At 41.4% G+C, this 72089-nt stretch overlaps 2 protein-coding genes across 3 annotated transcripts; both read right to left on the bottom strand.

Moving 5' to 3' along the window:
- Positions 1-34129: 34129 nt before the first annotated feature.
- Positions 34130-51982, bottom strand: nt5c1aa (5'-nucleotidase, cytosolic IAa; the record flags this gene model as incomplete). The annotated part of the gene is made up of 7 exons (XM_084562995.1): positions 34130-34574; positions 35081-35265; positions 37731-37853; positions 42616-42745; positions 42845-43012; positions 47179-47223; positions 51827-51982. 7 exons carry the CDS (start codon positions 51980-51982, stop codon positions 34218-34220), a joined length of 1164 nt encoding a protein of 387 aa, XP_084419121.1. The 3' UTR covers positions 34130-34217.
- An 11657-nt stretch (positions 51983-63639) lies between these two features.
- LOC311501542 (hippocalcin-like protein 4) lies at positions 63640-66482 on the bottom strand. 2 transcript variants are annotated; one of them, XM_084563423.1, is made up of 3 exons: positions 66261-66482; positions 64087-64302; positions 63640-63992 (listed from the first exon to the last, which is right to left on the bottom strand). In XM_084563423.1, the coding sequence occupies exons 1-3, from the start codon at positions 66420-66422 to the stop codon at positions 63795-63797; spliced, it is 576 nt and encodes a 191-aa protein (XP_084419549.1). In that variant the 5' UTR covers positions 66423-66482; the 3' UTR covers positions 63640-63794. The 2 variants fall into 2 exon arrangements, with proteins under 2 accessions (XP_084419549.1, XP_084419550.1); XM_084563424.1 differs by lacking the exon at positions 64087-64302.
- Positions 66483-72089: the final 5607 nt, after the last annotated feature.

The raw sequence follows: 72089 nt of genomic DNA, 5'->3' as shown, positions 1-72089 counted from the left end.
AACAAAGCTGATAGCAATTATAATCCCAGCCTTCAACCATTTTTCATGTATCTGCCACTCAGGTGACATTGGGATCTTGATGTACAAATACGAACTCTTTGCTGCTCTCAAATAGACACTCAAAGATAAGCTTGTCTCATAACACCCATTTCCTTGTTTATGTCCCCTGTGCCTTTCTCTATCTTAATTCCATGCTTTTACCGACTCAGTGAAACAATACCCATATCTGCAGCAAACACATCAGGATATTTTGGCTCCGAGTGGGGAAGATAAAAGGCAATAAAGCCGCAGGCAAAAGAGCAATAACTTTCCAAGTTTGATAAATGCCTACTATAATGCGACACAACTTACTAAAATAATTCGCTGTCGTCATATTGTTGTTTTTAAACGTGCATTAGTATAATCCGCCTGTAGCTGCTTCGCACAGAGTCAGAGACGGGTCGCCCAGCTGCTTCTTACAATAGCAACTCATTAACACAGTTGTGGATGGTTGATCACACATCAGAGTCAGGAAGTGATGTCAGCATGCAGTGTGTGTGTGTGTTTGTTAAGAATTGGTTTTAGGTTAAAGGTTATGATTCGGTTGTGGTTAGGGTTAGGAACTTAGCTGGGATTATGTAGTTTGTCAACGGAAGGTCCTCACTCATGGAAATACATGTCTGTGCACAAGTGTGCGAATGTGTGTACCGGACAAGTCCCTTGATGAGTTTCCCCATTAAAAGAGTATATGTGTGAGTGTGTGTTGTCGAGCGGATGTGGCCGTCTGTTGCCTAGGCAACGTTTGGCCTCACCCATAGACCCCTGCCAAAATATGCATGTGCCAACATCCTTAACCAGCCCAGACAGTATAAGGACTGTACTCACACTTTCTAGGATTTTGCAGGATTACATTGTTTTAGAACGTCTGCATGTGTGTGTGGTTTGGTTACTGAGAAACATAAATTTTTTGATGGTTACACAAATAACCCCAGTTCCGAGCTCTGTGGGTGAGGCCCACAGATTCTAACCTTCTACCTTTAATTTAATGACCTCACAATTGCATCGTAGGTTATACTGTTCACTTACTAAAAGCTAATCCACCCTTTCAACTAATCATTTGCTGACAGACTTGTAGACTTAAAACCACTGACAGACGAAATGAGTAACATTGACCATCTTCTGATACAATGTTCTGCTGGGAAACCTTTGGACCTGGCATTCATGTGGATGTTACTTAGACATGTAGCACCCACCTAGAGAAGACCAGACACCCCCACCCCATAGCAATGACACTCCTTGATGGCACCAAACGTTTCCTGGCCACCATCATCTCCCAGGACCTCAAATGGGAGCTGAACATCAGTGCCCTAATTAAAAAAGCACAGCAGAGGATGTACCTCCTGCGGCAACTGAAGAAATTCAACCTGCCAAAGACAATGATGGTTCACTTCTACACTGCCATCATTGAGTCCATCCTCACCAACTCCATCACCACCTGGTATGCTGCAGCCTCTGCTAAGGACAAGAGCAGAGTGCAGCGTGTCATTCACTCCGCAGAGAATATATATATATATACTGTGTATATATATTTTTTTGTATTTTTGTATATTTGAGAGCCAAGTTTCTTTATTTTATTTTATTTTATTTTAAAAAACATGAAGAACAGCACAAGGTGTTGACCTGGCCTCCAAATTCACTAGATCCCAAACTGGTCAAGTGTCTGTGGGATGATCCACAGAGGCCCCTCCCCTCAACCCATAGGACCCAAAGGCCCCCACAACATTCTGTTGCCATACACTGCAGGACACCCTCAGAAGGCCCATGTCCATTCTCTGATGAGTCTCAACTGTTGTGGAGGCACAGGGGAGACCTATACAATATTAGGAAGGTGGTTATAAAGTTATGCCTGATCGGAGTATATAGATAATTGTTTTGGCTTAATGATTTTATTTGATCATGTAAAGAGCATACCTATCTATCTGAAAAGTTTCCCTGTCATGGTATCCTTTCATTTCTTGTCTATCACATTTGATTTTCTGGCTGAACACATGAACCCTTGTCTTAATATTAATCAGAACAGTCACTGAAGTCTTGTCTGCTCATTATTCATTGTTCACTGGCAGATACAATATACAAGCTATTAGTTTACCCAATTTTGGGTGATGTCTGTATTTGGCAATGAAAGTGTCAGTTTGGATGAACCAAATCTACCGAGACACTGTCGTTTCTAAAGGTAACTTTTCTGCTTTCAAAAACTTTTCTTCTGCATTCTGTGCAAAACAAGCATCAAGAGTATGAAAGTGAAATGCAGGAGTTCTCAATTACAAGGGAATCTTTCATGATTGTATTCATGAACTGAACAAAATAAACAATTTTTTGCTGTGTTAAGACAGCAAATCCAGCTGAGCTCTGTTTTTCAGCAAACTCAAAATCACAATCCCTAGCTTCATATGAACAAAAATAGATAAGATATCCTTGTGATCATAATTTATATTCGAAATTAATCATTCTCTGTACTTTAGTTGATCTTTTTGTGAATGTGAAAAGCCCATGTTAGTGTCAGTTTACAATACAGCATGGGAAATTAATTCAACCTTATAGCTCAAATAATGTGGGTTCAAATTCAGTCTGGGATGTTTCACGTGTCGTTCCTTTTTCTTTTATCTGAATCCTCTCGAAATGATTTCACAATACGTGCCGCCACGGCAGACTCTGTGAGTGTGTCTGTGCTCCATCAGGCCTTCATTTCAGTCTGGAGCATGTGGCATATCCCTTTACACAGTCCTTCCAGCTACAGCTCTGTGTGGTGAACGTGACACATCTATTATAGATAGGCGGTAATGCACACTTTGCCTGAGCTAGTTCCCGAGTGGCACCACCAAAGATGAAAATATCCCCGGCTTCGTTGACTGTAACATCAATTAATTACTGTGACATTTACTTAAATCCTGGCTACGTCTCTTGAAAAGTTTCACTCGCTTCCCTCTAAGTTTTTAGGAGGGTTATGAGGAGTGCTTTTAGGAACGACGCCCACAGTGCATAAGTTGGAACACGAGGGCCAGGCTCTCTGGTGGAGAGAGATATCTTATTATTGACTTCTTCTGCTGACTCCATACTGAGTGCTGGAGAAATCTGCTTGACCTGCAGCTAATCTGATCAATCATCATTTTCTATTTTTTCTATCTTCCACTTCTTCTCTCTTCCATCACTTCTGTCATAAAGAAACTTTTATATATGATCCCTTCTCTCTAGTTTTAAAATAAAGTTTGTACAGCATTGGAACTGTTATGTTTATACCTCTGTCTCTTGCTCCTCATGAATTAATACAAAGAGATTTGATTTTTATCTTTAATCATTTGTACATATTCTTTTACAAGTCAAGGCCCCGCGTAATATAAATCACTTCTTCAAGGTAGAAAAATATAAATAAAATATTGAGCTCATAACACGCTGACAAGACTTCAAGAGCAAGAAGAGTTTCACCTGCCGATAAAAGAGCTGCAGAACTATACTGATCGTGATTTGGACAATAAATACGGTCTTGGTGTGCAAACTCTATTAGGGCTAGGGGTAACATTACCTTTTCATCATCCAGCATTCGCTCTGTGTTCAGCTCTGATTTAGTCTCAACCGCAATCTGTTTATTTAACCCCTTGAAATTCCTTCAACTTTCAACAGAAACACCTGAACAAAGGCGTACCCAAAGTCAATTTAGAGCTGTTCTTGAACCTTTTGGAGTAGCGGCATGGCTGTGATCTCTTTTGAAAGATGAAAAAACACTTCAGAATCTGTCTAAGTGCTACTGGCACTGAGTAACAGGAGTTTGAATACACTGAAAAAGAAGGATTATATGTCCGCCTAATATTTTTCAATACTATTAGCCTTCTAAAAGATTATGGCTTGGTAGAGTGGACTGGAAAACACAATGGGACCACAGCTTGAGTCTAACCTAGTCCCATTCCAAATCTAACAATAATACTACTACAGAAAATGAGTATTTTATACTATTTTTTCTAAGGTTGGAACCAGGTGTGGCAAGACTGTGCCAAGGACGTGGTAAGCCAGGGATGGGCAACTGGCGGCCCGGGGGCTGCACACGGCCCGCGACCTCACTCGAAGTGGCCCTTAGATTAATTTTTTAAAATTATAAAAATGTGTCCTCTGCGGTACTGAATCAGTTGTGATGACACAGTTGACCACTAGATCATGCCTTTAATGCAGGCGCCGCCTCATACACGCTTCCACCGGGTCTTCTCCACCAGTGAAGAAGAGACGTTGAGCCATGGCTAAGAGCGGAGGAAAGAGAAAACTTGATCAAGAAAATCGTGTCTGTTTTTCAGGTGAAATGGAAAGAAGACTATTTGTTCGCAGAATTTAAAAGCAAACCTATGTGCTTAGTCTGCTTAGAGACGTTATCTGCCATGAAAGATTTCAATTTAAGTTGCCGCTTCAACACGTTGCACAAAGCTAAATACGAGAAGTATACTGAAGCTGCAAGGGCTGCTATTGTAGCGGACCTCAAATCAAAAATACGCAAACAACAGCGACTTTTTACCAGTGGCCACTGCTGGTAGTGGTGAGGTAGAGTGGGTATACAGGGAAAATGTTAAACTCTTTCTTGGTGTAAAAATGCACAAATTAGTTCTTGCAATTAATGTTTGTCTGCTGTTCTACAGCTTTCTGTCATCCTTGAGGTGGATGGTGATTTGTATGTTTTATTTTCATGAGCCCTTGGCACTGAAAAAAAAAATAAAATAACAGTAAGTGGTTATTTTTTGTTTGCTTCAATATATATACATATACGTATATATTTAAAATGGCAGTTTTATCATATCTGGTTAAGTGTGCGGTCCTATGTGGCCCTCTGGTAGTGTCAATGAAAAGTTGTGGCCCCCTCCATCATTTAAGTTGCCCATCCCTGTGGTAAGCAGTCATCCATTGGGTCAAGTGAGGTGTCAATCAAAGTTCAAAGGTCAGATGTGTGGCTAACACATGCAAGCTTAATGAAGTTGCAATTGAGAATATGTGGAAATTGTGAAAGTTTGCTGCAGCAAATATTGTGCTGTTACAGATCAATGTCTTGGTGTGGACTAACTATTTTACTGGAAGACATTTACTGGACCCTTGGCAATGCAACACCAGCATTTTGTTGGAGTTTTATCTGCTCTTGGAATACTGAGAGGCTCAATGGATGAGTTGTATACATTTTTTGTGTTTATGACTGGTCTGAGGTAAGAGTTTACTGAGCCTGCAGTTCTGATTGTATCCTGTAATGGTGTGCATCATTCTAATCTTGAGTAAGCTTTCCAACGATGTCTAACATGTGATAGCACATAGACAGGGGGCTGAGTTACTCCCTGGTTTATTCTCCTAAGTGGCAGTCATAACAGCAACAGGTTAACTGCTAAAGCGCCGCTACACACTGGCAGGCTTTATTTTTTTGTCAACTACTGCACATGAAAATTAAGTCAGTGAGACCAGAAAGAGGCGACTGAAAAATGAAAGCTAGGATGCCATAAATCCAAAACCTGCAAGATGCTAAAAGGTTATATGGAACTGAGGGATCTGCAGATTTGGTTGATAATTTTCCTTCTTTGTCACTGTTTTATTTTATTTTTTGGAGCTCTATTTGAAAAGAACAAACCGTTAATGATGCCACCACCCAGTGCCCCAAGAGTAGAACCAAAATGATGGACAGTGTCTTTTCAGCTTTAAATGTTTCGGGTCTGTGTTCAGCTTGGTACATGCCCATTTTGCATCGCCACAAGTTATTTTCACCTGTCATCGCCTCAGCTTGCCAAATTTCATCATCCATTCCATGGTCTCTTTTCACCACATCCCTAACTTCCTGCCTGAACGCCCTCAGCGGTGACACCTTCCACATCCTACACAAAAATCTGAACCATTGCTACTATAAAATACAGATTAGGGCAGCAGTGGGATAAATTAAAGAATTATCTTATCTTATCTTAAAAGGAACTACAAAGAGGAAACTGATTAAACTCTAACACACTCAGAACACAAAACCGGAACCATCTCCCAAATCATATGCGTTTTTCTTCTCTTTTTTTTTCAGCTTTATCTTCTCTGTTTCCTCCTCATAAATCCAGTTCTCTGAGAGTGGGTCAAGGCGGGGTTGTGTTTTCCACCTCATCAACTCTACTCTTTCTGCCTTCCCCTCTTTAGACACCCAGGGCTTCTTCCTCCCCCTCTTCCTCCCCCCTCTGTCTAACGTACTTGGTCTTTACCCCCTCATCGTCATCCCGTTCTCTCAATGTCATAAACCACGTGGTCAGACATTTTCTCTGTCCCCCGTCACAGCTCTGTCACGTCTCTCACAATTTCACCCTCTGCCTGTGTCTTTTAAGTAGACCATTGATTATCCATAACTAGATTTTTTTGTCCCACCTTCTCTCTACATTGTAAGACACAGCCTTTTTTGCCTACAGCTTCAATTACACATCTTCCAAATAAAGAAGATTTCCACAAAGACATACTACTGTAATGCTCTGGTTTTATTTAGGTGCACTCTACATGAATTGCTTTTTAATGGCACACATCTCTCGGTGCACAATATGGCCTCAGGTAGGATTAACACACATACACACATGCTCACATACATACACAATGTGGATTAAGGTCATAGCCCGTCTCCATTGTGTGCAGAAGCTATGTGCAGAAGCTCATTGCCCTTTAGCTGATCGCTATCTGCTCATTTGGTTCATTTAACGTGTAATAAAAGGCTTTCTCAGATGGACGGCTTCAAAATACACACACACACAGGACAGGGTTTGGACAAAAAAACATCTGTCTTTGCTAGAAGTCAGTACTAAGCAGTTTGCTATGGAAACCATTGTCCTGGGTAGTTGTGTCTCTCTCCCATATATGTACATGTACACATGCTAAGGACATTTTATCTCCTGAATAAATTTAAAATCTTTGTTGCAGGAGGAAGTTAAATGGTGTTAAAACGATCGTATCTCTCTTTTTCAGAGAAAGTTGTAGAGATGAGAGCTGCTTTGAATATCCACTCTGACAGACATCGTGATATCTCTGGATACTACCTGAGAATAATTCATTTTGTATTTCTCCCAGGAACCTACCAGGACACCTACCCTTCCAACAGATGAGGCCCAGATTTGAAGTGGAGACCAGCAGGGAGACATTTTAATGAGTTAATATGCATTGCCCCAATTAGCTTCTGCACTGCAATAATTATCACACGCACACGTTTCTGCGCGCTGGAAATCGGGACATCCCACTGCGCAGTTCTTACAACCCAAAAGGATTGTGGGACTTATTTTTAAGCTGGAGGAGGTCAAATGTTTTCCATTTGTTCTCTCTGCACATTAATTAGCTGGAATCCACTTGCATAAAGAACGTGATGTGACAGATGAGTGGTCTGATAACTAATTCCTCCGATCTTACCTCCAGGGATATGGGGGCAGGGGACGGCACGTTGTTAGAAAGCAAAACACACTTTGTTAGATGTGATTATCATAATCAGCTTATGTTCGTGCTGAGTGTCAATTAAGAGTTTTTTTTTTTCCTTCTTTGCTTTGAGCTTTTTTAAAATTATTATTAAGACAGAGGAAATGGAGTGAAGTGAATGCTGCTGCTTTGTACACAGTTTACAAATTGCTCTGGTGTACAGCCATATCGTAAATAAGATGCATTAAAAAAGAGGTTTGCAAAGGTTTGTTAATCCAGTGAAAAAAACATTCTCATCCACAAGCCAATAGTTTTTATATTATAGGTCCAATGACTCTTTGGCGTCCTTAGCTTAACTAAGCAGACAGACAAAGGAAATGAAGATCTTAGGACAGATGGATGTATTTTTCTGTTCAAGACTGAAGCAAAACTAAAATGTTGCTTTCATGTGGTGACCAGAAACATGACTGATGATGAATGGTAACACTGCACTTAGACTGCTCGGTGTGCAAATAGCAAGCCGCAACCTCCGGAGGCTGAAAAATGAAGCCAAACGCAGGTGTCAAAAATTGCAGTTCCTCATGTGGCCCCTTGAGGCTGGCTCCCCGTAGCCCTCCATGTTAAAAAAAATGTGTAATAAACCACAAATAAACCAAAACATATCCAGACTCTAAAGCTAATTTCGTCATTCATGACAATTATTATATAACTCAGCCATTAAGGATTAAAGTTTGACGTTAATAAGGTCAATATGAGTGACAGATGGGTGATCTTATATGTTGATAGCTTTCTCTGCATCATCTGTTCGCCTTCCGTCCATCTGTATATACATCGATCAGCCACAACATTAAAACCACTGACAGGAGAAGTGAATAACACTGACCAACTTGTGAAAATACAGTGTTCTGCTGGGAAACTTTAGGACCTGGCACCCTCAGAAGGCCCGTGTCCATTCTCTGATGAGTCAGAACTGTTTTGGAGGCACAAGGGAGACCTACACAATATTAGGGAGGCTGTTATAATGTTATGCCTGATCGGTGTACAGTCAATGGTAAATAGGACCGTGAAGTTTAAGGGTTTTATGTTACGAACAAAAGGTACATATTTCTATACCTTTTGTTCATAAGTTCTAAATTAAGTTTCCACTTTAATGTGGAGGAAAAGAAAAAAGAAAATTACTTGTTATGCGTTATTTCCTTCATCCAGTTTGGATTCCTGACATTGGCAACAGACAAATACCCCAGCCTGCTATCTGCCTTGCACAAGTGGCTCAGCATACAGTAGCAACCTGCGATGAAAGAAGGCTGTGTTAAAAAATGCATGATTTAAGGAACAGAGGCGGCCAGAGAGAAAGTAAACAAGGAGAAATGATGTACACACATATACGGGAAGCGCGGCTGGAGTGATGGAAGGGAGGCGTCTGTGGGAGTCAGAGCAAACATGGCAGGACGGAGTCAGAGGCAACGACTAGACTGGCAGACTGGCCTTTGGCATCTTCCACACTTTAATTAAAATAGACTTGCAATGGAGACAGAGAGAGGGAGAAAGAGGAGGGGATTGTTACCGTGGAAACGAAGTTTGGGTAGTTTGCAATCTTGAGTCATCTTAAAGGGGGAGAGGGTTGTACTGTATTTTCCACCGTGACCATAGCTGTTTAACTGTTTAATTTAATATAAGGAGTTTTTTGAATACCTATTTCCAAGTGATTCCCTGTAAAGCATACTAGCTGAGGACGAAACTGTGTCAAATCAAGCTTGAATTTCCACTTAATAATACACACTATATCAGGCGGAAGCATATGGATGCAATCACAACATCGGTGACGCATGTGTGTGTGACCTCCCGATGAGAGTGTGAGCGTGCGTACAAGCTCATCTGCATTCACGTCTCAAAGTATTACATTCACGGTGTCACAGACGCGCAGTCAACATGCGTGTTTGATCGTAGATGCTGAAGCAAAGATTTGTGTTATTGACCACAGGCCGCGGTGGTGTTTGGCAGAGGCTCCTCACCCTCCCGTAGAGCCTTGGGGGGGGAGGCTGGGAGCAGTTCATCACTCACACAGGATGGGGGTGATTACTTGGCTACTGTATTCTGGTTCCTGGATCTAAATATAGAAGCGCTGTTGCACTGGGGCAGGGCTAGGCTGCCAGGGAGGATGATGATGAAGGCATGTGGTCATCATTGATTTAGCAGCAGGGGCAAGAAAGCTTATTAACATTTATGAAGAGACTCTGAAGGTTCTCAGCCACGCAGGTCATTGTATATCCAACAAACAGAGCTGACAAAAAAGGCAGCCGGACTTGTAGAGTTTATTGAAGACTCGAACTCATCCAAATAGGTTTTTCCGCCATGGTTCTGAGTTTTGAGTATTTTCTGTGACTCTGTTTGGTTTTCTTTGTGTTTCCTGTTTTGATTTTGTGAAGTTCTTCCTTGGTGTTTCTTGTCTTGTGTTACTTCCTGTGTTTTTCCTCCCTTTAATTATTGGATCGGTTTCTCCTTGTGTGCTCCGCCCTCATTCGTTTCACCTGTATCTAATCACCCCTCTGCCCACGTCTATATATAGCCCTGCCATTCGCTTTGTTCCCTGTTGTGTTCCTTGTGTTTGTTCCTTGTGTTTCTCATGTTCCCAAGTTCTCATTTTGGTCTTGGTCCTTAGAGGTTTTTCGGGATTTGTGCGTTTTCCTGCCATCCCTGCAAATTCCTTTTGTTTCCTACTCCTGCCTCATTCCTCTGTGCCCTTTGTTTGGGTCCAACTTCACCATAAACTGTGACATTTTCAATTCTAAATGACAATTGGGGACAGCATAATGTAAGTTTAAGTTTGGCACCACCCCCAGGCGTTCCATATAAAACTAAAATTTGGACATAAAATTCAACGGACAGGCGCAGACAATAGTCTTGCCAGTTTCTGGTCAGTAACAGAAACAAGTCAAGCAAGTTTCTGATGGGCTACACCTACAGATGTTCCTATTTAAACCTCAACTCCCCACCAGTATCTTAGAACTAAAGAACATACTCGGACGAGTGGCAAAATGTCTTCAAGAAACTCTACAAGTACAGTTATCTTTCTTTAATGCTTTTGGATATACCATGGCCTGGATGACTGAAAACCTTCACAGACCTCTGCAGAGAATGCTTTACATTCCCACATCCACAAACATTTCCTCAGTGATTAGGAAACCACTCTTCTGTCAGTCACTTCGAAGCTCCAGCTGATGTTTGATTGGGACTTTGACTTTATTAATGCTGAAAGCAAATCTGTGTATCCACACTGTGTGTCCAGATCAATTAGCACGGGAGTGAAAATCAAACATCTGCATAGAAATATGAAATGTCATGACAAAGACAGGGGCTCCTCACACTGACGGCAGCAAAGATATTAAACATGCTTAGGTTCGGTATACCATGACACAGACGGGTTTTAACATTAGAGTATAAAAAGTACTTTTTATTTTAATGTGTGAGACAAGAGTGTTACTAAGCATCAAAGTACAGCTGACGGTGTTGGGATGATTGCAGATATTTGGTCATAAACAAAATTTGGTGTATTGGACAAATGGAAGATCTGACCTAATACTGGCACTAGAAGAATATTCAATGACTCACAAGGTTTTACATGGCAGTTTATTCATTTTCAGCTACACAGGCATGCTATTGGAGGTGTTAGAAGAAAAATCAGGGATGTCTAAAGTTTTGTTGAAATAATGTTTTTACAATCCGTTAGGTGGATGTTAAGATATTAACTACCGTATTTTTCGGACTATAAGTCGCACTTTTTTTCATGGTTTGGCTGGCCCTGCGACTTATACTCAGGTGCGACTTATATATAAAAATATATAATTTCACGTGTTCGTTATTTTCACACTGACAGCCGCGAGAGGGCACTCTAGGCTTGTGTGCCAGTATCTGCTACTTCTTTTACTCCTGCGTAATAGCGGCGGTGCGCCGTCTACCTCCGAAGTTCGCGGAGTTGCTTAGAAGTGACACAGAGGATGAAGAATTCAATGGATTTAGTGATTTGGAGTGAGATCGAGAGTTTGGTAAACTTGTTATGTTATGTTGTTTATGCTATAGTTATCTGAATAGCTGTTAACATACCAGACACCTATTCAGCCCGTTGTTCTATTGTTAGTACTATAACTTGCCTTTCAAGATGAAATGTGTTCTTGGTCTCCGATTTTATCAAATAAATTTCCCCCAAAAATGCGACTTATAGTCCAGTGCGACTTATATATGTTTTTTTCTTCTTCATTATGCATTTTTTAGCTGGTGCGACTTATACTCCGGAGCGACTTATAGTCCGGAAAATACGGTAGTTAAAACTCCTTGTGGCAGCAGAGAAAAGTTTGGGGATCCTAAAAATCAAGATCAAAGATCAAAGATCAAAATGTTTGATCTGGACCACAGCGGTGAACCGACCAACAAATCACAAGAGCCATGGCACCAGCATGGCGCCAATCCGTTTAGTTAACTACTTTGATTCTGACTGAAATATTGTATATAACTTTTGAGCAGATTGCTCTTAAATTTGAAGTAAGAAAAGAATAGATCTTAATCACTCTAAATATTCATTGAGGATAAAAGTAAAAGAATGTGAAGAGGAGGAAGAAAAACCATTCAGCTAAGTTCAAAAGAAGATGAAGAGAAAGAAGCTTATTTTGTAGACAGTATATCAATTAAGACTGAATGTAGTGTGTTTCACTCATTCAGAGTGCCTCGGTTTTGTTTTTCAGCTGTATTTTTGCAGTTTTAAACAACCTTCCCAATGGTTAATATTCTTCTACATCTCCAGAGCTCTTCATCTTCCTCTTAATTGGCTGTGCCTGTTGAAGGATTCTACTTCAAGGTAACTACCAAGGGCATTATACAACTTAATTTACATTTAATTTCACCTGTTAGTCAACTCCTTTGTTTATAGCAAATGCAGTTGGTAGATCCAAGGGAAGATCCAGAGGCAAGGTGACATGAGAATTAGGCAGAAGTTGTATTAGTAGCCATGTTAAAAAGTGGACTACTGTGCTGGGCCGAGAATTTCCTCTGGATGTTCTCAGAATGTACACACAGTCTGCTGTGAAAACTGGGATAAGGCAAACATTTGTATTTAAAATGTATTCTATTGCCAGCAAGAGTGTCTTGCGGTGTCTAGCAAACACAGTTTTAAGTACCTAGAAGTGGGGTGACATTCTGATTACCGTGTACAGATACAATTGACACGGGTCGTGATAATTGCTACCTGTACAGCAATACAAGCTCTGGTATGCAGTTGAGAGCACCACTTCTTTCCATCTCAAGGGTTATTGAGAGAATCGTTGCCATAGGCGGAGGGATGAGTAAGCGTTCCAGTGGGGTTTGTGTGATCCGTTGCTCGAGTGCTGGTGCAGCTGGGAGAAGAAGCTGAATGACTCAAACTGTTGCCAGGTATGTTGGCGACAACATGTCTGGTATGTTCTCCACAGGGACAGTCAGCATTCCTTGTGGGGATGAAAACCACCTTTGTACAAATTGGGGATGCAGCATTGGGTCCAAACCCAGTTTACATCTCATCAAAAAATGTGTTCAAGTGCTCAAGCCCACTCACATCTGCAACAAACTCCTGTTTAACCTTGTTAAGGCAATCCTAATTAACAAAATTAACTCTTCTGATATGTAATTATGAAGCTACATATCATATGACTGAACTGTCTAATATGGACTAGTATGAAAAACAAAACTTTCTACTAAAATACAAATCTTGCTTACAGGAACAAAGATATTAACATAAGAAAAATGCCATGATATAAATTGGCTTATGGTGTGTGCACAGATTACATCTTCTCACGCAGCTGCCTGAAGCAATCTACAAAGATTTCTATTTCCCCCATGCAGAAGTGATGTGAATTGTGGATGGGACCAAGAGAGATTTAAGCACTGAAATTACAGTCATTACAGTACTGAATTAAACAGTGTGTTTCTACTCTAATACTAGCTACTAACCGTGTTAACAGCCATGCCGTACATCCTGGGGTGAGAAGCGTTTTACAAGCTAATGGCATTGTTTGGTGAGGTAAGAGGTTAAGCTAGAAAAAGTCTCATTAGCATTCCCCTTTGGAAACTACAAGCAGCTGGAAACCATGGCAGAAGTTTTCCTCCATTTCACAAAACTTACTTTCTGCTTTCAACTAGCTCAATGAGCAACTAACATTAAACTCACAGAGTTTGTCCAACAAATGGACAGAGTTTACGTTAAGTAGCTCGCTAGGTGACTAATGGGAAAGTTTTTTAGTGACATGTGCACCAAGAACAGTTTCCCAAGTATCATTCATTGATGTACATAGATGTGTTGTAGATCCTGAAATTCTGAGCACACACTACATATGATATGTGCAATAGCAACCTTCACAAACTGGTCCAACTGACATTTGTTGATTGAAATAAGGTAATCGTATGGCTCGTCTGGACATCCCCAGTGTTACTGTACCAAGTGGATCAAATCCTGCTCTCCATCAGCATGAAATGTCAGGTTTTTCAATAAGAAGTCCAAACTCGTCTAAATTGTTCCAGAAGTTAACAATGACTCTCAAGATGGAACAAGCGATAAAGATTACACAGTATGTAACAGCTGAGTTTTAAGTTCTGTGCCAGGTCTTATAAAATTCAGACCCTCCACACTAGGTTACAGGAACAAAACATTTTAAATTCTGACAGTTTCTGACTGTGTCCAGCTTCATCTTGTGTCCATAAGCAAACCTCTAAATAGGAATATTACAGTAGAATGCAGAAAAACACAGCAGCACCTCTATTTGTTCTCCCTGATTACTATCCACTCAACTCATTAATATGTTTTGCCTGTTCAGACCGATGGCTTCTGTCTAAATTCTTTCTGGAAGCTGTCATGTGGAATCATTTCAGTCTGTGGACACCTGGTCAGTGCAGTGGCAGAGTGTGGTGGAGAATAGAAGCAACTTCACTATTTCTCTGTAGGCTCAGTCAAAGCTGGCAGGGTGCTGGGTGGAAATAGTTTTTCATACCCTCTTCAAATTACAAATGAATCAGAGTTAGAATGAGTTAGAATGAATAATGTAGAAGCCCTTGAGCTAAATGGCATCTGTACCTTGTTTACAGTAATGTCAGTACAGACAGATTAATGAGATTAACCTAATTATTGATCTTGGTCCTCATTGATTTGCTTTCTTGAAGCTAAACATGAGGTACAACCATGAGCCAGCTAGGTTAGCTCAGTGAGCTTTAGACATGCCAACCGCTAACTGGGTCTTAGAACAAAACCAGGCTATCTGTTTCCTTTTGTTTCCAGTCTTTATGCTCAGCTAAGCATGTGGCCACTGCTGGGAGCTGTCACACAATAGGCAGGTGGCAACCTGAAGTCACTGAAAAAAAATTAAGCCGACGTGGAAGTTCCAGGAAGTGCAGTTCTTTGAATGGCCAATCCAGGCTGCCTATTCATTCATTCCTTATTCATTCATATGATTTAAATTACATAATTGATTAAAGTTATGTTTAAATAAGGGGTGGGGCTACTTTGAGTGACAGAAGGGTGGAGTCATAGTTCACTAGGTGTTTGCCATGGCTTCATGTGTCCACCTCAGCTCCACTCATGCTCCATTCCCGTGACCATTTTATTAGCTGGGAGTTAGGTGGCAAGATGGTGATGGACAATGCCACCCACGCTGAGCTTCAAAAACACTTGAGAAGTTCTTTGGCTGATGTCAGTGTTCGTTGATTTTTTTTCATACAGTCAGTGATATCAGGTTGTTAAAGTAAAAACTGATATGATTTCTTTCATTTTTGAGGTCCATACGTGACCATGTTTCAGGTGCAGCGAACCCAATAATTGACAAATATAAAAGCAGGGAAATGCAAAGTATACCCTGTGGGGAAAAACTGACAATATGAAGACATGCTATTTGGGGAAACTGACTTCCCCAGTCTTGCCAAATAGTGCTAGTAAATCCTACAAAATTGTGTATTGAATTCTCACGGCATATCCTAAAACCGATCAGTAAATCCAGTCTAGAAGTCAGTCTACTTGCTCTATTACGAATCAACAAACACATATTTAACTGTGGCCATGCTGGAAAGCAAAATAAAGCATGGTTAGACAGGCATGACCAGTTTCTACAGCAATCCGATGACTATTACTGCACAGTGTTAAATGTCCAGTATACTTTTGAATATAAACAGAGATTTAGAAATCCGTCTGCATTCTGTTTTCTAATACACTTTCTTCCTTTTCATCAAACCTGCTCTGCCGATTCATTACTAGCGTGTGTCAAGGTTCAGTTAAAAGATGCGTCATCAGCCCCTCTCAGTATTGGAAACCCTAACCCTCTTCCCCCATTTTAACCGCTTCCCTTCCTCTCTTCCTCAGCCAATAAACACAACGGTGATCTTACAAACCTGCGCATGGCACTTGAAGCGCATTCAATACACTGCTGATCAATGTGCACATGGGCCCCTCACTGTGTGCTATTGATTATGAAGGTGTTGTAGAATGGGCAGCGTCGAGGCCTGACTCTGTTCTTATCACGAGAGGGGTTCAAAGCATGAAGGCTCGTGTGAAGAGGCAAGGGTGCATCCTGTTCAACTTTACACTAGGCAAGTGCATGTTGAAAGAAAGGGACCTACAAAATGACCAGTACAAAGGACGCATGATATGTTTTGCTTCATTTGCTAGTTCAATGGTTTGTACCTTTAAATCAGTCTCTACACTATATACCCAGGCCCTAGTCCTACTATTGATTCTAGTGACAATCAACACTTGCCTACTGTGCTAATGAGGCTGCACTGAAGTTTAAGCAGTCTTGACACTTTAACCAACCAATGAACCAGTGTCAGGACTTCAAACATTGGTCTTAATGGCTCCTGTGCAACTGGAATGAACTAGCTCTGGTGTAAAGAACAAGTCATGGTTTCTGAAATCAGAACAGCATGCTTACATGTGCTTCAGTATTGGAGATACTACAACTGGGGGTATGTTTACATGGAAACGTTCCACATGTGTGCTCAAGGACAGATGATGCCTGTCTCCTGACAGCAATTAATGGCTAATTAACAGCTCAATGCTATGTTTCCACTATGCTCACCAGCTAGTCTCTGACTTTGTTTGGTACTACCTGCACAGCAAGGTTCTAGAGCCTTCTACAGACCACAATGAAGCTGTGAAATCTATAAGGGAGCTAAAAGAGTGAACCTGGAAAGACAAACGAACAGGAGGGTTCATGGTTCTGAAACAACATAGGATATCCGGCAGCTGTTTTCTACTGAGCCCCGAATTATGTGGGCATTTTTGTGTGTGTGTGTGTGTGTGTGTGTGTACAGAGCATGAAACTGTGATCGGTTCTCAAGTGGTAGCTTGACATGTATTCTAATACCGGCTTGAACACGCGTACTTCAAGCCGATCACTTAATACCAGGTCTAAACAGGTCTAATGTGCTGCAAATCCTTGTAAAGCTCTACAAAGCTGAGGAGAGCAACAGAATGCTCGCCATAAGCAACCAGCTGTCTTTACATAGTGATTTTACACATTGTTATCACAAAGTCATTGATTCAAATCCAGATTTTATTGGAACAAGCAGTTTTTATAAATCACTAGCTAGTGGGTACCGTCAACGTATCATCATTCCACCAAGACTACAGTCTAATGTGAACCAGGCTTATGCATGTGCAGACAACATAAAAATATTAAAATATACAGCTGGCCCACTCTCTGTTTTCTTCCAGTTTGTGTTGACGCCTCCATATTTGCATTGTCTGATCGGAACTAACAAGTTCTCTCTGTGTTGAACTTGCCAACTAGAACAATGTTTCCGAAGTCAAAGCCAACGAGACACCGGGCGCGCAACCTCAGACATAAAAGTCTATCTGGAGGGTATACATTGAGAGTAATTGACAATTCATTATACTGTTCTTTATGGAGCACGTCTTTGATCTTCCAACAAACAGACACGTCAAAGGAGATATGCAACACGACATGTGAAAACTCTCGTGTAAAACCCTGGATGTGGTGTTTGTGGGAAAGCGAAAAAGCCTCCACAGCCTCAGCACCAGAAAGGTACAGCAGACCATTTCTACTTCGACACACTCTTCCGAGACCCTGTTGACCTCAATAAGGCAGGGAGGGGGTGAGTGTGTTTGCGCGTGTCTCTGTGTGTGTGTGTGTGTGTGTGTGCGTGTGCTTACAGCATGGATCCGCTCGCTCGCTGTGTGTGTTGTCACGTGTGTGACAGGCCATCAGTCATGATCAGATCCCCGTACTGTGGCGGGTGAGCGCGCTTGCTGCCAGGTGGGCCTCAGGGGAGAGAGAATGAGAGAGCGAGAGAGAGAGAGAGAGAGAGAGAGAGAGAGATGCACCATGGCAGTGATGGAATGATGGCAGGTTGTATGCTCGCATGTGAATGTGCATGTAAATGAATCAATGTGAATAGCTGGTGGGTCGTGGTGGTCGTCGTTAGAGTGACAGCTGGTTGCTTGAGAATCATGGAGAAAAGACGCCACCAGCACAGCTTCAATCCATTGTCTGCTCATTTACTCTTTACCTCTTATTGTTTAATCTCTGATTCTATCTCTAAATCTGTGAACCTCCTCTCTTCTGCAAAATCTCCAGGCTCTCCCATTTACCCCTTCCTATCTGTCATCAGAGTGTTGCTCTGTGACTCATACCGCTCTGTGTGAGTGCACTTGTGGGCTTTATCTTTGTGAGAAACAAATGGCTTTACAAGACGAGGAAAACATCTTACACCGGATCTCCCGTGCGGCAGAACCACAACTCATTTCCACATGTGCGTTCCAAATTTTCAGTTTCTGAGATATGTTAAGCCCTCATCTAATCTGAAGTATGGCATAGTGTAGTATATTTACATGGCAAAGTTATTGTCATAAAAACATTAGAGTTAGATGAGATCACATTCATGTCCGTACATTAAACATGAAGGTAGAGCAGGGAGTTGAAACAAGGGGGAAACAGCTCTGAGAGTTGGACCTGAAAACAGGATGACTCTGTTCTGTTTTCAGTCATTTGGAGGAAGTTTCTCCTGAACATGTGCACACAGCTTACTGCACAAATGAGGCTGGGACGGCTGGGCGCTGTCCTTAGAAGTCATGGAAGGGTGTGTTCTTGTGGGTTTATCTCTTAGTGAGATTACAAGGCTTTTAGCGGTCGGAGAAAAAAGAGAATATTCAAGTGGTGAGCCTCAAGCGACATCCTGACTCGCAGTAGCCATTCCTGTCTTGAGCCTGCCTCTGACACTGATCAACAAATGTGTAAAGGCTGACCCCGAAAATAAAAAGGGAATCGCAAACCACAACCAAAGAGAGTAAAATTAAGCAATTAAAAAATTAAACACACAAATCAAACCAGAACTAAAACACTCTTCAACAAAATGAATTAATTTGATTCACCTGACGTTTACACCTCGGGTAACGTGCCGAAAGAATGTATTTAATCCAAACAGAGAAATCTAATCAAGTGCTTGCATAGTCTGTTCCAGTTGATGTGGTTGTGTGAGACATTTTTATTCTGACTGGACTATCAATCTGATAACAAATAAAGATAGCCACTTTTATTTGGTGTCACCACTGTTCATTTTGGCACAGCTGTGTCTCCTGACACTTCTCAGTTAGGGGATTGCCAGCAGTGTTGAACAATGTTGCTAACGAGATATTGTCATGTTGACACCTCATAAAAATCTGATTCAGTACATCACATGTCATTTAAAAGAATCCAGAATAAAGAGCAGCGGCACTGGGACTGACAATGTGTAAAAACATGCAATCGCATTACTCCCCGTTTAAGTTACATTATAGACTTACACTTATACACTGCTACACTTATTGTGCTGGTCTCTGTTTCAAAGGAGTGAAATGATCCGTTACTCTCAGGCATGTTCTTATGTAGTTCCCCCTCCACAATATTTAAGATGGAAGCATGCGAGTGCAAGCCTTCCCAGAACCCATGCATTTTAACTGCTGCGTCTACAAAACAACAGCAACAAAAAAAAATCCTTTATGTGACTATGAGAACCATCTGGGCGATTTACAACTTCACTTAAATTAGGCCAACAGTACTCCATAGAACATGTCTTGATGCTGACTGGACTATATTCAGAGGCACATGAACAGTCTACAAGAGTTAAAGCTACTGACAGCCAGGCAAACACTGTGGTGGAATGTGATAGAAAAAAAGTTTGTGGGAATATTAGCAGAAAGTAGTGCATGGATCATGGACATTTGTAACTTTGTCTTTCATGGCAATCACATGGCAAAGATGCAAAAGCTCAAATATAAAACGATGAGCTGTGATTGTAACAGTGAAATTGTTATTTAATTAAATGCTCAGTGAAACATACGCTAGCTGTTTACATATCTTAATCTACTTGCACCCAGAAAGTGAATTGTAATAACACAAACTGTCAAGCTATTTCTCTCATTTAAAACGACTTCCCAAACTCTCCTGAGTAGTTCATTATCAACAGAAATACTGTGGCTCCAGGATACATGTAGCCCAGCTGAGCACAAACACTGAAGCGGTTTACTCGTTGACAAACCGCCTGCAGATAAAACTGCGAAAATGACATACTTTGATTTGAGTATGCGTGTCCTCACAAGGATCAAAACACAAACGGGTGTCACACAGTGCTGATCGACAGCGTCTACTTATTGCTGAAACAGAAAATCCATGCTGTCTCTGTAATTATCGGGTGGCACACACGCACAAACACAGATTACATTGTCTAATGTGAGCACAAAAAGGCCATTAGTGGAAACATTATCTGTTTGATCAGCAGTGATCATTGCAGCCATATAGCAGAGCTGCCATTAAGCCTTTTTCTATCTTCTGAGTACTTTAGATCATCTGAGGGCAGCCGACCCTTTCCTTCACCGCTGGAGCAAACGCTGGAGCAGTTAACTGGCAAGAAACTGAACGAGCGAAAAAAGAATCACTCCTGTCTAAGACTCAGAAGCGATAGTGAAAGGCAAAGAGTCTAATTAGGCCTAGTTATATGCCAACGTTTCAACAGACAACACCAGATGGTATCCCTCTAATTTTTTTCACAGTTAAAGGAGGTGTTGATTGACTCCATACTACGGTACGTTACATTACTCATTAAAAGGACCTCAGACACACTAGTAGAGTTTCTGAGACCAACATGCGGATCAAAATTTGAGACTCAAATTGCAGCCATTGGTGCAATCATAATCGCAATAATAATAATAATATCAGTAAATGGTTTGGTTGCCATGTTCCTTGTCAGCATCAAACATGGACGTCATGCCATTTAATCCTGTAACTAAACCAAACCATCCTGGATATCTGCATACACAGGATCTCATGCAGTTTAGTTTCAGTAAAAATTGATGTTGGATTCAAATGAAAACCGTTGCCTCCGTTGCCTTTCATGGCTTAATGTCTGTCATTATGGATGGTGAATCAACAGTGTTATGGGAGGCTGGGGACATGTAATTGGCTGAGCGATGTGGTGGTGATTGGTGAAAACTCCAGTGTCATGTGTCACGGTGTAATTATGAAATCAAATCGACCATAAAACAAAACAGACCGATGTAAAACACCCACAATGAACACGAAAACAAGAAGGACGTCTCATGGTGACAACAGTGGCTGTGATCTTTCATTTAACGTTCCCTGTGGAGTGTGTGGCGGGTTTTGTTAGTTCTGATCACATGGACGACGATGCACCCGCATGCATGTGCAGAGTGACGCTGTAACAGAGCCCAGACACTGGTTTCCAAGACTCTTTTCACAGCAGACATATCGTTTGTCTTTATTTGTATTAAGAATAGTTGATACACATTAGGAAAGTAAAGCAGTGATTTAAACATTCCTTCTCCACAGTGTAGCTCTTGGAGAAACCAAATCCCCAATTATCAATGTCTCACGTATGTACTTTTAATCGTGCTATTGTTGGGATTTTTGTTGTGCAGTAATTTACGAGTTTAAATGAGTAGTTTGACGTAGCCTACAGAGTTTTCCTGATATAGATCTGTGAGTTGACCAAATTAGAGAAAGCAGAGGGACACAGCCAGCTTGGCCTCTAAAAGCCTCAAATGGCTACCCCTGGTTGTGTCAAAAGTTAACAAAATCCATCTACGATCACCTCTAAAGCCGTCATGTCGTACAGAAATGATTGTTTTTTGGGGAGATACAAGTTGGAAGTACAATATTCTCTGATAAACTGCAAGAACTTAGCACTTACTATTTTAAGACAGTTTCCATCCACTAACCTTATGCTGTGTTCCAGAAAACTGGGAGGTCTGAAATTTCCGACCTCCTGCTAGGAAAAGTTCTCTGGAATGCCACTTGAAGTTCGGAAGTCCTACTAACAAAGTCGGGGCAAATCGATCTACCCTGACTTCACTGAGATGCAGCAGCCTAACATGACAGAACAACAATGGCGCCGATAACCCTATTTGCTGAACGAATTCAAAAAATGCAGCTCCAATGAGGTGTATAACTACGTCAACAATGTGACTGGTCCAGTAAAGCTTTGCCAGGGTATAATCAGTTCCCAACAGAGTGACTTCAGATCAACTTGACACCAAAGTTAGGGTTGGCGTCCAGGCTAGGTGTTTCCCCCTGTTCACAGTCTCCAGACGCGGCGTGCGACAGAGGGAAGCTGTAGCCTAGTGGTTAGAGAAACTGGCCGAGGGCTGTAGGGTCATTGTTGGCTCCAGCAGCACTTTCCTCCCAACACCCACAGCTGGAAAGTACTGCTGGAGCACTTTCCTCCCAACACCCACAGCTGGAAGGGCCCTTTAACAAGGTACCTGTGCTCATCTGTATGTACAAATGAATAGATGAGATGAAGAGGTCACAATTCTCAGTGTGTAAAGACAATAAAGAATCTTCCTCTTCCTCTAACCCACAGGCGTGATCATAGTTGACTTCGCAAAAAACTGTATGGCCCACAATGCTGAACTTTTTTTTTCTACTTTTAGTTTTTCCTTTTTATGCAGACATCCATGTCCAGAGGCATTGTATTTTTAGGTGAAACACCCTCATGCCCATAACTCAACAGTTCATACACTAATTACACTAAGTCCTCCCTCTGCACTTCCTTTCTCTGAATGACAACCAAGACGGGAGGCCTCCTGTTCCTCTGATAGTCCACCACAAGCTCATGTTACCTCAACTAGATTGGTTGGCAGAGGCACAAAAACCCAGAGTAGCTGTGAATGGATTAGTCTGGGAGTGCCATCAGTGTGAGCTCATTTTATCTTATCCGCACCAGTTGAATCTACAGAGCTGATGCTGTGCAGTTGGACATGGCATGACGCAGGCTTGGCTTGAGCTCTGCTCTGCTCGTACGTTCCATGAGCGAAAATCCATCCGATGACGCTCTCTGAGGTGAAATATCGACTCACCGTCTCCCACCTCCAACAGTCTTCCCCCCTTTTTACCCACACTTCTGTTCCTTTTATCTCTGAGGACCTGTCAGTGCTTAGCAACATGCCTCACCACGTGTTCAGTGAAGTGTTCCCTCCTGGATTCGTGTGCACACACACTCCATGTGACACCTCTGCTCTGCACCATGTGCCGTACGTTTGCATCGCCTCAGGTGTGGTGCAGTGAAAGTCGTAACACCTAGCGTACAGGGGTATGCACTCTGTGAATGTTACCTTATTATTTTTGTAGTTCTGATACTGTACAGTGTAATATGATGGTGAGCATTCCTGATTTCCCTCTGCATGTTTCACTTCTTTACTTTCCCAGCCATTTTCATTAGTTTTTCATTGTATCGTTTTTTTTTTTGTTGTTGTTTTTTTTACTTCTTCATCCTTGTTCTTCTTGTGTTCATCCACCTTTTCCTCCAAATTTCCTTCCTCGACATCCCTGATAAGGTAGCCATGGAAACGCAGTTGAAGTGTGTGGTGACAAAATAGATTTTGTAAAAACCAGTCCCTGGATTGACACACACACAGACACACATTCCAGCATTCTTCCTAGCACCTCTCCTCTTATCTCTCATGAGGAATAGTCTTAATCTGTTGCTATGGATACCAACACGGGGGATGAATCCAACAAGGAAACTTGCGTACTTAAAAAAAGTAAGCAGGATAGAAGGGGCACTTAAAGAAATTGTCCTGTTGGTCAAATTGTTTTCTCTGCAGGTTTTACTCCGTCCCGCTGTCCAGCATTGGATTACACACAGGCTCTGAGACGTGCTGCAGCACTGACCAAAGCTGTTTGCGTCATATCAAAAACAGTTCCTGCCTAACACTGCTGATTTTGAAAAGGTCAATACACATTTCGAGCCAGAGGTTACATCCATGTAAGTATTATATTTGGAGACAGGTGTCGTTTGGTACCCAGTGGATTTTTAAAATGGGGACCAGTCAAGTGCATATAGAGTACAGCTGTTCACACAGTATAACACTGAGGATTTGACTCAAATGTCTGAAATAAAGCGTTTCACAGATTTTACGTCCCACAGTTAATAAAGCTGTTAATAAATGGTGTGCTGTTTTACAAAATGATGTGTTTTGTCACCAGTTACAAGGCTTGTACACTATTCAACAGAAGTAGTGTCAATTTGATGTTACCGCTTTAAACTGCGATTCAATGTCAACTCATAACAAGAAGTAGAACTTAAAAAAAATACTTTAATTGTCTGTGCTCTGGTAGACGAAGCATGGACAATATATGATGAATATATAATCAGCAAAACAGCAACTCATCAGACAAGCTAAAAGAACAAGACAATTGAAGGATAAAAGTGAAAATGATTAAAAAATACCCAAATTAAGACTAGATATAAATGAATATATACTTTTTCTTTTGTTTTTGTGATGACATCTCCAGTGTGATTTTTGAAATGCGTTGTGTTAAAAGAGATTCTGAAAAGCGAATGAGTCTGGTAACCCGGCGGTTAAGACTCTGCCCTCTTGCAGCAAGTCACCGCTCCCTCTCACCACCGTCTCCACCGCGACTATTAGAAATGAACAGTAAATTAAATCTAATTAGAAAATCACTGGTTTGCATTACAGACAGAGGATATTGATGACTCGAAACAAGGTGATTAAATGAACCGCTGAGAATCCAGAGCATTGAATTAAACCCTAAGAACTGCAAACTGAGTCCAATAAAAGAAAGAAATCAGGTCAAATAAACAAACAGAAGCTTGGAGTAGAAGAGTAGATAACATTTGATGGTGTCTGTGAAAAGATAAAATTCTTTCTTTATTTCTTAACAGAAAGAAAAAATGTTCTTTTGAAACCAAAACATTTTAAAGAGTGCCTTTGTTTATGTTGTGGCTTGTTACCGAGTGGCTCGATCCCCAGTGCATGGACCACATGCCAAAGTGTCTTTGAGCAAGGCACTGAACACAGATTTGCTTCCAAGTACCAATATCTAGTGATGTATAAATACAAGACCATTTGTTATTATTATTACTATTATTATCAAATTCTGAGGGGTCGAAATACCTTTAAGGAGCACTGTATATGCATTCATATGTCCCACAGAATCAGTCAGAATAGAGTTTTTTTTTTTGACTGGCTGCTGTGGAGCATCAAATCTGCTGAATATACAACAAAAGAAAAACTTTTCCCAACTTGATTCAATAGAAAATGATTGACCCACATTTTAAACACCGCTGCCTTCTTCAATTCCACTTTGTTCCTCTTTGTTTTGCCCACATGGGGCAAATATCCCCATTATTTTCTTATTCAGTGGATTTTCAACAGGTTACATCAGTCATTTTACTCCTTTATGGTTGCATGCAGATTTTCTGATCTAATGTATTACTACTAATGTCCAAGGGGATGTAACAAATATCTCTCTACAACTGCTGCAGCCCCTACTCCCTCTGTCTCAGTATATGTGTAGCTGCATGAGTCGAGACAGGTGTGCTGGAGTCAGAGCAAAGCCACATCAGTTGCGACTAGTACCTTAATCAAGGCTTCCATAAATACTCATCCATGACACTTCCTCTCTGACATATCATAGACTCCTGACCCTCGCCTGGTCGGCCTTTCCTCGCCGCCTTGGGACCCTGCACTGCACGGGCTCAGGGAAGCTCTGGATTGATGGATAAATGTATGTATGTGTTGGCTGTGGTTCCATCCCCAGTGCACTGACGACATGCCAAAGTGTCCTTGAGCAAGACACTGGCACTTGAGTGAAGGAGTGGGTAAATGTGACATTGTGACTGTAAAGCACTTTGCTTAGCAATAGGCAGACAAGACCTACTGTATATAAATGCAAGGTTACTATAAACATTGCTGGAAGAAGAAGGTGATGCTGGCTTCATTTGGGACTATTTTCATCTGTGGATGAATACACATTCAGAACTCTACAGAGAATTAAGGCAAATATCGCCTACAATTAATCAATTGTTTGTATATTAAATAACATCAGTTATTTTCTCATTTGTAACAGAATCCATTGTTCGCCTGTCCAGCAGCTCTTACAGAGCATCTGATACAAAGCCTCCAATAGAGCGTGTGCAGTGAAACTACTCATTTGACTTAACTGCATTAGCCTGACTGTATAATACCTGATTGGCAGCCTCTCATTTTACATTGCTTTTCCCAGCTGCTGCTCATCCGAGCAATTGCAGAATGTCTGAAATGCAGCCGGTGGTTTAATGAACACTCTGTTACGGAGGCCAAAGACAGGCGCACATCTTCAAGCAGCCGGCTATTGATTTAACCAGGGGTAGTGGACATTACAAATCTGATGCAGTGTTCACCGAATTAGCTCTCCATCCACAAGTCGGATTATTAACTCCACTGACTTCCTTTTCATGCGCATCGCAGTAGCGTTAGGAAAAACAGAACAGACACATTTTTTTCCACTGGTATTTGAGCAAGTTTAATGAGAACTGAGTCATGTGTGGTACATTTGCTGCCTTCAAAAGCTGAACACTGCCCTCTTATTCACAACCTCATAACTTGAGATTTTTGTTGGAGTTTCAGAAAATGGCAGAAGTGGATGTTAAGTTAATATCTTCCAGTGTTTTCATGACTGCTGATGTTGCAATCGTGTAATCAGGAATAAGTAACATACTCAAACCCAAAAATGTATCTTTATGAAAGATGTCCAGTTTAATGTTTTCATGCTGTAGCATGTTGTGACTACAGTAAGGCTGATTCATTGACTCATCAGAGATCGTTACAAGGTGTGCCATCATAAATATGTCATAAGAAAGGGTATCAGAATGTTCCCAGGAACTAGGACGTTTGAGGGAATGTGACCAGTGTGAAGTCCACATAAGAGATCTAGTTCAAATAAATGTATTTTGTTAAACAAAACAAGCAAAGGAGTATCTAGACACTGCAAGAATGCGAGTTGGTGAAGGTGCAAATACAGGTAGATGGAAGAGAGACACAGAATAAATACAGGGAATATCTTTTAATGTCTGAAAACTGCACAAAGAGCTTTGTAGTCAGTGCTTTCTATTTGGAAAAAAATATTTATCTGCGATGCCACCGCTCCATCTGGATTCCCCCCGGCGCTCTAATCCTGCTATAATCATGGTGAATTTGGTCATCTGTGGTAGCTGGATGGTGCGTCCTTGCGCCACATGCCAGTGCCCAGTATCAGTCGCTCCCGCTGGCCGTCGCCTCAGTCGTGTTCCTTCACAGTTGGTAGCCTCCCACTTTGTGTAGCCAGAAGTGTTTTCGCTTGACATCACTGCAATTCTAAACTAAAATTCCATGCTTTCTTGTTGCCACATCGGTGCTAATCACTTCCTGTGTATACCCTTAACACATAGCGATGCGCTCATCGCTTCATAGCTGACAGCCTTTGCTTGCTTAGGTAACCCAAAGGTTTCCAAGTCAAACAAGCAGAACAAACACTGACATTATGAACCACCAAGAAGAATCTGTCCTTGTCGTCGCCTTCTTCTCCTTCTTTTCCTTTTGGCTGTTCCCTTCAGGGGTCGCCACAGAGAATCATCTGTTTCCATCTCGCCATATCCTCATATCCTCTTCTCTCACACTAGCTACCTTCACGTCCTCCTTCACTACATCCATAAACCTCCTCTTTGGTCTTCCTCTCTGGCAGCTCTAACCTCAGCATCCTTTGATCAACATATTCACTATCCCTCTTCTGAACATGCCCAAACCGTCTCAACCTAAGACTTTATCGCTGTCCCTCTAATGTACTCCTTTCTGATCCTATCAAGCATGGTCATGCCAGGAGAAAACCTCAACATCATCAACTCTGCTACCTCCAGCTCGTCCTCCTGTCTTTTCCTCAAAGCCACTGTCTTTAAACCATACAGCATCGCTGGTCTCACTCTGTCGTCACCACTCTCTTAGAAAGCGTAATCCATCCAACGCAGCCCTCTGCTGCTCCACCTGGGTTCACGTGACACCCCAAAAGGTAGGTAGTAAGTTGTGCATGGTGTGTCAGTGAGGTAAATGTTTGAGAAACTCTGTGTTTGTGTCATGTGTCAATCCACTGTATCTGTCACATTGGTCACCTCAGTTGCACTGCCTCAGGTTCAGATTAGGTCCACTTGGTGCCTGTCCACTTTGCCAAGGTTCTTTTTCCTATCATCTGTCACTTCTTGTGTGCATACACCTTAATTAAGTTAAAACACGTCTTTATTCCATAAGCTATCGTCATTACGTGGCTGACAGATGAGCATTCTCGAAGGATAACCCTCTTCTTCAGTTCCACACTGGCATATCTTGTTGCTGAATCCCGAACTGCTGTAACCAGAATGGTGTGTAACACCCAACACTGAATACTCCATACATTTCTACGTCCAGACAGACTCAGAATAAACTGTTAGAAAAGTAACTACTTGCTACTACTGTACAAAAACAATCTCATCTCCCTTTTAAAAAAAAAACAAAACTTTGCAGCACTGAACGGAACAGTGTTTATCTGAAGAATTCAAAAGACACAAAAAACAAAAATAATGATAATAAAATAAGTGTTGGAGCAGATTGACACTTCCCCGACTGGTCTCTCGCTGCATGGGTCTGTATGAGTCTGACCAGCATCCCTGCCAACAGACAGAGTGAGTCACCCATCTTTTCCCTCCATGGGTGCCACTCTGCTTTGTAGCCAAGCAGAAGGAAAACAACACTATTCATAATCTGTGTCTTTGAGGCAAGTGCTGCTTTCCTCTCCATCTGCCTCTCTCTTTACTCCGATCTTCTCTCTCTCTCTCTCTTTCCTTCTCTCTCTCTCTATCATAATTTATAGTGTTGTGTTGTGCGGGCCTGATAGATGCTGACTGCAGCCCCCACCCCCCACTCAGTCTTCCACTGTAGGTCACATCTGGCTGGAAGACAGTTTATATTGGAGCTTATGGGCTGTCATGTCCCACATTCAGTCAGCGGAACGTACTGTATGCCATGACAGGAAACAACTGCTGTTTTCACTCTGTTTCCTTCTTTTTCTCACACCTTGCATTATTGTCCACCCATCACGAGGAGAAGCCTTCCAATCTCTGCACTGCTGAGCACCTCGAATGAAAGAAAACATCCCGACGGTTTCTCATCACACTTGACTTGAACGCCTCCTGGCAGTTATCTAGTGACTGGGGCATCTTTAAGAGGCAGAATGGCAGGTTGTTATGGTCATTTCATCCTCAGGCACCACCTCAATCAGAGCGCGGAGCCATCCTCTTTCACTCTGCTCCATTCATGCTGATGCTTATTGCCTGTTTATGGATACAGCTGGCACCCTGCACATGTGTGTCATTATCGGCCGTGGAAAGGCTTCCCCAATTGGCCGCATTTTATCTATCTGCTCTCCACAGTGTGCTGCCAGCAACAATCCTCCCTCTGCTGTTTTGGAGCTCATAAAATCCACACCAGCGTCAATCCATCAGCGTTTACCAGCAGGGCCCGTCCCCGTGGTGCTGTTAGCAACGTGGCGCCAGGTAGACCAGTGCTGGATGCGGCCGCTTTCTGGCTTTCATCACCCAGACTCTTTGGGGAGGAAGATCCAATTCAACTGAGAATGAGAAGACTGGGAATATTAACACATTCATCATAGATATGTGGACGGGGAAGTTTGGGCAGTAATGTGGTTTTGATGTCAGACAAAAATGAAATAAAATAAATGAATAAGATGAGATAGGAAGAAAAAAAACTGACCGTTTAAGGAGTTTGAGGAGCTGTTAAATCAATGTCAAGTGATTATTTCCTTCTATTTTTTATTTATTTTCCTATGAGTGAAGACCAGGTTCTGTTGGACGCTATTTATTATTCCAATGCTGCCACTCAATGGTGAACAAAAGGAGTGCACTCCAGAGACTCCCAGTCCATGAGTTTATGTTCTCATTTTTAATGATTTATCATAGAAGTCGTTGAGTATATGGCTATTTTGGTTAATAAGTAAAGTAACAACCGCAATATTGATCTGTATGTGCATTGTTCATTGATGGGAATGCACCCTAAACTCCAAACAGCCCTGATTAACTGCCTCTTCATTAGTAAAATGCTCAGACACCAAATTAATCTGCCAAAAGCCACGTCAGTTTAATTATGTGTTTTGGCTGTGAGGGTAAACCAGTGGATTGCTTGTCACTTTCCTGAACCCTGTAGTCCTCACAGGGCTGAGGTTTAATGAAGCATCGCTAAATATACATTTGGAAGCTGTGACGGAGTGACGTGAAGTGGACTTGACATTTAAAGGCTACCGTGGTCATTTTGTCACATGTTTTGGTTTTAATTAACTTTTTAACAGTAACTTGTTAACAGACTTATTCTGGTTATTCTGGTTATTAGCTGCTGGGTGTGAATGTATTGTCTTTGGCACAGAGGACGGAGAGTCAAGATAACAGCTTCATTCACATCTATAATATGATACTACAGTTGGTATAAATACAGGGGCTTTCATTTCTTCAACTACCAGATGGGCTGTTAAGCTGGTCTTAGAGAACAGCAGTTTTGGGCTGACATGTCCCCAGATACCTCCTGACTCTATTCAGGATGTTGCTCTATACTGAGGTTCAGCCCTGGTAATGTGACGTGTTACAGATCCGGCCTTGAACATCCTGAACCACTCGCGGACTCATCGGGGCTAACCTGAGTAACTTCAAACATGTTACTGTGATATTTAGGATACAATCTGGATCATTAAGCTTTCACAATAGCTATTAGAGGAGTGAGCCTACAAGGACACAGAGCAGCTGATGGTGGTGTCAAGCGACGGTAAACAGTTTTGCACTTGAGGCTAATGTTCACTTGAATACTAATGATGACAGATATTAAAACTGATGGTTAAAATCTCACCTCCAGTTCTTGCTGAAGAACAAACGCCCCATGTCGACTGAGACTCTGCTACAATGTGGTCATCCACACTTTTTTTGGCCTTATGCAATACGGCAAGTCGCTGAGCAGGACCCAGCTCATATGGAGGGACCAACCTGCCTGAGGCCGACAGGGTAGAGGCAGAAAAAGTCTGAAGTCAAAACTGTAAAACTCAATCAAACTAGAGCAAACACCTATGTCTCTAATGCTAGTAGTTTTGAAGAATGTAATAACTTGTAGATATGGGTGAGAGCAGAATTGCAGGATTTATTAAACATGAAGATAAAATATTTCTTCATTTCTTATCACCGGTGGAGTCCAGAGAACTTCGAGAATGCTCATTCTGTCCTGTACTTTAATAAACAATAAGTTCAGATGGACTTTGAGAACACCAATATTAACATGCAGGCATGGTAAATGATGTTAATGCTGAGCTGTAGCCGATGGGGATTTAGCATGGTTTATTTCAAAAGTAGTGTGTCATGAACTGACGCGTTGAACAGTGTTTTTGAGATGTTCATGATGTTACCTGAAAAGTCACAGTTGCCAAATTGGCGCAAGTTATAAATGTGAAAAGATAAGTATGTATGGCAAGGGAGTTTTTGAATATTTTCTGTTTGGTTTTCTTTGCATTCCCTGTTTCTATTTTGTAAAGTTCTTCCTTGGTGTTCCTTGTCTTGTTTTAATTCCTGTGTTTTCTCTCTCTGGTTATCTGATTGGTTTCTCCTTGTTAGTTTCACCTATGTCTCATTAGCCCCTCTACCCGCTTGTATATGTAGTCCTGCCGTTCCCTTTGTTCTCTGCCGAGTCGTCTGTAACGGTTTGGATACCCTGCCTCCTGCAGTGCCTTTTGTTCCTTGGTTCGTCAGTTTGCTACATTTGCTTCCAACTCCTGCCTCCTCTTAGCATTTGCATTTGTGTCTGATGCTTGACACAAGGAAAACGCCTTTCTGTGGCTGAAATGTTGCCAGGAGAGTGTTTTGCCGGATACAACAGATGGTTTCCAGCCAAAGATCTTTTAAGGAAAACACAAAAACCACCCAAAATATTTGATTTTGGAATTATCAGTACTTTAACCACCCAGATTCCTTACTCTAGTGTAGTCCATAAAAAAACAATGCAGTCAAAGCACTGAAATCATCAGCAGGCAACCACCACAACTACTCACATCTAGGTACTTCAAAGCCATTTGATAGAGATAGAGCAATTGTTGTCACATGATTTTCGTTGTGTTGCTGCTGTCTGATGTGCGTGGGTCCTTGGGTACCTTCAAGTTGTTTACTGACGTCATCGAAGGTAGGAGTGTTTCCCCGCTCCAGTCACCGTTTTATTCTACAGGTGTTCGGGTGACTTTTGATGGAAAAAGAACTTTGAGAGACTCAGGTCAAAAGTCAAAAGGGTTTCTTTAATCAGCCATTCACAGAGAGTCTAATTACAGGTTCTCTCTGGAGAGAAGCTACTCTGGTCTTCTGGCCTGCACATATAGCTTTTATACAGATAATCTTGGTATGTGGTTTCCATGGTAATGCGAGTTCTATCAGTCCATTATCGCTTGTTGCTCGCAACATCCTCAGTACAATGACCATGTGAAGGCAGAAGAACAAATGAGAAAACATTCTAAATCCAACCATAGGGATGTAACATAAACGGTCAGAAAGATGTCCAATAAAGGATTATGCAAAGGCTATACATTTAGTTGTGTCATTGTCACTCAAGTCTTATCTATGTATACCTAGTCTAAAGTTGATAGTAAGGTGAGCATAGAACACAATCAATGAACATTTAGTAGTATTTTTCTATCATTTTTTTAACCTGACATCACTGTTAGAGGGTAAAATATTTTCGAGGGTGATTTTCACCCAACGTTAGCGTTGCGTGTATTAAATCAACGATCACAATAACTTGCATGGCATCATACAGTGCACAGCTATCATCCTGTCACAGGCTTAGATAATCTGGCATGACAACAAGTGAATAAAATATCACTAAAGATAGTTTTACTTGCTAGCAATTGCTAGCTACGATACTAGAGCTAGCTTATCGGTCCCGGAATTAGCGTGTAATTCTTGTTTAGTGTAATGCTTATGAATAAATATCATTTATTGGTAATTTCCAAGGGAATTCATTTGGTTAAAAATATTTTTTATAGTAAGCTAGTCAGGACTATCTCTCCCACGGTTGTCAGTGATACAGGAATAAGTCTCACATGTCCCAGGAACGGGATAACCGAATTTAAAGTTCATCATTATTTTTTTAAGGAGCTATTGATTAAAGATTCCCTAGAACTAGAAGAACTTTTTATAGAGCACCCCTGTGATATCTTTTTTTGTTTTATGAAACATTTTATTGTTGAAAATGAAAGACAATTACTTCAATTCACCATGTATTGTTGTACTTCAGTATATTTTGATGAGAAGTATTTTTTATCAGGTACATTTCAGGTGAAATATACCCGACGTTAGTGATGATGTTACTATTTATAAGGTTAGTGTTCTAGGGTTGAGGAAGTGTGTAAAACATGCCGTACACTTGTACAACTCCTGGCAGGACAGGGGACATCTTGCCAGTGGTAGAGGTGTTCAGTTATGAATTATAACTTAAATCCAGTGCAGTTCTGAACTATGAAGTATCACAAAAAGTCAGGGCTACTTTGAAAGTTTGTACTCAGTTTTATAATGGAACTATGCTTTTCTACACAAGGAAACGTCTGGAGGGAGGCTGTTATACAGTAGGTAACCAAAGCTCAATAATGAACTGATTGGTTGATTTAGCTGGAGGTGAAAACAAACAGAAACATTGCACATAGAGGTATAAAAGAAACTGCCAGTACAGCCTCGCCTACATGCACCCCAGAGGAGCATAGTTCTACCCTTAAGGCACTAACTGAAACTTATGGCTTCCTATATGTGATTTGGACTACAGCAGAGTGTAGGAATATACAACACATTTCGTACACTTAAACAACTGTTTTTGCAAAGTCAACCTATAAAAACGACTGACACAGAAACTTTAAATAATGACTTTCGTGCTTCAGTACATCACTATAACTTTTATATGTATAATACCTCTGCATTGTGCTTATGGCTCATTTATTGACAACATACAGTCGTTTTCTCCTAAGTAAACCGCTGCAAACAGGAGTCAGTGAAGCTATTTGTTCAGTGTCCTCCAGTGGGGCAGCGCTGAAGTAGTGTCTTCTTCATGAAGACGAGTATCGGTGAGAAAAAGTTCACCGTGGCAATCAAGCACCTTCTGAAAGTCCCATACGTAGCGAGATTTGATAAAATACACCAGTATTCAGTAGACGGAGGCTTTGAAATGCGTAGGTGAGGGAGACATTAGCATTCAGGTCATCTCAGGTTCCAGACCGCTACTTGACCTTTTCCCACACCTCTGTCTAGTCCTAACCCGATAGCATTAAACCGAAACAGTGAACATGGTGACCAAAGAAACTAGCAATTAAGTCGCTGCAGTATGGAAATGATGCATTTCCAAACGTTCACCTTTCTCCTCCTATCCAAGCCTTTTCTCCATCCCATCCCTCCCCTGCACCGCTAACATCCGCCGTCTACTTCCCCACACTGGTCTTGTGCTTTTGGTTATGTTTCTGTGCAATGCCGTAGGGAACGTGCGCAGCGACGGTTCCCATCTCCGCCGCCCCCTCCACATGAAACATCTGATCATCAAAGTAGATGTGCGGCCTGATCTTCTCCAGCATGGGGCCCTTCGGCGCGCCCGCGAGGAACAGGGCCTCGTCGATCTCTAACCCCCAGGCCCTGAGCGTCTTCAGCGCGCGGATTCCGGAGCTTGCTGCGCTGCGTGCTGTGACCAAGTAGGTGCGGATGGGACAGTCCAGGCGCTGGCCTTTGGCGTAAAACTTTTTCTGGAGCTTCCCTAACGCCTCCAGGAAGCCCTTCAGAGGACCCTGTCACAGAAGAAGAACTGGTGAGGTTGTGTTTTGTCTTGTGTATGCCCTCCATCATCAGCTATAGTTGAGGTCTCATGTCACAGTCTTACAAACAAACATTTTATCTCAAGGTAGAACAGCGTGATACCTCTGCAGCATATGGCTCTATTTCTTAAATTGCTGGCAGTCCAACAGAATGACAACACCAATTGTGAAGTGTCTGACTTCTGATGCCCATTGAGACCATTTATTATTGATTTTATTTTCCATAATATATTCATGGAATAATCATTACAGAATCATTACGGACTGTTTCATATGGTAAACATCCATGACCATTTAAAGGTGACTGGGTTACATGGAAAAGGAAATGTAAGGCCACGAGCAAATTCATTTTCCAAACACCACTACATTCTGGGTTGATATGAAATGGATTCTATAACCACGGTACTGTAAAAGCAGATATCCTACGAACATTGCTGCTGTTAAGAGGTTTCCATTGAAAAAAAAACAAAAAAACATACATGATCCAGTAGCGTGTCCTCATTCTCCCTCTCATGTTCGAAGAATTTGTCCAGCCCGTGGGCTTTAAAGATGCGCTCAGACTCATCCGAGAAGAGGACTGCGTCGCCGTCAAACGCCACTCTCAGCTGGGATTGTGACACCTCGGTCAGCTTCTCCGTCATGAACATGGTGGCTGCTGCGATGCCTGAAGTGAAAACACAGAGACGTGGAAAATAACGGGTTCTGCTGTCACTCAGCTTGCCTTTGTGATACTTGGTTTTCTTTTAATGTGCTCCAATTCACTGAACGTCTCCTTAGTTGTCTTTTTTTTTTTTAAAGGTATCCATTAGGTATTACTCTTATGATGGAACTTGATGGATCATAATGAAATAAGAAGAAGCATTTCATTGTTTCACATATAACTTCATTTTACTTTGAAGTGGTAACTGTAGACAATCATGTATCAACTACTTCCTCAACAGATTTTACACTTCATTTCACCAAAACACACGCCGAGGCCTGGAGACACTCTCCTGTGGAGCTGCTTCTGAGCCTAATGAACGGACACATTCCTTCCTCAAGTGAAATGAAACCAGCTTCACGTCCCCGTTTCAGTCTCAGAACGGCTTTTATGATGGCCCTCAGTTTACAGGCAGTATTGCCAAACGGCTTTGCAGCTATCTGAGACCTTTCAAGTAAAATGTCAAGGACGCTTCCTTTGCTTTTTCTTTGTTTGTGTGTGTGTGGGGGGCGTGCTTCCCACAGGGTCGCTGCATTAGTGACATGTAGCTTTGCAGGTCACATGATCAGTGTCCCTGAAGTCATCTTGAGAGGTATGCTGTCATGCTGTGATCAATCAGCGCTCCAGTTAATTTCCTCTCTGCACTGTATCCTCAAAGGCACAGTGTGTGACGCAGCAGACGCCGCGTGTTGGTTTCTTGTTCTTAAAAATACATTTTTCTCTATTCCGGTATAAGCCCTTTGATTTTGATTGAAATAACAATGGAGCCTGTAATGTGCTGTGCTGAACAGAATTAAACCTTCAGAAGCAGCTGTCTCCTCATCTCTCTCAAACTGTGCATCGGTACGTTCTGTTTCCAACATATCAACAGCGTGAGGGTGGTCCACGTTTCAGCGCCACAGCCAGAGCAAATGAGATGTGGGTATTCCCTATAGTGTACTTCGTGATTTGTCAGGACGCGCAGGAATCCATCAAGTAAAATGCAAAGGGGGGAATGATCTATATGCTGATTTATGGTAATGTCATGGCACCGGTGGGGAGGATGTCAGTCACTGCTACTTATTATGCAAACTGGATCTCCCTGCAAAGTGAAAGATTGTTGTCTGTGTACAAATGTGACTGTACGTAGTTTTACACTTTTTTAATTCAAACTAAAAAAATGTGAGGGTGGGATTTAAACACAAGTTTTATTTGATTTATTGGAAATGACACTGATGTGAAAAAAGACTTTTAAAACATTTGAGTGGATATCAGTGGGTGCCTGAAATGTAGATAAGACAGTGAAATACTCTAAGTTGTGATGCAAGTGTGTGAACAATAAACTCACTAAATCATCCATAAACAATGATTGCTTTTACATTTATACTAATCTCCCGGCTACAAACAGGTTTTTCCAGTGTCCCAGTCTGTGGGAAAAAACTGTATTTCTGGAGTGAATTCACCTTCTTTTCTACCTTGTTTTTTCACTGAGAAATATCCTACAGGTTTCATGTTCGTTGCTCTCAAGAATGTCAAGCACCACTCCATAAAGCCAGAAATAGTCTGGCTCATAACTTGTTGTAAAACTACAACTTACCATTTTTTTCATGCTGTTTAAACAAGCCATAGTTGTAGCAACATCTTACTTAAGACACACATCTGTATCAAACTCAGGAAACAAAAAGCAGATAGGGATATCTCCTTATCTCCAAGTTTTTTGTTTGATGTGATCGCCTGCTGTTATTAATTTCTCTACAGATTGTATACAGAGATGGGATTATGAGCAGTTCGCTCACATGAATAGTTGATGAGTAGAAATACAGTGCATAGCTACATTTAACTCGTCCATAACTGACTCTAAAATATCAAGATTATGCAGGAAAATTAAATTCTTCTTCATCTTCTGTAACTGCTTATTCCTGTTAAGGGTCGCGAGGTCTGCTGGAGCCTATCCCAGCTGTCGAAAATAAAAATCAATATTTAATTCTACTGCACTAAACTACGAGACTGGAAGCCAAACCTACTTCTCCTCTGACAAATATTTTGTGACTCCAAGTTGGCCTGGAGTTGCTCCATTGGGAACTGACTATGCTCTGGTTAAGATCTGCTGTGCCAATCAAATTGTTTGGGTGGGCTTTACGTGGGGATGGACAGAAGAGTAACAGTGCAGTACACGTCATCTGAGTGCCATGGAGTTGAATTTGTGTACAACAAAATGACTCTGATTGACTGTAGGACCATCCAATTATTCATCCATTTTTTTCTCTGTATCAGTTGAAACACTCCTCATGATGAAATCCAAAGGGAGTGTTACCAGACTCATATTCTGATAAGAACTAAGTAAGGCTACGCCAGGCTACTGAGCTGCTGCATATACTAGTAAATATATTTCCTGGTAGAATGTGCAAACATTAACATCAAAGCATCCGTGTGCAACAGTGTGTCCTCACCTTCAGCCAGTGCCTCCCTGACTTTTTCGGCGTCAGCAGACAGGTAGAGGTTGGTATGCCAGGCCTTCAGGTAGCCGATAGGACTGCTTCCCCCCGTCATACAAAACCTCTCAATGAACAAGTCTGAGGACGAGAGGAAAAAAATAGCAACCAGGTTTTTAATTTCAGTACATCACTCTGTGTTCAGTTACAACATTCAGTACATCAGCAGCTTTAGAGATCCGTTACGATATCGCTACGTGCCTATCTGTTAATGACGTTTTACCGACATCACATGACTTTCGAAGGAAGGGACTGAAAGGATCTATATTTGTGCGTGAAGCTGGGCCTCCGAGTCGGGTCACACAGTTCATGATAAGTCATTGTCGGGGTCATGGAAGGTGATGTGGGCAGGCGAGTTCTTAAAAGATGGCGCGTGGCCAAAGGGGGGGTTAAGTAGAAAGGGGAGAAAAGGGGAGGGGCGAGTTGAGTCGCAGATGAGGAGGGATGAATTAAGATCTGTGGGAAAGTGTCTGTTTGCATTTTGGCTAGGGAAGCCTCTTAATTCGCTGCCGTGGACTGATTGAAAGAGCAGAAGGAGAGTTGGTATGTGGAGAAATGAGACTCAAATGAGCAAATAGGTCCCTCCATACGAGCTGGGTAGTTGTTCCTAACCTCCGTCTCCTTACTGCTGCTCTGGGGGTTTCAGGCTCTGGGTTCTGTAAATCATCTTGAGACGATTTTGATTGTGACATGAATAAAATGGAAATGAATTGGACCGGAAAGTAGATTGAGATTAGGTGATTAGACCCGTTATTAAAGAGCTACTCATGTAACATGGGCTGATATATGTTTGGGAAATGGGGGAACAGATGAAGAGAGACTGCTAGAAAGGAATAACAGATTTATGTTGAGATGGAGATGGATATAGAGTGAGTTGGAGTACAACTGAAAATTATAATACAATGAAACGTTGGGTGACTCAAGATAAATGGAGGTGTAGTAAAGGAGAGGGCTTAGTGATGGTGGAGGATTTATGAAAAGTTAGTATTGGGCTTCCATTGAATTTAAACAGTTAATTTTACCTGAAGCATCTCTCTATCTATCATCCTGTTATGTTATTGATCTGGCCCACTCGAGATCAAATTGAGCTATATGTGGCCGCTGAACTAAAATGAGTTTGACATCCCTCATCTAGACCCTCCCTACCTGGTGAATACCAACGTTTGACAAACTTCTCACCACCAATGGCTTTACCGTGGTTATTTTCTCAGACCTTACAAGGGCCTCTCCAGACCTACAGAATAAATTATATAAGTGTTGGCTCAGGGTGATCCATACCTCACCATAACTAAAGGAGTTTGTAGATGTGTTTGAAATTGTTGCACGTTCCAGCTGTTTCCAAAACGGGTTTAGATGGCTGTTGATAAATGTATGTCCCTACCGTATTGGCAGCTGCTGTTCAGGCTCAATTGCTGGTCCCCTTATTAATATGTGGTTCCAGCTGTACTGGCAGCATATCAAACTGGAACACTGACATTCTAAATATAGTTGAAAACAATCAGGTTATCAACAGGTAAAACTCTCCTGACATATAAAGACAGAAACAAACAGTGAGCCAGCGGACCTTTAAGCCAACTGAACCTGGAACAGCATCTTTAATTCATAATTATTACCTTCCCTTCTTGCCCCACTAGGGCAAGATGGAAGGAGTCCAGCTTCTCGTGAACCAGTGATATTGATCAGGCTGAAAGAACTACTTACTTACTATGAGTTTAGACTGTTCAGTCAGCCTGGCTTGGAACATTCGTCTGAGTTTATGCGATATGTTGCATGAGGCAATCAACCAAAGAGTGATTATTGGGAAAAGCCTGGAAAACGAGAGTCCAAATTTGAAACTGAAATTTTTCTTTATTTTGGAACCAAAGTTCAAATTGTGTGAGGGAGTCTTAAACACATAAGAGAGAAACAAAGACAGAGATAGAATGGGTTTCGTAAACAGGCAGGAAGCAAAAGGAGAAGGAAACTAAACCCTCAGAGTGATCTCTCCTACACTCAGAGAAACAATTGTCCTCTAAAGAGTTCCTAAATGGTTTATTCAGCTTTGTAGTGGACACACACAAACGCTCTGCAATACCTCATCACTTCCAACTTCTCAAGCGTCCCCTGTCTTTAAGGCGGGTGCCGGAGCATGGGAAGTCACTCGAGGGAAAATGTCCTCCCCATTGATCTCTTTGTGATGTTTTTTTTTTTTTCTCTCCTGAAAAAATGTTTTCATATCATCTATGTTTGTATGATTTATTTGCTTGTCCAAAAGATCTGAAGCATGGTAATAGCGAAGCAGGAAGTCGGCGGGGTCGCTATGAGTGAGCAGCAGCTTTCACAGAGACTAAGTGTGTGTCCAGTGCACAATAGAATACTATGCATATTGATGCACGCGTAGGTTTGAATTTAAATAGAGAATGATTCAGTTATTGCATGAACTGTCGATTCTCTGCATGCAGCACATTTGCAGAGTCATCTCGACCCCTGGGTTCTATAATGTATAGAAGATATCTAGATGCATTAAATTCCTGGAGGGAACCTACTACATCCTGTCACTCAGAGCCATGTGCAAATTATAGAGAAGTCAGCCACCTGAATGCAAGGAGAGAACTTTTATCCTCTGCAGAAATTATGCTCACCAAACTCTTTTAGTTCCGTAGGAAAGGTCGGAGGTCGGGGGTCTGTTTGAACGAACCGGGCCCCGCATGCAGAGAGCCACCGGAGAGATCTAACGTGGAAGCATCTGGAACGCCATGCATTGCTTTGGTGGCTGCGCTCAGACCTGTTTTTGTTTCAGGCCTCTTGCATTATTCTTACACCCCGAGGGACGCAGTCTTGAACTCACCCCGGCCTCGAGCTCCGAGCATCTGTAAACATTCGAGGAGCTCAACGGGAAGTGGTCTGAGAGGAAGATGTCATCACAGGGTCTGAGATTTTCCCTGGGAAGGATCCCGTCAGTCAGCTGTTCATACACTCCGGTGTTTGTCTCTCAGCTGAGCTTGCGTCAGTTTCGGTATTGTGAACGTCTTAACTTCTTTTAGTACTTTTTTTTATTATTTCACCAACGTATGAATGCAACTATGTATGACAGCAAAAAACAGGGCGCACAATAAAGTTTCAAGGGTCGAGTGCCATTCTCAACATTACATTGGTATTACATTACCTGATTTTATCTGTATCATTGTTTGACACTAGAGGTTTACAGCAGTCCTGCCTAAAATGCGTTCAGTGGAGTCAGACTGCACCTCTTGAGTGTAGCATTTTATATATGGTGTATGTGATCGGGCTGTATCATTCCTTTAATTTCATCTGTACTGTCATATGAACAACATAAATACAATCTGCACACTGTTCTCTGAATCAGATGGGAGACTAGTTTGGTCCAGCTTGGATGTAAATGTGGATTTGAAGACCATTCAGTGCAAGAAACTGTTCTTATTCTTTTGACCACTGCAACTGCAATGAGTAGTTTTGTCTTTTTTTTTTTTTTTTTTAAGCAGTGATACTACATATGGGTGTTACTGAAAAGCAGCAGCTTATGAAACCTGTCTGAACTTGTTCACGCAACCTTCCCCATCAATAATCTTTATCAGAAACCCACAGAAGAACAAACATGCAGCTCATTCTGTGGTTTCCATCTGGTATCTCCACGGCTATGGAGGACCACAGGAAACAATTTCATTACTTAATAACTAACTGTACGATTAGGCACTACTACATTTGTTGACAAGAGCTAGTTACATCCCATGGTTAGTTTGCATTACTTTGTTTTTGCATAGCTGAGGCTAAAATGACCAGGCAAATCAAACAGCAAACAGCAAACAGCGCCAGGGAAATGGGAATGCAAATGTGAAAAGAAATCTGTATTCCAAATTCAGTTTGTGAATCCAGTCTTTTTCAAAATTATTTGTAACTTTCATTATTTCTTTAATTCGTTTATGCTTTTTTAAATAATGTAAATTATTACCTGTGCTGTTTTTTGTTTCAGCTGTTTACCATAAATTCTACGTATAAAGTCTCTCTTTTTTGTCCATTATAATATCAAATAGTGAATTACTTTGTGACCATTGATAAATAAACTTATAAACTAATATAGCAGTGCCTAATTTTAATGTACAATTACTGAAAACTTTTCTGTTTCCGTGGCACTTGTGGTCCTCCATATACGTATCAGCCTCTTCACAGAAGCTTCTAAATGTTCTCCAGCTTAACTGCATTTCGTTTTGGCACTGGGTAAAGGTTAGAAGATAGATGGTTAACACAGAAAAGGTTTGTGGTAACTTGAGAGACAATATTTTCATTTAACTGAAGCAATGATCTATCACTTATTTTAAGCATCTTTGTGGCCTAAATCTGGACACAGATGGGACTCTGTGTCGGATTTTGACGTCACCACTCCCTCTTCCTAGGAATTATACACACTCCTTTTTTAAACACTCCACTCTTACTACTTCCATTAATCATTTCTGTCTGTCACATTAGAAGCCAGTGTAGGCCGCAATTAGAGCATTTCCAGTTTAAGGCCGTGCCTTTCTTGTGATCGCATCAAGAACATTCAGAGACGGCCACTTTGATGGCTCAAACTGGATCTCAGAACATAAACTGATTTCACCCTTGATTGAAAAAAAAAACAAAGCATTTTTAAACCCGGATTTAGAATAAGCAATTTCGGAGAGCTACATGGAGAGTAAGATAATGAGCTTGTCAAACTCATGTATATCTTAGTGAGTGCTTGAAATCCAATATCATATGACGCTGTTAAAGTGCTAGTAGCCACTGACAGGAAGCTATTTTTATCTGGTATCCTGTCGGCCGGCTTGCGTCTAATTCTACTTTTGCGGTTCGATTTTTGTAGACTTACTGTGATGATTGATGGTGTTGATGAGGCGGATTCCTACGTGTGCGTGGTTGTACGTCACTAACACAATGTCGAACAGCTCCTCACTCTGTGGGTACAGTTCTCTCAGACGAGAGTTGACCGCCTCCAGAGCCTGCCAGGAGACAGCAACAGTCAGCTGAGAAGCTCAAAATATATATATACATATAAAATTTAAAATTTAAAAATCTGTGAATGTTTGTGTGACTTTAACCTTGACAAAGGGGAAAGCAGGTCCAGGGGCGAAGGGTTCGTTCTCGTGTTCGATCTGATACCTGAGATATTCCTCCACACCTTGCTGCTCAAACACTTTCTGCTCCCGCTCGGTCCGAAACATGACCCGAGAAGAGACAGCAATGGTCACCGCGTTCTCCGGCTTCGGCTGCAGAAGAAGAGAGACAAGGTAGAGAATGAGATGACAAAGAGGAACAGAATACCAGGTGGATGAGCGAGCAGTGATGACAAAAAGTAAGGGTAACTGGAAAACACAGAGAGAGGAGAAGGTAGGGGTGTCAGAAGAATGGATGATTCTAGCTTTTACCTGAAAAAAAAAAATTTGAATTTCCTTTTTACAAGTAAGTGCACATGCTTCTGCTACCTTTTTACAAGAGACCTCAGGGCTGTCGTAAAGATTCTATCTGCATGCATTTTAGAACTCTTCACATCACATTACATGCTGGGCCAAATGTTTTGTGTCAGATGTTATCCGTGTGTAATGACATTACGTTATCTTGGACTTACTGCACGAATGGGGATTTATTAGTAGAATGGTGTCTATGATCTATAATTATGGGATAAAAAAGACTACGTATGCTCAGACACGTCACCATGCTACATACTCTGGATTCATTCACAGCGGCAGGGCAAAATGCAACTCACTCCAACCGAGTACGGACGTATTTTAATATTTTGGGATCATTCTAATCTTCTGTAACAAACTAGATAATTTATTTTGAAAGACTGAGCCAGAAAGAACACAAAATAACTTGATATTTATTTTTATGTTCAGGGATGTATATATGTAATCCAAGTGACTAATTTTCAACTTTTGGTCCCTGGCTGTAAATTTTGGCCGTTACAACATTTCTCAAAATACACACTAATTACAAGTGAAAAACTAATTGCCAAGTTTCAGCCCACAGTAATCTCTAGTGATAATAGTATTTATACATATGCAGTCATAGTCACACACTGTGAGCAGGTAGGAAGTTGGGGCGGATGGATAGGTCAACAAAACTTACAGAACAGAACATGATGGACCACTATTCACTTCTAATGTTAGTTTCTTTTAGTTTTTGTGACCTTGATCTTTGCATAATTACAACCCAGATATTTGCCTAAATGTAACCAAATGGTTTTTGTACCCACACCTAACCAAATGGAGGCAAAACAAGACTGTATTAAACTTTATTGCACGCTCAAAGCTTGTATTTAGAGGACGAGTTGCATTTGCCAAATATTAAATCTACTGTTGTTACACTACTGATAAGCTATTGTTCTAGATACTTGATCTGTTGGGTTTTCTGTGAAATATCTAAAGACATCCTTAAGTTTCTTTGATGAACAACTAAGGATTTAAATTTGGCTATTATTTATGCGTGAAATTTGAGCAAAACATAAATATGTATATGTGAAATCTCCTCTATTCTCCCAGCAGGTCACACTATGATCTCTCCCAATCATTTAGTATATAATAATTAATTATTATTATTTTGTAAGTATCTTTTAACATTTCACATCACAGCTGGGAAGTACATGTTATTGGGGAGTTGTTTAAGGCTCATTGTCTTTTGGTTTTGGTCATAATGTAGCTAAGCACAACTGTTTATGGTTTGTACTGCTGACTATATACACAGAACTGAATGATCCCCAGAACTGCTGAAAAAGTTCATTTATAGGTACAGCTTATCTAGCCAGTTAGTACCATACTACTATTCTTCCTTTGACCACTGTAATTCTTGTATTTTAAAGCTCATAATGTTCATTGTTTGTTGAGAATGCATTTTGGAGGATGTACTTGTGTTTTTAAATTGTACCAATACAAGTAATTATTTTTCACCAGCCCATTTCCATTAACCGTACAGTGACTCGTCAAATTGACACACAATGTCGGGATATTGGCCACTTTTTACTTTTTATTGCTCCGTGGAAACAGATGAACTATACTAGGTAGCGTGGTGGCCTCATATTGCGCGCATGTTGCCTAATGCGTGTTTATACTCTGCCATTGGTTTCCGGCGGGGGAGGGCAGCATTCCTACCGGGGCAGCAGGCAAATATTGCCCGCAGTGGGCAGCTGGGCTCAGTTTGATGCCTGGGTGGTGAAAAGAGCAGGGTGAGGGGGCAGATGGGGCTAGCCAATTTAAAGTTCTTATATAACTTTGTCCAAATGTGTTTGAAATTCTAATATATATATGTGTTATATGTGTTCTGAATGAGTATATCTTTCAAAAGCAGTATGTAATGATAATTTAAAAGTACAAAAATCAAATAAAACAAATCACTGGTCATTTTATATGTACAGTCATTAAAACTGTGTGAATGCATTGTGTGTGACTAAGTTGGAGTGGGAATATGTGCACTGAGACATTTACATATTTGGGTCTAGATCCTGCTGGGTGTGTTCTTATGAATAAGCCACCTGACCTGATAAGCTCGCTGAGCCATTGTTCCTGTATTTAGCCCTGTTCCATCATAACACAACGCTGCCTGCTGACAGGTCACCTACTTACCTGGTAACACACACACACACATCACTTTGTCAGGATTAACCCTGATCCACTTCCCGTTGATCAAATATGATCCCATTTTCACTTTTTTTTTCTCCTGTCAGCAAAAGACAGAAAATGCGCACGTCTTACTTTGTGAAATATCTTCACGTTAACCTCTGCCAAGCACAACTCATTTGACTATAGAGGAAATTGTGACATGTATACAGTACATGAACGTGTTGTTTGTACCCTGCACTGCTGACCCTAGCCTCTGTTTTGTCACCAGAGAGACAATGGCCATGAGGTGTAAAGTTTGTTATGTGTCAGGATGAAACTAAATATCACAGAGAACATTCAAAAATGAAAAAGTGGAATGAAGAGAATACATTAGACAAAATGAGGATCTTTCCCTTCTTTTCTCTCACTTATTATAGAATAATACTTGGTTAAGTTTGTCCTGCCTTTGTCAAAAGGCTCTTAAAGCTGTGTTAAAAAGCCTAGTGTGCTGACTAATCTGTGTGTACCAATGGCTGAGTTCAAACTGATACTAAAATTAAATATGCAGTTCTAAAGACATGCAATGGGAATCAGTGTTAATCTAAACTTCAAAACTAAACCAGGTTTCCCTAATCTAGACTTCACAAATGGATCCTCCTCCAGAAGTCTCATAAAGCAGAACATAACTAGCGCTACGGTATGAGGGGTTGGTAAATAAAGAAAATGTGTCTTTCACTGCACAAAGGGCCAAGTCACAATGTCACTGTGTGTCTCTTTGTCTGCCTTCAGGGATTTACAACAATTCCTCATTCAGCAATTCTTTCTTTGCTCTCTGGAAATCCCCATATGTAATACACTATATCAAAACCAGAACACTATGCCAAAGCAACCCCTCCACTTTGCCCATGAGCTCTTCTGTTGATACATGATCCCTATTCTGTGTTCACAACACATCAGAGTTACAGCTCGGTGTTGTCTGACTGTGCGTGAGTCATTTCACGTGCTATCAGTATGCATGTTTGCGGCTGTGGTGTGTCATATCACAATGTCGATGGAAGACCGCCTACTTCCGTCATAGGCCCTAACCCCAGACATATCATTTAATGCTGCAAAGTGGAGCAAGAAAGGAAAACAGTGCGCTGCCATGAAGTGCAACATGTGTCTGAAGTGTAGTGCTGTTTATAATTTTATAATGCAATTTCATGATACACTGTGGCATGATTTTTGTCGCTTAGTTTAAGTGGAAAGTCAGTTTTTGTGGAGAGACCGTAAGTTCCGGCCAAAGCAAACAAATGTGGACGTCTCATATTATACAAATCTACAGTAGCAGACTAGAAGAGTGGTAAACTGAACAAGCTGTGACATTTAACTCTCAAAATTCCACACAAATGTTTGCCGATGTTTGTGTCTTTCTGATTTGTTGGTTAGGAATACACAGTAATTAAATGAAAGGTTTATCAAACAGCTGCAGTCCTTATCAAGACATATGAAGTGATCCGCGCAACATGTGCTAAAGCCCGAGCTTGTCAAAGATCCCGTCTTCAGCAGGTTAAAGTTGCAGAATCACAGGGACACACATTAAAAGGCCACAGTCTCTATTGATCAAAACACAGCATGTTGGTTCAGTCGCCCCGCCCAGCCGGCGACAACGTGAATCAACATGACGGCACACATGATGATGCTTCAGGTCAGGCTGTCGGTTAGTAGAGTGGGTGTGTTCGTGATCATGCAGGCACGGCCGTCACAGAGGCGGTTAAAAGAGGGTGGAAGGGCAGCAGTGGTGATCGTTCAGCAGCCATGGACACAACGTTTGACCTTACACGATGATGGGACATACTTACGAAGAACACGCCTCCCTCCACCTTCCGGGCTCGTCTCCCTGCCACCTTAGCAGAATGACAGTTTGTTTTTATTCATCAGAAAGAATTTTCCACATCTTTAGAGTTCCCTTTAGAGTTATTTTTTGTTGTTGTTGCAATGCCTGATAGAGAAATTAGATTTCTACACACTCTTTAAAAGCTATGAAGACAGGTAACTGCGTATAATACATATCTAAAAACAGGTGAAAGTACGTTTTTAGAGCTCTGGTGGCAGTGGAGGACTAAGCACTCAGAGACAGCTTTGCACATGTATGAAACCTTTAGTGCAGCTTATCCGTTAGAGTCAGTTTACTCTATGAATAACATGTCACACAGTCTGGGAGCAATCCCGGAGCAAGAGTCCAGTTCTATCCTGCGATTTGATACCAGCAGTGTTAACTGCCTGCCCTCTCTCTGTGGGCCTCCTACCCCCTGGGAATGCATCCATCACAAGGTCCTCTGCACAAGAATTTCAGTTTGTATGACTTGAATGAAGCATCTCTCTTTGAGTTAAATAGTTGGAAATAAAAAAAACAAAACATGCTTCCATGTTTATATGAAGTAGCACCCAGCAGCCACACACTATACAATAATCCTGTCAGATCAGGGCTGGTATCTGGTGCATAACCCAGATCCATGAGTCATCTGTTATTTACATATCAGAGGCTGTGAGACATCCCCTCTATCGGCGGCGAGTGGTGGAAGGGATTTCCAGACAGCAGGCGGAGACAGACCATAGGGGGAAGCAGTGGGAAAAAAGAAAGAGGTGAGAGTGTGAGCAGAAAGTGGCGAAGGCGGGGAGCAGTGGGGACGCTGATATTTATAGATAAGGTAAAGGCCAGTGATGATGCAGTCTGTTTCTAGCCCTGGCTGATAGGGTGACACTAGAGTGTGACTGAACACTGCCAGTAACTGCAGAGTTCACGTGGTGGATGTTCTGACGTCAGACCAATATTGTTCTTTAATTAAAAAATTTAAAAAAAAAAAGTCAAACAGGAAGTCACAGAAATCCAAGATATTATATGAGAAATTTTTATGTACAGTATTTGATCAATGTTGCTGTATAGGATTCAATGTAGATAGTTATTATTATGCTTCATGAGGTTGTTTTAGACATACTTAAGATTTAGACAGTTCAGGTGTTCATTGGACACTATAGCAACAAACACATGCAGCCAGAGTCATAGCGGTCTGTCTTCTGCTACAAGAAGAACAACAAGGAGTCCCGCAGCAAAGAGTTTGGGCAGAATGGAGCCCTGATCTGGACACATGGTCTGGGATTACAAGAACAGACTAAGGCCGCCTAAATCTAGAAGAAAAGTCAAACCGTCTCCCAGATGTTTTCTTTTTTTCTTTTGCATGGAGTTCATTGATAAATTATAAAATGCTCACTGCATCACTTTTGCTACATGATAAAACCATTCTGTGGAACTGAAAGTGTAATTTTGTACTTCATATACTGTAGCTGCAGCAGAATAAGAGAATGACATTCAGAAATTTCAGGGAAAAGGAGAAGTCAATTAAATGTTTTTATACGTACTGAGTGCACAGTGCTAGTAAAGCCACCCAGTTGATAGTGACATCCAGTATGAAGTATATTTCCTGCAATTTCTTTTCCTTTGCCTTTGTGACTATCAGATTTTTATGTACACGGTAAATAACCGAAAATTACATTAGGAGAGTGTTTGATGCCTGAAACCTAGCCAATAGTAAAGCTAAATTATCACCTGCATGAGGACTTCTAGACGAGTCCAAGTGAGCACCCCCCTCTTGTAAGGATGGATCTTAAGGTAATAAACTGTCATTTAGTCACATAGAAGTGTCTTTGTAATTTTATAAGAGGTGAGATAAGATAAGATTCTTTATCACACAGTGGGAAAGAACTGTGTTTCAGCAGCAGGCAGTTTAGATAAAAAAGTGAACTTTAAATAAGTACTAAAAATAGAAATGAAATACAATAGCAGCCATAGGAAAATTTTGATTTTCCAAACGGTCCTTGTCCTTTCAAAGTATCTTTGCTTTTCCTACATTAAGTTAGCTTGCTAAACTGCTTCATTTTAGCTTCATTGGCTTCTACACACTGACAGGCTGATGTCAGTTATCACTTCAGTGCTAAACGTTTTGTGTTAACAACTTCCCCGACCATGAGGCAGTATTCAGATGAAACTTCAAGAAATATTACTGTTCTCAAATTGCATCAGTGGTGTTAATATAAAAAATATGATTAAAGGAATGAACAGATTGTAAATGCTGCGTAACGTTAGCTTATACAATGTAGCTATGCTAGCTAATGACATGCGTCTGGATGTTCTCCGCTAGCTAGCTGGGATTGCTAACAACTGCCACTAACAATAGGTCACATATGTATAAACACAGCACAGTTTTATCTTCCTTATATTCTATTTCCATCGATTCGCTCTTTTCTGGCGTCATGCTTTTTAAATCCACTCAGCTTTAAGGCCTTCTGTCATGTTTTGGATCACACGTGGACTATCTCGTTGGGTGCGTGAAATCGGTCTCGTGACCTCAGGATGCAGGAAACGCCTTGTATTTTAAAAAATCGATCCAAGGAATTTTAAATCAAGACAGATTTGAATAGGAAAAATTGTTTTTTGTTTTTTTTAAACCAAGCCCAAAAGGTACATACAGACTACTCACACAAACACAAGAGGAAAAGCACTTTTTAAACAGCAATTGCAAAATCCACCTAAATGAACCAAAACCAGACAAAATTTGGTTCACCCGCATAACTCTATTTATACCCGCAAAATAAAATTCAAAACTGCCTGATAGGGTGTAAACTGCCAAACACTGACGTCCAGTCTCTCGACACCGCCTACAGCCCCTTCAGCTCTTTTCCCTTCTAGCCCCTCATCCTCGATTCAATGCACTGCAGATGAGAACTGGCTTTAATTTAATATGAATCCTCCATAATCCCGCTGGCATGGCCATTCAGTGTTAATTAAAATGATGTAATGAAAGAAGTAAGGATTTCTATTTTATTAATGAAGCCTGCGTTGTCGAGGAGAAAAAAGTCCCGCGACAAAAAATCTGTAACACCGTCCATTATTATCTCTTATTTATCTTTTATACTCCTTCTCTAGAGTAACGTGTTATATGTAATGGAGTGGCCATCCATGAAAAAGTGTCATGATGATTCTATATCATGAAAATCTTTGTTTAAGAGTCTTTTGGGTAGAATTGAGCCTGCAGGATGTACACATGTACACATGTATGGCTCTCCAGCAACAGGCCCTAAGCTATTGTGTGTTCAGAATACCATCATACTACATATTATACATGTCTTTGGTTTGCTCAGTTATAAATTTTATAATCTAGTTTCACAGACATCCACTTGATTTAAAAGCCCTGTAATCTGAGTGGTCCATTGCCCATGATGAATTATCATATGCTGTTTACACTAATGCTTTTATGTACGTGCTGCTTCAGATGAAGGGATATAGCTGCTGCTGCGCATTGGACGGTAACTTGATGCCGTAATATTTGGACTGATAGCTAAGCACTATCATTGGTACATGGATGTTTACAGTCTCAAAATAAATCACTGCGACCACACTAATCCTCAAGCAGCCGAGATTGCTCTGGTTCCTTGACTTCAGTTCTTGTCCCCTCGGAAGCGTTATAATTCGAGCTCACGAAAGATGTGCTAAACTGCAATAATTCCGTGTTGAAGTCGCTCGGATAGCCCCTGGGGCCTGTTCCCGGATTCCCTAATGCTACAGCTTGTCCTGTTCAGTGTTGCTGCAGTGCTATAAGTGGTGCTAAACTTCTGCCAGTGAGTGTGACTAGTGCTCCTCTAATTGTCAGGTCAAATCAATGCTAACCTTTATTTCCGTTAGGGTTCTCAGCTCTGCAGGCCCAACTGGGGACAGACTGATTCTGTACAACCTCTCTTCAGAGTAAGTAAGACAGTATTATAAAAGGAAATGAAACAACCTATTTATACACTTTCAGTTGCTGAAGAACATCAGAGCTGGTTCAGCTCAATACTGCTGTAGCACACAGTATTACACTGTATCATATAATTTGTCCTACTTATTTTGAAATGCAGACTATGTGATCTATGGTATTAGATCATTCAGTGTCATGAGGAGTACTGCCACTAACTGGAAAAATTGTAATGCAGTAGAGTTTAGACCTAAGTCCAGTGAAAGCAATGAGTGATACATCATAAAAACAGCGTAGGCCTAGATCTAGTTAGTTTAGCTTGTTAGCTTAGCATCTAACTCCTGAATAGCATTACTATATACATCTAGGAAAAATGTTTTTAGGTATTGTGTGTGTTGTCTTCAAGTTCCATTGGAAGAAAGAGTGTGATGAAAGTCTCATTCCAATATTTGTTGAATCAGAATCACTCCTGACCTTCCCCGACCCCCTGTCCCCCCCATTATTGAGCTACGCCTTAAGCTGCACATGGGCAAAGTAAACATCTGACTCAAAAGAATAAGCTGGGTGGGAGCAGCAGCAGGGCAGAGAATAGAGACAAGAGGACAGAGGGATGTTTGATGGAAATCAAATGTGCGATGCTTTGCGTCCTTGCAAACTGAAAATGTGAAATAAAAGATACACACGGACGTACTTGCAGCTCTGGACGGTAAGCGAGACTTACTGTTTTTGGCTTGGTGGTAAGGCCCAGGTGATCTTTGTCAAACTCTTCTTTCTCTTCCCATGATCCTCTGCTCTCCCCATTGGACGCGGGGGCAACTTTGAGCTCCTTGACCTGTCCGCTCATCACCTGCACAGGGTCCAGGCTCATCTTCACCATAGAGAGTCCCTCTGTTTGTGCTTCCCGAAGCTCTCCAGACTACTCTGCCTTGGGGTAAAGACGCTGCTGTGCTCTTCTTCTTAGGCAGAAGAAGGTGGTGCTACCAAATAAACAAAGCGCCCCGCCACAGTCCGCAGCATTTATCGAGACTCTCCTATCATGCACATTGCTAGTTGTCTCACTACAGTGGTTTGCTGGGCTTGCACCTAGAAAGCTGGTTCACTCCTCTGCCTCCTGTTCACTTGTCTGTATCCCTTTTTCCCCCCTCTCAAGAGGATTATTGCTCTCTGCATCCAGTTCCAGAGGACATGAAAGGCGCTCACCCGTTCACAACCATTATCCTGCACACAGTCCCCCCTCTGTTACAGTATGCATGCATACAAACACTGTCACACACACAGTCTGTCCTTTGCAAGTGTGTTGCAGGCTGTGTAGCGGTCCATCTGCTGCTATCTCTCTGTCTCTCTTTCCCCTGTCATTGCCCCCCCCTCCCTCCTGTGTCCCATTCGATCACTCTCTTCTCAGCTCCCTGGTTTCATTCGTCCCCCCCCCCCCTCCCAGCCGACCTATCACAGACTTTCTTCCTTATTCAGCATGGCCCCGCCTCCCCACACTCTCCTCAGTGTTTGCCCAAGAGGCTCATGGGACATTCAGGCACACACTAAGCGCAGAGCAAAATAAATAGCCATTCAAGATGAGCCGTTTAATCTAGATGCAAATCCAGTGACGTTGTTTATTGTTGTTAGTTATTTTAACAAATGAGATGGGAGAGATTTTGTTTATGGGGATGGTGAAATCAGGTGAAAACCCGGATAAATCATTAGAGCCTCATCTCAAATCGAATAGAACGTGTCTTTTTCTCAACACTTGGCTTTAAGCAACACGTGGCTTTAAGCCAAGTGTAACTATTTTCACATGCTGAAACTGAAATTAAAAAAACAAATTAAACTATGCTGACTGTGGATGAGTGTGAGAATCAGGCAGGGAGGGGCTGATGAGGGGTTGGGGGTAAATTGGCCTAAAGGTAGCAGATAATGGATGTAACCTTCATTAAAAACCAAGGTTGCACAGAGAGTTAAACACGAGGCCATTAGTGTCCTTACTCACATGTGCTGAACAGCACTGGGGCGTTTACAGCAGCCCAACGCTTGCTGCAGTGTTTTATACAAAGATGAATTCATTTGTGTTTTTATCAAAGGGGGGGAAAAAAAGATCCCTTTTTCTTTAGCTTTGTGGCTGGTGGAGTTTATCTGCTATAGGTGCTGCAAATCACTGATTTTTAAGTAGTGCACATTGCAGAGTCTATCTCATACACTCCGATCTAGACAATATTAAGTTTATACAAAGATATTGTTTTTAGCTTTATTCTGGAAAATCTTATTTAGCCAGAGTGAGATTGATGTCCGTCTTTGTCCCTAGTGTACACACAATCCATCAGCTTCAACACTTACAGAAATCAACATTGCAGGTGGGGTGTGAGTATTGTCTGGTTGACGTAGTTTAAGATGTAAATGTGTTTGGACAAACAGATATTATTCATCAAGATTTTCATTCATTCATTCATTCATTCATCTTCTGTAACCGCTTGTCCTGTGAAGGATCATCGGGCGAGAGGCGGGCTACACCCTGCACAGGTCGCCAGTCTATCGCAGGGCTAACTGTATCAAGATTTTAATAAATGACATTAAATGGCGTCTAAGATTTAATATAATCAATTCCTTATTTAACAGATCATTTAAACCTTTGATTTAAGGAAGTATTGGCTAGTTATAAGAAGGACTTAACTCAATTGCGTTGGCACCGGAACAGGGAAATAAATCCTACTTATAAGAAACTAATAAAACTTTTATGAGACAGCAGTATTTTCATTCATTCTATAACATTCTCTATTACACATTGCACTCACTCTCGTTGGGATTTCTTGGTTAGCAATGATCAATTTTCACCCAAAGTTTGTAGCATCAGTTAATTGTTGGTATCATGGAGGGTATAGAAAGTTAGTAGTGGCAATTGTTGCCAGAGTTTTCATCATTCTCTGATCTGTTATGTCCCTCAGAAAGCTGTATACCTGCCTTTCACCACAGAACGTTAAAAATCAAGGATCGATTTCAAACCCTCAGACTGAAAATTGATGCACAGTTGAGATGTATTACCATAGCTTGAAAAAATAATGAGCTTCCTAAACACTGAAACACAAAGGGCTTATTTTGGTTTACATTTTTCTAGTTGATAATAATTTCTTATTTGTATTTACTTACCATTATTGTCTACACCAATCAGGCATAACATTATGACCACCTTCCTAATATTGTGTAGGTCTCCCTTGTGCCTCCAAAACAGTTGTGACTCATCAGAGAATGGACATGGGCCTTCTGAGGGTGTCCTGTGGTGTCTGGCAACAGAATGTTGTTAGTGGGGGGCCTTTGGGTTCTATGGGTTGAGGGGAGGGGCCTCGGTGGATCACCCCACAGATACTTGATCAGTTTGGGATCTAGTGAATTTGGAGGCCAGGTCAACACCTTGTGCTGTTCTTCATATTTTTTCAGTTGTTACTAGGGCCGGGACTTTAACGCGTTAATTAAGATTAATTAATTACACAGAAATAACGCGTTAATTTTTTTTAACGCATTTTAATCACACTTATTTTTGCACCGCGGAACGTTTCTCACTGGATGAGTTTCGGCGGACCGATTATACTGGAGCACCAACTAGCGTTCATTACCAGTGTCCTCAACAAGCAGCGGGTGCTGCCGTGAGCCCCTCTCCCGTCCCAAAGCACTCACAGGTAGTAGCCCCGCGCAGCAGCAGTCAGAGCAGAGAGGGAGAACCACGCCACCGCGTCCAGACTGCAAACGAATGACGCATGCGCAAAGCTGCCGCTGATCGCGCCCTGGTTTACAGAGCGGGATGTAAATGTTTCTTCACTGTCACACTAAAATAAATAATAAAATAATAATCCATTTAGATTGTTAATTTTGTCAAGTAAAAACCGTTTGTACAAAAAATGTTAAATGTTAAAAATATTCTAGTTAGCAAAAAATGCTCATGTTCTTCTGTGCCTGTGACTTGTAGGCTAGAAACTAAACCAAACTTAAGAAAAGTAAAAAAAAAAAAAAAAAAAAACTTAAGTTACTGTGCCAGAGCGTCTCTTTAGAGTCATTTTGCCAATACCAAGCCCTGATAAAGGAGGCGCGTTAATAATACAGCGTCCATCACAATTACATCCAAAAGGTAAATTATGCAAATTAGCCGATTACGTCATTTAGCGACTTCTAGCGACTTTTAGGACAGCCAATAGCTACTTTCCTTTCCTGAGGAGTTGGCAACACTGTTCATTACTTCAGACAACAACAAACCACAGTGAACATGAAAGAAGAAGCTGATGAGACCGCTTTGGTTGGCCCCGTGGATGGGAAATTTAGTCATTATTCAATGGTATACTAAAAATCCATATGAAAAAAATTACTTCTCACTGTTCTCAGGTCAGATATTTATATGCGATTAAAATGCGATTAATTTCGATTAATTAATTACAAAGCCTCTAATTAATTAGATTAATTTTTTTAATCGAGTCCCGGCCCTAGTTGTTACTAAATCGTTTTTGGCAGTGGTTTTAATGTTGTGGCTGATTGGTGTAGCATTAGCATTATTGGCTGTGGTTAATAGTCCTATTTGTATTTTTATTCAATGCTAGTATTATTTGTAATGGCTCTGCTTTGGACATGTAGACACGTTTGATTAATGTCTTTCTGCAGCACGGGGGCAGAAATGGGCCTCCCCAAAAAGGTGAGGCTTGCAAGAGACATGTTTTCAAAGGAATAATTACCCAGAGTTTTAGGCTGTGTCCTCACTGCAGGCAAATCTGTTTTGTTTCTAAAACATAATGTTTAGACTACACTGTCCATACTGTTATTTGCAAGTGATCCCACTGGATCTGTGTCCAGACAGCACTAAAGCACTGGGCTAACGACACAGGCAGCAGAGGCATTAGTATGTAACTGTAAAGCTGTCTTTTTCTGGTGGGTTCCTTCCAGCATTGCCTGTACAGAAGCCTTCCCTGAAGTGTGAACAATATAGACTGACTTTGTCCACTTATCCTTCACAGTGTTCCCTTAGAAGCAGCAAGGATTCTTCTCAGATCGTTACAGCTCTGGAGTTTCCATTGTTTCAGCGTGTCACGTTGTGGGCGTCCAGAGCGTCCAGGCAGTAGACAATCGAAATAAAACACCTCCTAATATGGTTTGAATCCGATTTGCAAAAATGTGATCCTGGCTGTGGAGATTTTCTTAACTCACAAGTTGGGCTAGTGGTCTAAACATTAGACCCTGTAGTATGGTTCAGCCTCCAGAAAGAGTGGATCCTATGTTTCCCACAATGCAATTCAGTAACATCTTTCATCATTTTTATCCTGCCTTACATATTTGATACTCTATTACCAAGCCTGCAGCAGAGGCAACAAAGTGGAGCTTTCTAACCCCTTAAGATTCATTCTCAGAATTCCCAGTGCAACTTTAATGTTGGGATGCGAAACTCTTCTAGATTAACAAACTGTTAGGGTGTGTTTTCATGTCCAGTGAATAGTTTATTGTGGTTTGAGGATTCTAATGGGCCTGGTGTTAGAAACTGTCCATCAGTCTTTTGGTGTGTGCGGGCTGGCGTGGTGGTGGTTCCTGACTATGCTGTGTGCAATCCGCAGGCACCGTTTCTGGTAAATGTTCTGAATTGATGAGAGACTGTTTCCAGTAAAGTACTGAGCCGTTTGCACCGCTCTCTGTAGTGCTTTCTGGTTCCCGTACCCTGCTGTGACGCAGCCTGTCATCAGGCTCTCAAAGGTGCGCTTGTAGAGGTTTGTCAGGACGCTAGTGTTCATTCCAAAGTTCCTCAGTCTAATCAGGAAATAAAGCCTCTGAGCTTTCCTGACCACAGTGTCAGTGTGTAGTGACCAGGACAAGTCCTCTAGGTTGCTTAGCAGCCATGCTCGTCTGACCGGTCATTGGTCAGCATGTAATTGAATGTCTTAACCACCAAGTAAAAGGGGAAGATTTCTTGCCTTACGCGTGTGCCTTTCTTCCTCAGTTGCTACATTTTTCTATTATGTGGACCCATGAATGTCACAAGTGCAATAAAAGGTGACCTTTTACATAGCCTCCACAGTTAAAATGTCACTGACGTGCTGCTGTCAGGACGGCGGGGGTTTAGTTTGAGCGAGCTGACAGCCCCATCCTGTGGCCGCTCCGCTAATGGCACCCATTCAGAGTGACCTCTATTGCTGCAGCGTGATTCACCCGCTCTCTGCTGCCTCTGCGCGTGCATTTGTGATGTTTTGGTTTTCCACTGAGCCCAAACCTGATGGAGCGAGGCTCGGAATAGATTTGTATTGATCCATGATGGACGGCTAGGAAATGAGTGATGGAAAAAAAAAAAAAAGAAAAACGGGAGGTGGCAGGGGGGTTTAGCCAGCACAGTTTAAACAGAGGAGTGGACCTAAAGCAGAGGGCTGAGAACCGAAATGAATCAAATCACTAAAATACTTTGTGAAAATGAGTTAGATGTCGCAGCACATGTCTCTGTCAGTGTTTGTCAATGTCTAAACTGATTGTCTGTACTGATTCATTAATGAAAACCTCAGCCCTCACTAGTCATTTCATTGTGTTCAACCGTTTCTCCGTTGCATCCAGCAGAGTAAATGACAATCTGCAGATGCACATGCAAATTCATTTCCTCAGTCATTAAACTTCTTTTGTGTATATACTAGTAGTAATGATGTAGGCATGTTTTGTGTGTTTTTGCGTCTCCCTGCCTTGTGGCCTCTGCACCGTTACCATGAGAACAGCATCAGCGGTGACATCACTGCACCAGTGTGACATCATTACTAGACGGTGACTCATACTCTTGGCTCACTGTTGTGTGTGTGTGTGTGTGTGTGTGAGAGAGAAAGAGAAAGAGAGAGAGATTAAAGGTGTGAAGCAGGAGAAACGCATGGGCCAAAGCAAGACACAAACAAGCCTCGACATCCATGTGTTTTATTCTATGTAACAAAAATAATTACATTGTCTTTGTTCTAGGAGTCTAACAATAGTGAAAACAAAAGAAAAAAAGAAAAAAGAAAAAGCATCCAACAGGACAAACAGACAGTTACATGTACATCATAGAGAAGTGCTGAAGAATAGAATTATATTGCACTACTGAGCACAAATGGTCCCCTGTCAAAAAGAAAAGAAGCTGAATATCCATGTCTCTATCGACGTCACACAGCTCAGTGGGTCTGTTCGGAGCTTTCCAGAGACTTGACAGCTGATGAAGTGCATCACATGTGAATCAATACAACGTCACTTTGTGTTTAACTCCCGGCCATTACAACCTCATGTCAGTTCGCTAACGCAACGCAATCCCATCTTTGGCACATAAAATCCACAGAGCAAAGGCTGAATTTGCGTCGAGTTCATTCGGAACTGGACACTGAATCAAAAGAACTAAACGTGAAAACATGAGAAAGCAATCAAAACAGAAACCAAACATGAGGGGTGGGCCACTCAGCAGGGCCTAATCAGGATGGACAGAGCCTAATCAGCGGAGGAGAGCGGAGATCAACACTCTGTGAAGCTCTTTGTGTGCTAATCAAACATTCCAGTTAATATAAAATAGACTGATTACACAAAGTTACAGCTGGAATTATAGTGAGTCAACAATGAACAATAAGCAACAAAGCAGACAGGCCTTAGTGGAAGCTATGGGCCTTTTTAACAGCAGACATTTTGACCTGTTATATTAGAGGAAGCATTCCACTTAGGGGAAGCCCTGCTGGTTCACTACCATGGCTTGCTGGGACACGTAATAGAACTGAGTGTTCATTAGTGTACGTGTGCTTCTCCTACTATGACAAGTCAATATTTCTGCTGTGAAAAAAGTTGCCGTTTGCAAGTTCATCGTTCTTGTAGAGACAGTCTCAATCTTATAGTTGTTTTTCTTAAAAGTGCAAAAACATCTTCCAGAGGAGCAAGACAATCTAACATGAGGTGGCAGTAACAGAATCGTAGTAGTTTTTTTACCAAGCACAAACATTTGTCACTGTGCAAGCGTTAGCACCTCCAGCACACACAGAGTGAAGTTCACTCTCCTTTTAGCGGTGTTTTGTTCTCCAAATTTCTAGTTGACACGCAGGCATCTTATAAGATGTTGAGACAGAAAGATGTTATTACTACAGCTGTAAACGTGTCAGTTTATTCCAATTACATGACCAAACCTGCATCGAACGCTCTTGAGGAATCAAGATGTCACACTTGATTTAGGCTTCTATTCTTTCTCTCATCTGTTTCAAAGATAGCTCTTGTTTATTTATTAGGTACACTCGGCAGAGTGAATTCTAATAAACCAGGCCTGCCCTAAATCTCCCTTCATGACTGCTCTAACGTTCAGTTTGTGACGAAACAACATCAGAAAGGTGGTAATTCCACTTGTTGATCATTGTGGAGGATGTTGTTTGTGATGCTGCCAAACTGGATAGAATGAAATGATAAAGTGTTGTGTCTGTTATTCAGCTTGGCCCACTGACTAAAATGGGGCTGTCAAAATGATAGGAACACAATCAGATTCAATAGTATCATGAACCACAGCCTCCAACGTGAAACATGGTTGAATCAACAGCTCCCTCACTTATTTGATACAAATGCTGAATACCATCCTCTGCATCTTCCTGAAGCTAAGATACAGTGCAGGGCTGTTATATTAGAATGCATTTGTTTTCATGAGTTCACCTAACGATCACCTTCATCCTAAAAGTTCCCACTCCTCTTTCAGACTTTTGCAGTTCAGAGAAAAACATGACGGTAAGATTGACAAGGATTAGAGAAAGCTGTCTGAAATCTATAACGACATCAACGTTGATCTCCAGGCATGTTCATTACATAATAACAAAAAGGGGGAACTGTACAGTAGGTGAGCTGTTGCGAGGTGTGGCATTAAACTTCCCTCCACTGGGTGACACTGTGACACAGGACGGATTTGCCTTCTTATCACTGACCGTCCTGTCCTCACACCTCAGGCTTCCCTCACCCAACAACCTCCATTTCAAAAGACCCCCGCTGCCTACTCACCTGTAAACTCTTGCCATTAGGTGAAAACTAACCCCACATGTGAGCATGACTTATAGAACCACGACAGTAGGCTAACAAAACAACACGTCTCTTGGTGGAGACTGTACGGACCGTTTACCAGCGGAACCACAAAAGCAAATGTAGTCGGGGGGATTAATACTTAGTGCTTCAGTGTGACGATTTACACTCCGCTTTTTACAAAGATAAACTGGACTGAGGCGTCTCTCGTTACACAAATAATACAAATACAAAACGTGTCGACACTCGCACACTAAGCTTTCACAAGCACTCACTGTTACTCAGGCTAACACTGCCACTCACACGCACGCACGCACAGTAGCTGTGTCGTCATATGAAATTAGATCTAAGCTAGTGGTACATTTATATTTACATATTTGTTTATATTCATAAATACGATTATAGTCGTATTGTAATGTACATGTAAGGTTGTCATTGCATTATCGCACAAAGGAGGCTCTTTCTGTAGCTTCAGGGAGGGAGCGTGTTCATTGGCCGGGTGAGAAGGAGGAGAGAATCTGATTCGCTGGTGGGAAGCATGTCTAATGTTTGGCTGTCAAAACATCAGAAGTGCCAAATGATGGTCCAGTGAGTCACTAATGCAGGACTAAGGGTATATATATTAAAAAGTCCTACTTCCTTACTCTAATATAACGCACAGTTAGGCCTTTACAGGCATGAAATCCGTGGCCCTGTTTACCTGTAATTTCTGCTAATATAGTTCTGTAATTGCAGCTCATTTTCCGGATTACCACAATATTTCCCTAAGCATGAGATTAATAGTTTAGTTGATTTTGAATTTTGACAAAATGCCTACAACTCTCCTGTCTGTATGCCATTATAATTATGAAGCTGGGATTCAATTAGTTTAGTTTATGCAGCTTTAGGGTACGAGCTAGCGAAGGTCAAAGGTTAAAAAATATACACCTACTCTCAGACGCCTTATATTCTGGGGTAAAGTTAAAGCAAGTTAATTAGCTAGTTAAAAAAAATAAACTAATTTCATTCTAAGTCCTTGTGGTCAGCTAAGATAAAGGTTTTCTGGCTCTAAATTAATATTCAGTGTACAGATATGAGAGTCATTTGTCTAAATCAAATTAGAATTTAAAATGAAAGCCAACTCGAGCTTCTATGTGGCATTTTGAGCTAATCAGCATACATAGAGGTTTTATTTGAAGCTATCAGACTCTTTACAATTTAATGTCGAGGTGCAATTACCTCCTTCTAGTCTTTTACTCGCATTCCCAAGCGTACACACAGCCCGAGCCACCTCGTCAACCTTTTGCTCTTTTTCCACATCGATTTTAGATCTGAGCTGAGTTCAGCAAAGTTCCTCTCCCTCCACCAATTATCAAAGCGCTTCCTCTCTGACATTTAGTTAGGAAGAAGACAAAACGGGGGGAGAGCGGGACAGTGGGTGAGGGAGAGGAGAGGCCGCTATTTCAGCTTTTCATGTGAAACAGCAGTGACTCATGAAGGCAGGTTTGGCCTTTCTGAGAAATACCGTTTCTGTCATAAGCCCTGTAATTACTGTCCTGATCATCCCCACTCCACGATGCTGGAGAGGCACTTCCTGTTGCTCAAACTGCTCATCGTAGAGAAGCAAGAACATGTTTTCTGTTAGCACGCGTCTTTTCGTTATTTCTGCAATCTGAAATCTCAAATATGTCAGACTGTTGACAAGATTTAGTACAGTTAGCTCATGTGTATAGTCTCCTTAATATGACACCTAAAGAATTTAATATTTAATGAATTAGCAGTGATCGATTGCAGGTAATGACTTTAATTTAAAAATGATTAAACAACTCTTAAGTACTGTGCAGTTTTTTTCAGTGGTGTCTACTGAAATAGGTGAGTTATTTCACCAATCAGAATATAACACTTGATTCTGTCTGAACATGGTCGTGGCTCTGTCTGCTTTTGTCCTGACCAAACAGGTTAGATTTATTCTTAATAGGAAGAAGTTATTTTCCTAATTTAAAAACTCATCTTATTCAGTCACAAATAACCCATTAGCCATCGGAAGGATTTCAAAGAAACTATCTAAGGATTCTGTACCTGGTGACTTAAATCATGACTGATGGTTGTCATGTCACCATGAAGGGAATGATGTTCACCTGCTGAACAATGCACAGGTGCCATCCCGTAAAGGACAAGACTTTATTCAAACCTGATGACGTGCCGTTCTATCAAAACAGCGAAACAGCATTTCATTTTGATAGGATATTGATTTTGTTATCAAATGTGGCGAAGCTTTCGGCGCAGCCAGAAGCCACTGAGCACCGCATCAGTATGCCTCGCCACGCTGCTGGAGGCAGCCGTCTGAGAAATTCATCACCTGTCTGCCTCGTACTGGGAGAGCAAAGCATGTGGACACTGCGCTGTAATCTACCAGAAATGCACCCTTTACGCGCCGTACAGCTGGTGGTGGGTCTGTCTGCGGACAAACTAAAGAATGAAACTGCACATTCACACACAAACAAGCACAGGCGCACTGGACAGTTTGATCCAGCTTCACGAGGGAAAGTCATAAGTTAACCTCTTCACACATATACACATATTCTTGAACTCATACTCACACGCATATGACCACTAAAAGGCAAACACACACGCAGCTAATGGTTTTGCATATTATTTACATAATTCCCCCTCTAGGACCACATGGACCACACAACAGGCTGGTTTAATGCCATTCCTTTTTTTCAAATCCCACCGTGCACGGCATCCTGGCTGCTTAGAAATTAGCATTCTCGAATGTGCACTGTCATCCTTTAAGTCACTAAAGGAACAGTTTGACATTTTCAGTAATATGTTTGTTTATTACCGCTATAATGTTGTCGTGGTACATATGAAGCTGGAGCCATAAGCTTAGCATTAGCTTAGCTTAACGTAAACACCGAAACCAGGGGAAACCAGATAGGTTGCTTTGTCTAAAGGGGAGAAATTGGGATTTTTACCAAGATGTGTCTGTGATTTATGATATTTGTAAAAAAAAATCCTTAGTTTTATCCATGGACAGGACCAGGTTACTTGTACCTCTCCTGAAGTTATTTGTCTTATACTGAATACACATAAATCCAGTGAATGTATTATGTGTTAGCTTGTATCAACTGGAAATAACGTGCTTGGTAATTACATATTGTAAGATCAAGATCTTTAAAAGGGTGAACAAACCATCCACCATGACTCAAACAAAAGGTTGTGACCTAGAAACGCATTTTATGTCAGGTGCTAGACTCAGAGCCTGACAGTGTGAAAGGAGGACTAACACTTCCACATATTTGACCCGTAAATCTACACTTTGTTTCTTTGGTGTGTGCCAAACTGGGCTTGAGGGATAAACACTTTTCAGATCAGACCGAATTTAGAAAGACTGAAGCAGTGGTGGTGCAGAGGAGAACAGCACAGCACAGCGGGTGGGGGGGGGGGGGGGGGGCAGAAAAAAAGAAAGGCATCAATCAGGGGTCCACTTTGTTCGAAACATGGCTCATTTCACGTCTGAAAAAAAAAAAAAAAACTGCCTCTGAAAAAAAGGAAAAAGAAAGCTTCCTTGCCTCTCTCCTCCTTGTCCCTCTAGTTGATTCCCTCCCTTTCTTCTACCGCCTCGCTGTTCTCTGAGCCTCTGTTCTTCTCTAGGTTCAGTTCAACTCCTACCCCCATCCCTCCCTCCTCCTCCCTCCTCTGTTTCTCACCATCCCTCTTTACTTCTGCATATCACACTGCAGCAGTAACACGATAGAGGGGTCAGACTTGGCCGCCTCTTTAAACTCTTCCAAGGTGATCTCATCGTTGTGGTCCTTGTCCATCTTGGAGAAGATCTTGTCCACGCGCTGCTGAGGGGTCAGCCCATCCTCGTTCATACGCATCATGATCACTGTGCCGACCATCTTGTAGATGGCCTGCAGTAGGGGGAGAGGACAAATGTTTAGATTTAGCTTTAAACGGTAACGTACAGTCGACAGATCTCCTTTCTCACTCGTCACAAATACACACCTCAATAATCTCCAGCATCTCCATACGTGTGATCTTTCCATCTCCATCCAGATCATACATGTTGAAGGCCCAGTTGAGTTTCTGCTCAAAGCTGCCCCTAGAGGTGATGGACAGGGCACAGATGAACTCCCTGAAGTCAATGGTCCCGTCGCCGTTCTTGTCGAATGTCCGAAACGCATGCTGAGCGAACTTGGAGGCATCACCATATGGAAAAAACTGGAGAGTGAAAAATTAGAAGACAAGATATAAATGACGCATTTGTTGTGTTTTGCATCACAAGGTTGTACTGGGCTGCATTATATGAAATGTAGGATATATTGTTATTTGGAGTAACAATTTTTTCATCTTTTCTAAGGAAAGCAGATGAAACTAATTTTGAGTAATTGAAATGCTATAAAATCCTATACTGACCTAACTGCATATCACTTTTTGCACTGGTGGCTTATGTTCGGGGAAGACACTTATAGCAGACTGTACATTGCTTCTGTTGTGGTCGTGATTCATTAACTTCTACTTTACTATTTTGCAATATTGTGATGCTCATTATGATTTATTACGTTAATTTATTATATTAATTTTTATACATATTTTCAAATTACAGCTATAACATGTAGAATTTTGCATCAATCATTGCCATTGCGACTCTAATTTCAAGCTTTAATTGCATGACAGCTATTCCATGAGAGCTATTTTTAGAACTTTTAAACATATACTAAAAGGCACTATGCTCCCTGTCTAATTGTCTAATTGGCTGGTGCATGGTCTTCATTAGCCTAACCAGCCACACCTGAAGGTTTGGATTAAAGACATGGATAACAAGGACTGAGGGGACACCGCTTTTCAGCTTTCAAAGGTCTCGGGTTCAAATCCTGGACAAGCGCCCATTTATGCTGCAACCCGGCTCGAGGGCTGCAACATGACGACATAAATACAATGACAAAAATAAAGACTTTCTTTCATAAAAAAGGGGGAAACCGGTGACAAGTGAGACTCTGCAGCAGTAGTGTCCCCTCAGGCTTCTTCAGCCATGTCTTTTACCCAAATCTTACTAGGTATGGCTGGCCAGACTAATAAATCCCATGCACTAGCTATAGACACTTCAAGGCCAGTGGCGATGCAGAGGGATATAACACCTGCTATAAAATCAAAATGGAAAAATGACAGACTAAAGGCCTTATAAACTTTAACTATGGCTTTCCATTTTAACAATTTGGTACCAGAACATTGGGAGGTGTAATTCAGCTAACAACAGGAGCTGGTTTTTGTGCCACTGATTCTATGTATTAATGCAGACTCAATATAAAGGTCACTTTGACTGCATGAGAATATTTTCTCAGAGTATATTAGCTAACTCGATCTGTGCCTTGCTGTATGGACACTTGAAACTTGCAATTACTGTGTAATGAAAAGTGAGTAGGAATAGTAGGAAATGTGCCGTTGGGTTTCCTAGTGCTAATTCTATGTCCTACAAGGTTTGCAAGTTTTTTTTTTTCAACTACTAATTCTGTTTTACATAACTGGGTTACGTAGGAATGCTAGACAAAACACCTCTGCATTGATGGATTAATCAGAACAAGACTGTTGTGCCTTTTAGTCAAGTTTTGACACACTTGAACCGGCCCTAAAATAACCACAAATACATATCTAAAAGAGACTTTTAGGAGATTAAATGCTGACTGCAAAAAGCAAGTAGAACTTTTCAGGTTACAATTATTTTCTATGACCTTTAAAACTCAATGGGAGTAAATGAGCCTGAGAGGTTATGCAAAGCTGATTTAAAAATATCTTTGAGCCAAGTAAACCAATAAAAAATAAATAATCAGTAGGCCTTTTTGGGGGCACTGTGGTATTTCAAAAGCTTCCAGTCACAGGCATTATTATGGGCTCCAACTCCCCGCTGTGCCCCAAACATTGATTAGTCATCCTCAGCAATATAAGCTTTCTGTGTAGCTACAAAACAATGTTATGAGTCACTTAAGAGGTAACTTGTGCAATTCCACAACAAAGGAAAAATAATGAGCACAGTTTTAACTGTAGGCTGTGTAGGAAATAGCTTCAAGAACATTATGAGTTCATTTATAAATAACCCAACTCTATTTATTAGTATGTAATAATCTGCCATGATTTCCCTTCATCTGCTTCATGTCCTGTCCTGCGCCCTACCCCGTTCTCACCTTAACATAGAGCTGCTGAAACTCCTCCAGGTTAAGGATGCCAGAGGGACAGTCTTTGAGGAAGCCTTTGTACCACTGCTTGAGCTCTGCCTCATTGAACTCGGTGTTCTTGGTCAGGTCATCAAGGACCTCTGGAGCCAGCTTGCTGTTGTGTTTCCCCATAATGCTTCACCTCTCTGGGAGGGTGGACAGAGAGAGAGAGAGAGAGAGAGAGAGAGAGAGAGAGAGAGAGAGAGAGAGTAGGTGAACACAGGTGAGGAGGTGCTAGACAAACAACAGCAACAGGAGTAATGCTCCTGAGGTGCAAACTAGGAATTACTTGCATGCACACACAGGCAGAGGGAGTTTGCATAGTCTCTGTGAAAATTGGACTACATGATTGATATACTGTATATTCTGATAATATAACTTAGTAAACCTGCAAGTGTCAAATAAATAAGGCATGTTAAGTCTGGTTAGTACCTGGAGAAAAGTATAAGGAACAAATAGATGTACTTTAGTTTAGACAGTGGGATTTTCTGATTTAATGTGTATGTTGAAAGGGGCAGTTGCAGCAGGGCACATACATTACAGACTAAATATCCATGCTATAAAAAACATCCTACCGCCATAATCGCCTTGTGTGAGTAAGCCCTTGATATTTAGACCATAAAATGGTCCATTACCCCCATCATCACACACATATTCACATGGCTGAGGACAACTGCACTGCCTCCATGACGCCATCCCTGACTCATAACCCTTTCCGACAGCGTTCGCACTTTGACACCAGGGCCAGAGTCGATGCTGCCGTGCCAAGCAGCCACCAATCCTAATAGTGTGAGGACAGTTCAGAGGCTGACATATCACCCTGTCATACTTAATGGCAAATGAGTCGTGTAGAAAGAGGCAACCAAACCCCAAATCACTGCAAACTGCGCAGAACTTTTCATTCGCGTGACAAGTGGAAGGTGATGTAGGAGAGCCAAGGGGCTTAGAAGAAAAGCAATAAAGGATACTGATAGGAGAAAGGTTTTTCTAGCATTAACTAGAAGAGGTTACAAGTAATCTTATCCAATGAAAAAGCAAAAACTAATGCTTTTCTCTTCTAAGAGAAACCACTTACAGCTGGATGACAGAATAAAAAGACTCCTATTGAGGATGGAAATGCATCATGTAAAAAGGATGACATGTATAAAAGCAGGTGAAATTGAAGAGCATTAACACAGAACTGGACGTCTGGATTTTTATCTGTTCACTGCGGTCCTCTGTGTATACAATCCATTGCAGAAATCTCGACAGCTTCCACTTTTAGAGCCTTTTAGAGTTGGTATAATAGAACTCAACATGTGTCAGTGATAAACGACTAAGTGAAAGTGCTCCATTTCCATAAAGGAGTCTGTATTTAAATTGTGCAATGACACGGAGGAATCCATTCAGAGGTGACTGGACTTCTGTAGGTTAAGAAGACAAGTCATTTGTGTGTTGGCAGTGTAAAGGTTCACCTAAAGGATTATTTAAACAGACACTTGTCTTTGCACTGACACAAATACACAGATAAATGCACACACTTTTACAAAATCTACCACTGCAGGATGGATGGAAATGGACAGTAAGGACAGCAATGTGGACTTGTGTTGAGTAAAACACATATTGGTGGTTTGAAGCTTGAACTATATGTATTCACACTCTTGCTAGTAACCACTCACTGCCAAGTAGGGGTTGAATGACTTCCGCTTTTTTAAAGTCAACTAATATGTGGTCAAAGTCGAGTCGTGGGCTTCAGAAAATCTATTGTGGCTGTATTCAGGTGTGGGAGATTATGAGAGGATAGCACTGAATGTTTCTTCTTCTTGGCTTAAGTAGTAGAGCAAATAAGTCATAGAAATGGGGTGAACCATTGAGAATACAGATCTGGCTTCTATACCATTTTCTAATCCATCTTCTCACTTATCTGAGTGCATGCACATGCATACAGTATGTGTTCACATGTACTATATGTTGTGCATTCCAATAAAAATGTGCATGTCGTGTTTGAAACAAAGAATGGAAAAGCAGATACAGGAATGCATTAAATATGGACTACTCAGTCCTGGTTCCTGACCTCTGTATCACTGCCCACATCCACAATTGATTCAGTGGTTTAAAAGGGTCTGGTGTTATGCTCAACTGCACCACCAACTGCAAAACAACGAGCCCATCCGAGATCTGTGCCTGAACTAGAAAGATAGCTGCGTCCATGAAGAAGAGCAGTGGAAAAATTGGACCAGTTGAAAAACTAAAATCAGTCACTATGATTATATCAATATAACTTAAGAACATGGACACATATGTATAAACCGATGGAGTTTTATCTCTGTTAAACTCATCAGTTTTCCTAAGCTATATGTTTATCATTCTTTAACCTGAAGGAAGAAGTTTCAGTCTGATAATTCTGTGCAACGCAGGAATGGAGTTTGAAATGAATAAAAGAATAAGAAGCAGTGATAGCCACTGTGGCTGAGCAGACAAAGAAAACAGCACCACCTTCAGATCTTAATACTTACCATGGAACACTTATTTAATGTAATCACTACTCACTACTTCTAGAGCTCTATTCACTAAATGCTGCAAATATGAAGCAGTGAATGCCGCCTGTGCACCTCCCACCAAAGGGATCAATTGGCCTGGCAACATGCTGTTGCTGCGCACGATGACATCTTTAGGCATCATGTTCACGTCAACAGGCTGTGGCAGCTCGTGCACACACACACAATAAGCATGCCATTCAACCAGCAACTAGTGGGAAACACTAATTCTATCGCACACTGACAATCTCTAACATAGACACTGACAAAGAAACGATACAGGAGGAGAAAGGGCACAGCAGGAAAAGGTGAAGAGGCTGTGTGTCGAGAAAAAAAAAAAAGACTCAGTCTGGATTCACACCTCTGATGGCGAAAACAGACAGACAAGAAGAGAGGCATGGATTGAAAGGGCGATAAAGATGGAAGGACTGAGAAAGATGTGAGGGGGAAGACTGATAAGCAGAGCTTGTAGAAAATTGGCCCAACAGGCGTTCAGTAGAGACAGACATATATCTTATTGAGTCTGAAAGGGGCCTTAACGCATGTTCATTCCGGCTGTCAGACTCATAGTAAACACTTAGTCTAATCTGAGTTGGAAATGCGTGGGAGACTCCGTGTGTCACTGTTACGCGTGTGTGTTTATCAGCCTAGCATGATGGCAGTCTAGCTGATTTGATAAGCTGATTTAACATGTTTATATTATAGAGTCCATAGAAATGAAGCTCACATTTTGATGGAAGTTCTCTCAAAAACACAAGGCAGTTGTTGTTAGGGTGCTGTACGTATCACAAGGGCACTATGCACAATAATTGTTTGAGAAAGTGCCTCAAAACTATATTTGTTTATTAACTGCTTAAGCACGTGAGATTAAAGATTTTGACAACAGCAAGCTACATCATACAGAGGAGTCCATGGTGAAGGTAGAAGATAGGGACGGTATCCTCTTGGAGTCTAGACACAGGTGGTGGTGGAGCAGACATGGTGATGGAGACACTGAAAATGAAGGGATTTAGCTTGGTAAAGCAGAAGGGACCAAGAGATTAGAGCAGCAGAAATAGCCCAGTTTGACCATGAATAAATAGACAACCGTGCATGTGGGAACAGATGTTGATGAACATACACAATAACTTTCATTTAAAGTGGGTGAATGTTGGGACGACTGACTCTTTCCTGACCATTGGGTTGGCAAAATGTGGGGTTTATATAAAGGGGTGTTCCTGTTGTTTAGCTAACCCTTATAGAGAGGGGCTGGAATTACCTAAACCCCTAAGCCCTAATTATCCTTAACTAATTCACTACAGTCCAAACATTTTTTCTTGATCGACCCTCGAGTAGCTACACACAAGGAGGAAAACAAGGCTGAATGCACTGTCATTATGAGACTCATGCACTGTGGCTTTAACTGAGCATAGCCCACAGGGGAAAATGTGTTGGTGTCCCTGTGACTGAAAATGATTAGCTGGCAAAAGATGTAATTGAGTTGGAAAGAGAGCAAAAATAGGAAGCTGTGTCTCCCGTGCAGGTCCTGCGTGTGTGCGTGGATGTGTGTGTCTGTGTTGTGTGTTTGCAATGGCAATAACCTTTGTGGGAGTGGAAAAAGTACAATGGACTGTAGCAGCAATAGGGGAACAATCAATAGGATACCAGTCCAATACCAGCCCTGCTATGAGCGGCACTGTGGAGTGTGTATGTGTGTGTGTGTGTGTTATTGAGAGTGAAGAAACAGAGAATGGGAAAATGGTGAGGTGATTAGCGCTGATGAGAGGTAGTCGGCCAGCTTACCGTGAATGATAAACCACAACCTTAATGGTCTTTATGGCAGTTCACCAAACCGTCAAAAATGAAGTATGGCAATATGTTGCCTTGACAACAGTGGCCTGGCTCACTGCCAAAAGTGGAGAATGAGGTTTTTGGCCAATCGAAACAGATTGTACCTGACTAACCGACTGAATGATATATGGGCTTCATGTGGGGGTTTACAGACGGGGTTCACAAAGATGTAACTAGTGAGTAGATTTTCTATACCCTCCTGACTACCAGGAAAAGAAATATTGTCCAATCACTTCTTTTTTTTTTTTAAACTCCCCATCTTAATGAGAAAGAGAAAGGTACCAAAGCCCCACTCTTTCACATTGGTATCATTGAAAAGCCCTAAATGTCCTCTGTAGATAGCAAAAGCAGTTAATTCAGTAGTACGCAGTGGGTGGGAGATATTCAGGTTTACAAATTTGAACTACTGGTTGTCAGGAGAATATAGTGCCAGGTCACAACAGAAGTCACTTAAGCTTACTTTCCTGGAGAATAGGTCTATGCCTTGTTTGTTCACTAAACAAACTAAATAGCCTCATGTTATTTCTCTTATTTACACGACATTTCTGTCTCTACATGACTGCGCATTTACAATCCTCTTCTGCTTTCTGCATCCGTCCCGACGCAAAAACACACAGACTAATGCACTAACACACAGGTGAGCACACTCCCAACAGCGGACATATTATCAGTTTGTTCAGTCAGTCTAGTTGGCCAGCCCTTGTCTAAGTTATGTGAATGTCAGCCACATGAAAGAGTTTTTTTCTTTGCCAGAAAGAACTGACTGGACTGCAGTTTGCCGAGGATTTGCTATATGACTTATTTGGAATTGCTTTTTTTTTTTACTATTGTAGAAGATTTTACACATGATGTATGACATATCAACATGGGAAATAAATATTCTTAATCAGTGTTTATTATTGTGGTAGTTCTGATGCAGTGGTAGTAGCCAGTCAGTAGTTGTAATTATTGTGTTGGTTTGATTTAACACTTTTTATCACTGTTCTTTATTACTCATAACCTGTTAAAGCATTGTCAATATAAAGGGAATACAGACAGCTATGTGAGTGTTTACAAAGCTGTGACAGGATGTGTTGGTGCTGAGGTGTTGCTTCCTATCAGTATTATCTCCCCATTATTTTAATCTGCATATATCTCACTGGTGACTGGAGTGGGAATGATGAATCGCTATAGAAACGCAGCTCACCTCAGTTCAAATGCTAATTTAAGACCAGCCAGCACGTCGCGCCTGGGGAGAAACACGGGGGACAAAACGTATGAGTCAGTCTCTCGGCTAACCTTTATCACCCGCATCTCAAAAACATCATTTAGTCACCTTGGTTTTTTTTTTTTTATTGCCACGATTGTTATACATTTACTGAAGTCTGGGTGACTCATGTCAAGTGCTGTGCTCATTGTCGTCTATTGTTTCTGTCTGTGCGGTGGCCAATCTACATGGCCCTGTAAACTGTGG

Source organism: Chelon labrosus, assembly GCF_963514085.1.
Source record: "Chelon labrosus genome assembly, chromosome: 16".
Lineage (NCBI taxonomy): Eukaryota > Metazoa > Chordata > Actinopteri > Mugiliformes > Mugilidae > Chelon > Chelon labrosus.
This window is presented reverse-complemented; position numbering and strand designations above follow the sequence as displayed.

Excerpts from the sequence above, each read along its gene's own strand:
- LOC311501542 (XM_084563423.1), bottom strand. The coding sequence starts at position 66,422 with ATGGGGAAACACAACAGCAAGCTGGCTCCAGAGGTCCTTGATGACCTG. Across the intron at positions 64,303-66,260 it reads TTCAGCAGCTCTATGTTAAG|TTTTTTCCATATGGTGATGC; the intron begins GTGAGAACGGGG and ends TTCACTCTCCAG. Across the intron at positions 63,993-64,086 it reads AGATGCTGGAGATTATTGAG|GCCATCTACAAGATGGTCGG; the intron begins GTGTGTATTTGT and ends CCCCTACTGCAG.